This window comes from Mesoplodon mirus (assembly GCF_964341445.2).
Source record: "Mesoplodon mirus genome assembly, chromosome: 5".
NCBI classification, from domain to species: domain Eukaryota; kingdom Metazoa; phylum Chordata; class Mammalia; order Artiodactyla; family Ziphiidae; genus Mesoplodon; species Mesoplodon mirus.
In genome coordinates this window covers 13357843-13429571 of record NC_138980.1, presented here as the reverse complement: position 1 = coordinate 13429571, position 71729 = coordinate 13357843, and the positions used below count along the sequence as shown (strand labels likewise).

General features: G+C 39.0%; 1 protein-coding gene across 6 annotated transcripts; it reads right to left on the bottom strand.

Moving 5' to 3' along the window:
- Positions 1-13133: 13133 nt before the first annotated feature.
- SPDL1 (spindle apparatus coiled-coil protein 1) lies at positions 13134-39631 on the bottom strand. 6 transcript variants are annotated; one of them, XM_082621490.1, is made up of 12 exons: positions 39501-39631; positions 35113-35288; positions 33154-33330; positions 28217-28411; positions 27254-27403; positions 27056-27154; positions 26869-26979; positions 24807-24947; positions 19335-19438; positions 18559-18746; positions 16296-16635; positions 13134-13815 (listed from the first exon to the last, which is right to left on the bottom strand). In XM_082621490.1, the coding sequence occupies exons 2-12, from the start codon at positions 35269-35271 to the stop codon at positions 13668-13670; spliced, it is 1812 nt and encodes a 603-aa protein (XP_082477616.1). In that variant the 5' UTR covers positions 35272-35288; positions 39501-39631; the 3' UTR covers positions 13134-13667. The 6 variants fall into 6 exon arrangements, with proteins under 6 accessions (XP_082477616.1, XP_082477619.1, XP_082477618.1 ...); XM_082621492.1 differs by having other exon boundaries at positions 13718-13810; XM_082621491.1 differs by having other exon boundaries at positions 13773-13838.
- Between the last annotated feature and the right edge of the window lie 32098 nt (positions 39632-71729).

Sequence of the window (71729 nt, the reverse complement as noted above, 5' to 3'; positions counted from 1 at the left end):
TCTAGTTTCACTTGCCTGTAGAGGGCTGTGTGCAGAGGCCTTGCACCTAACCCGTCGGATTATAGTTCCCAGTGTAGAACCGCCGTCCCTGACACCTGAATTTGCCGAGGCCTGTGCAGAGATGCTGCACCCAGCACTGCAGTCTGAGCTGCCTTGAGCAACACGACTGCACCTGCCCCCGGGGAACTCCGCCCACTGCCCCGCTGACAAGAACCCTATAAAGCAGCCCTGCCAATGGCCTTTCGGGGAAAGCGTGTACTCTAGAGCGCAAGCTCACACCACTCCATTCTCTGATCAAAGAATAAAGCTTCCCTTTGCTTCTGAACCAAATTCGGTCTCATCCTAATGGCCCAAACAACCCTGGGCAGGAGGACCATGTTGGGGACCAACTCGGGAGTGTCAGTAACAAATTGGCATCCCAGATGTGACGGACCATGGCCCTTTCTCCTGAGCCTATCCCCTAGGCTCTGGGCTCGCCTTGCTCCAGCAGGAGGATGGCAAAGACTTTGGGAGGTTCGCAAGAGGATGACTGCCTCTGATCTCTGAGTTCACTCTGATGGGGTAAAACAGCAGCAGCCTTCAGTCAAATTCAGAGCAACTCTGACCAGCAACCTGATCCCCGGGTGTGGTGTGCACACAGTGGAGCCCCCAGAGTCATATGAACTGCGCCCCCTTGAAGGGATCACACTGTGGCAGAGACTGAAACTCACACATGCCCGCCCGCCGCCTCTGGCAGGTCTACCAGAGGTACGGGACGCCCGGGGATTGTGGGGACCTGTGGACAAGAGAGAGCCACAGCAGTCTTGCCTGCAGACTCATCAGCAGTGCTGGCCTCTTGACCCCTGTACAATGCAGCAGAAGCCACACCAGGGCTTTTTGTTCTCCTCACCGATCTCCAAGGGTCACTAAAGCAGCATTCTCCATTGTCACTTTCAGCTTGATAAAGGAAAGGGGCCACTGAACGGTCGAGGACTCAAGCCAATGGCACGGGGCCAGCGTGCTTACAAAGAGGATACATGTTCTTGGGTAAGTCCCGAAACTCATTGCGGGCCTGGCTATCCCAATGCTTGGACAGTACTGTGTTACCACAAGAACTATGGGACCAGATCCAAACTTAGAGTTTACAGTCGGAGCATTACCCATAGGAGGAAACTATAACACTGCAAAAGAGCCACACAGTACTATATTTAAAATAGATAACCAACAAGGACCTACTATATAGTACAGGGAACTCGGTTCAATATTCTGTAATAACCTAAATGGGAAAAGAAAAAGAATGGATACTTGTATGGGAAAAACTGCATCACTCTGCTGTACACCTATAACTAACACATCATTGTTAATCAACTATACTCCAATATAAAATTAAAAGTAAAAAAAAAAAAAGCAAAAAAACCCCCCAAAAAACCACTGCCCCCATAGCGGCCCATGAGACTGGCCTCAACTTTAAACTGTTAGAAAAAAATTGATATCTGAAGTAGGCCAAACCTTTAAACCCCATACAAAAAATCAGTATGATCCTAGACAACGGAACTGGACTAAATTATCTGTTAGCGGACCAGGGAGGGGTCTGTGCGCTAACAAATACATCATGCTGCTTTTATGTCAACGCAAGTGGCCTGACTGGAGAAAATGCAGACAGGCTACTGGAAAAAGCAGCTTGGCTAACAGAAGCCAGCCAGCCTCCTCTGGCCGAACACATTCGGACCAGAGGACCACAGGCTCTCCCCAGCATCACCTGGTTTCTACCTTTCCTGAGCCCCTTAACAGCCATTGTTCTCTTGCCGATATTTGGGCCATGCATCTTAAACTGTCTAGTGTCCTCTGTCTCCAAAAGGTTAGAATCTATAAAACTCCAAATGGTGGTTGCTCAGGGATATCAAGAGGGCTAAGGCCGGGTGATAATCGAACGTATCTGAAGGCGGCTGGGGAGAAGCTCTACACCCCTCTCCGGGGTTATGACTGCACCCAAACTCAGGAGGAAGTTACATAAGACGGACCGTCGCCCCCTCAGCGCCCCCCAAGAATGGGGCGCAGGACAAAAGGCAGAGGAGGGGTTTGTCACCAGCAAAGCCCAATGGGGTCCCAGGGAAAAATAAGATGGAATCTAGGTGATAAGGTCTCACTTCTTCTTTAGGGCTTAGTCTGCTTTCACTTGCCTGTAGGGCGCTGGGTATGGAGGCCTGGTGGCGACCACATCAGATTAATGTTCTCGGGGTAAAACCACTGCTCCACTGTTCCCGACATTTGAGCTCCGCGAACCACGTGCAGAAGCGCCGCAGGGAAACGTGAAGTAAAGATGGCGGCGGCGCGCGGTGTGCAAAGACGCTGCGGCGCGCGCTGCGCGGGAGGTCCCGAGCAGCACAGCTGAGCCCGCCCTGCGGGAACTCCGCCCCTCCCTCCTCCGACAGAACGGCGCCTCGCGGGCCTTTCGGCAGAGCACATTCTCCAGAGCCTAGCTCGTACCGCTCCATTCTCGGACCAAAGAAGAAAGCTTTTCTCTGCTTCTGAGCCAAACTCAGTCTCCTTCTATTGGCTGGAACGACACCATGTAGGAGGACCCTTGTTGGGGACCAACTTGGGAGAGTCGGTAACTTTACTGGTGATGTTAACACTGATTGTTGATTTGGGTGATGCCTTTTAACTTTTCCATGTGAAGGTTACTAGTTCTCCTGTTGCAATTATTATGTATTTCTGGAGAGATACTGTAAGACTATGTAAATATTCTTTAACTCATCATACTTTTAGCCCTTTAGTTTTAGTATCATTTATTGATGGTTCTTTCCCGAATCACCTATTAGTATGATGATTACCAAATAGAAAATTTTAAGTCTATTATTCTTTCTACATTTATTAAATGGAATTCTACTGTGAGAAAAAGCTTTTCCTTTATCATTTATTCATTCATGTATTTAGTCGTTTATTTAAAACAACATGGGCTCATGGTTTCTTATTTTACTCAATAGGCTATAATCCATTGCTATTATTTATTTAGATGCTCAGATTGTCCTAGATTTGGACAGTGGGAGCCATCATGATGCCCCCATCATTTTTTGAGCACTTTCTCACTTTTTCCAACAAGATGTTTAGGGCTCATATCATTCATTCTCAGCCTAACCCCGAAAGTAGCCAGTTCTGAAAGAAACGGTTCATATCAGTGGAGAATGATAGTAAGAAACCAAGATCTGGATGCTACATGTGCTCATTGCTACTGAGATGTTATTGCTTCTAGAGTCCAGCAGAAGAGCTAGGAACTCTACATACACACACTTATATGTAAGTATATGTATATATATGTGTGTGTGTATGTTTGTGTGTACCTGTATATATATGTATGTGTATATGTACTTGCCTCTCTTCATATCTAATGTTGAATATCTATCTCCCCCAAACCATGAGTTTATATCGATACCTCCAATTCCAACCCAACACCACAGGGTTCATTTTTAGCCTTCCTTTTCATTAATTTAGCCTCTCCCCTTCATTCATTTTCATTCCTTTGTCCAACAGTGAGAAATCTGGCTCTAATTATCCACAACATATTGTTATTTGTTCAGTCCTTTAGTCCTTTTGCAAAAGTATCCCCAGTCATCTTTTGTTGGATAATTCCTCAGAGGGTTCACAGGCACAGAAAAATCACTGAATTTTAGCATGTTTAAAACTGTTTTCCAACAGTCTTGATGCCTAAAGAATAGATTTAATGAAAATACAACCTTTGGTTCACACTTTTTTTCCTTAAAGTTTTTTTTTTTTTTTTTTAACTGAATCACATAAACCTTCTTCTGAATGCTGTTTTGGGGAGCTACTATCTTGCCTCTGGTAAGTTATTTGATATTTTCTGCTCGAGTTCTAATGGATTTTTCTGTAATTAAAAAACTTAACAGTTTTGAATGTTCTCGATCAATTTTCCCAGTTTGAAGTGTTGTGTCATATTTTGCTTCTCCTTCATGTGCCTTTTGAGAGGGGAGGGCATGAGGTTCATGAAGCTGTCTTGTTTTGTTTCCTTCACGTAATAGCTTTTTACAGCTTTAGTCTATTTATGTCATCAGAATTCTGGAGTATTTTTACAAGGTTCCTAGTCAAAGGGTGCCCCCTTCTGTCAGTGCAGTGAAGTCTTTAATAAATAATTTTTGTTCTCAGTGATGGGGGAGTTGGGAGAAAGTTCTGAGTCCATTGATATTATGGTGCTTTTGTCTTTTAAGGCCCCACGTTTTCCCTTTTGCTTCTTTTCCCCTCATTTTCCAGTCTACAAAGGGGGCCCATATCCTTTTTTATGAGGGAAATTACATAATGATTTCTATTTTTTTAATTGATAAACTTCTTTTTTTAGAGCAGTTTTAGGTTTACATAAAAATAGAGCGGAACATACAGGGTTTGGATTTACCCATTCTCCCCCATGGCACAGTTTCCCCTGTTATTAAAACATTGCATTAGCGTGGTACATTTGTTATGACTAATGAATTAATATTGATACATTATTATTAAATAAAGTCTACAGTTTACATTAGAGATTACTCTTTGTGTTATATAGTTTTATGGGTTTTGACAAATGCATAATGTCATGTATCTACCACAACAGTATCATATAGAATAGTTTCACTGTCCTAAAAATCCCGTCTTCTGCTTAGTCATCCCTCCATACTCCTCCCTCAAACCCCTGGCAACCACTGATTTTTTTCCCTATATCTATAGTTTTAGCATTTCGAGAATTTCATATAGATGAAATCATACAAAATGTAGCCTGTTAAGGCTGGCTTCTTTCTTCTTTGTATTTGCATGCATTAAAATCTACTGCCTAGGGGCCAGGCTTCTAATTTAGCATGCAGCTAGGGGCTGACTGTGATCCTCCTTGCAGACCAGGGAAGCCTGTGGACACCTCACCTGCCCTTTCCCTCTAGTACACTCCAAGTCACTAGTATCTCCCTGGAAGGAGCTTGTACATACACCTGGTGGCCCAGCTTTGGCAGCTGCCATTCAAGGGATGGGCCCCTAGAATGCCTGGCTCTGATAGTCAAAGGGGCTTGCATTCATGAGTACCACAGGATGGTAGCAAACAAGGAAGTAGTTACTAACAAGCGCAGGAGCACTCATCCACAGCAATGCACCCAGTCCCAGTGCAGAGGAATCAGACAAAAAAAGCCCTTTCCCAGTTTCTCCCTGGGAGGCACTAATTACATACTTTCCCAGCTGCTGCCTGAGGATCTGGCTTCCAGTCAGCATGCATTGAGGTGCTGACCACAATCCTCCCCTTTGGGAAACTGACAGGTCCTGACACACCCTCAAATACTGGGAGCCTCTAAGAATAAAGAAGGTGGCTTGGACACCACAAAGTTTTGAGAGACAACCAAGAGCTTGGGCCAGGCTGATGGATAAGGTTCATCTCCTACACAAGACAACAGTGTCAAAACTACAAGAAGTGGCTGTTTTATCAAATGTGCAGAAACCAACAACAGAGAGTTAAGGAAAAGGAAGAAACAGAGGAATATGTTTCAAACAAAAGAAAAAGATAAAAAGTAGAGAAGCAGACCTCAATGAAACAGAGATAACTGATTTACACCATAAAGAGTACAAAATAACAGTAATCAAGTTGCTCACTGAGGTCAGGAGAACAATGCATCAACAAAATGAGAATTTCAACAAAGAGATGGAAAATATAAGAAAGTACCGAATGGAAATCACAGGGCTTAAAAATACTATAACTGAACTAAAAAAAAAAAAAATCAATAAAGGGGTTCAATAGTAAACTACACCAAGTGGAAAAAAAGGATCAGCAAACTCAGAGGAAGGACAGTAAAATTAATCCAATCTGAGGAACAAAAAGAAAAAAGAATGAAAAAGAGTGGAGATAGCTTAAGGGACTTAAAAGACACCATTAAATGGACCAATATATGTATTATAAGGGGTCCTAGAAGAAGAAGAGAGAGAGAGAGAGGAAGAAAGCTTATTCAAAGAAATAATGGTTGAAAACTTCCCTAACATGGGGAAAGAAACATGTCAAGATTCAGGAAGCATAGAGAGTTCCAAAAGGTGAATCCAAAGAGACCCACACTGAGACACATTATAATTAAACTGTCAAAGGCTAAAGACAAGGAGAGAATCATAAAAGAGAAAAACATCTTGTCACATAAAGGGAACCCCCATAAGACTATTAGCAGATTTTTCTCAGCAGCAACTTTGCAGGCCAGAAGGGAGTGGCATGATATATTCAAAGTGTTAAAAACAAAAAAAAACGGGCTTCCCTGGTGGCGCAGTGGTTGAGAGTCCGCCTGCCGATGCAGGGGACACGGGTTCGTGCCCCGGTCCGGGAAGATCCCACATGCCACGGAGCGGCTGGGCCCGTGAGCCATGGCCGCTGAGCCTGCGCGTCCGGAGCCTGTGCTCCGCAACGGGAGAGGCCACAGCAGTGAGAGGCCCGCATACCACACACACACACACACAAAAACCTGCCAAACAAGAATACTCTACCAGGCAAAGATGTCCTTCAGAACTGAAGGAGAGAGAAAGAGGTTTCAAGACAAGAAATGCTGAAGGAGTTCACAACTAGACTGGCCTTATAAGAAATGTTAAAAGGACTTATTCAAGCTGAAGCAAAAGAATGTTAATTAGTAACGGGAAAATATGTGAAGGTATATATCTCACTGGAAAAGGTAAATAAAAAGTTTAATTTAAAATACTCATGTTGTAATGGTGGAGGATAAATCACTTATAACTCTACTAGGAAGGTTAAAAGACAAAGTAATGAAATAAAACTACAATAATTTGTTAATGGACACACGAGGTAAAAAGATGCAAATTGTGACATAATAAAACAAAATTCGGGGGAGGGGAGTAAAAATGTAGAGCTTTAGTATGCATTCAAAGTTAAGTTGTTATCAGCTTAAAATAGACTGTTATAAATATATGTAAACTCTATGGTAACCACAAAGGAAAAACCTATAGTAGATACACAAAAAATAAAAAGAAAGGGATCTAAGCATACCACTACAGAAAAACCACCAAATTACAGTGAAGAAAGCAAGAGGGGAACAAAGGAATTATAAAACAGCCAGAAAACAATGAACAGAATGGCAATATTAAGTCCACACCTATAAATAATAACTTTAAATATAAATGGACTGAGTCTCTAAAAATAGGAGCTTGGCTAAGATGGAAGAGTAGGAAGACCCTGAGCTCACTTTCTCTCATGAGCACACGAAAATGACAACTATTTACAGAGCAACTATTGATAAGAAAGACCAGAATCTGCCAGAAAAGACCTTCTACAACTAAAGATATAAAGGAACCACAACAAGACAGGTAGTAGGGGCAGAGTCCAGGTACTCTGGACCCAAGACCCATACCCTGGGAAGATGACCCACAAACGGGAGAATAATTACAATTGCAGATGTTCTCCCCAAGGAACAATGGGTCTGAGACCCACATCAGTCTCCCCAGCCCGGGGGTCCTTCACTGGGAAGATGAGACCCCAGAATGATTTGGCTTTGAAGGCCAGTGGGGCTTAATTTTGGGAGACCCAGAGGGTGGCGGGAAATAGAGACTCCACTCTTGAAGGGCACACACAAAATCTCACATGCTCTAGGATCCAGGGCAGAAGCAGTAATTTGAAAGGAGCCTGAATCAGACCCACCTGCTGATCTTGGAGGGCCTCCTGGACGGACAGGAGGTAACTGGAGCTCACCCTGGGGACAACAGACACTGGAGGCAGCCATATGGGGGAGCTCATTCTACCATATGGACACTGGTGCTGGCTGCCATTTTGGAGTCCTCCCTCTACCTTATTAGCACCAGGACCCAGCCCTGCCCACCAGCTTATCTGCACCAGTACTGTGACGCCTCAAGCCAAGCAACTAGCTGGGCAGCTCCCAGCAGGTAGGCTGCCTTAAGACCCCCTGAGCTCACAGCCACACCAAGACATGACCCTGTCCACCAGAGAACCCGGAACTTGGCCCCAAACACCAGTGTGCAGGCACTAGCCCAGGACCCCAGGGCCCAGTAGTCAGAGACCCCAGGACCCAGCTCTGCCCACTAGTGGACAGGCACCAGCCCCAGGACCCCCTGACCTCCAGCCCTGCCCACTAGCAGACTGACACACCAACTCTACACTACCTTGATTACAACAGTTTTATAGTAATTCTCAAAATCAGGTAGTACATGTTCTCCAACTTTATTCTTTATTTTTAAAGTTTCTTTGGCAATGTCAGTTCTTTCCATTTCCATATAAATTTTAGAATCACACTTTTAATTTCTACAATAAAGCCTGCTTGGATTTTCACTGAGATTGTGTGGAATCCATAGGCAAATTTCAAAATTCAGTTTTTGCTTTAGATACTTTGAGGCTCTCTTGTTAGGTGCATATATGTTTAGAACTGTTCCACCATCTTGATAGATTGACACCTTTACCATTATATAATGTCCTTCTTGATATGTAAATTCATGTTTATAAGGGACCTCAGGGGTTTGGAGGCTAACATGGAAAAATACAAGACCATGAAATGCAGTAACACACAGTAGCTTTATTGCATGGTACTTGGACAGGATTGCCAGAGAGAGGAAGTTCCTCACAGCATAAGACTACACAGAGGCTAGAGGTCAGGGGCCACCATCCAGGAGGGAACTCCTGGGGCAGAAGGGAACTGGAGGGAGAGCTTACATGTCTACATAATGTTGCTAAGTAACATGGCAGCCATCTGTATGTCTTCCTTAGAAAAATGTCTATTCAGATCTTCTGCCTATTTTTTTTTTTTTTGGCTGTTTAACTGTGAGTTCTTTATATATTTTGGATATTAGCCCCTTATCAGACATATGATTCGCAAATATTTTCTCCCATTCAGTAGGCTGCCTTTTCATTTTGTTGATGGTTACATTTGCTGTGCAGAAGCTTTTTAGTGTGATGTAGTTCCACTTGTTTATTTTTGTTTTTGCTGTCAGATGCTTTTTCAGCCATCTGTTGAGATGATCACATAATTTTTATCCTTCATTAATGTGGTATATCACATTGGCTGATTTGCAGATGTTGAGCCATCCTTGCATCCCTGGAATAAATCCCACTTAATCATTTTGTATGATCCTTATAATGGATTGCATTTGTTTTGCTAATATTTTGTTGAAGATTTTTGCATCAATGTCCATCAAGGATATTGGACTGCGATTTTCTGGGGTTTTTTTGTCTGTTTGTTTCAAATATGCTCTTGCCCCTTACTCTCTCCTCTTTCTGGGATTCCTATTATGTGTATGTTGCTATGTTTGATAGTGTCCAGTGAGTCCCTTAAACTCTGTTCATTTTTTTCATTCTTTTCTGTTCTTTAGCCTAAATAATCTCAATTGGCCAAATCTGATGTTGAATCTCTCTAGTTTCTCATTTGTTATTGTACTCTTCAACTCCAGAGTTTTTATCTGGCTCCTTTTAATAATTTCTTTTAATAATGTCTCCTTGTTGATAGTCTCTACTTGGCATTGCTTTTATGGTTTCCTTTAGGTCTTTGTCCATGCTTTCCATTAGCTCTTTGAGCATATTTTAAATTGTTGATTTAAAGTTTTTGTCTAGCAAGTCCAATGTCTGGGCTTCCTCCTGGACAGTTTATTAATTTCTTTTTTCCTATGTATGGGTCATACCTTCTTGTTTCTTGCATGTCTTGTAATTTTTGTTGAAAATTGAACACTTTGAGAACTATAATGTGACCATGCTAGAAATCAGATTCTCCTCCCTCCCTAGTTTGTTGTTGCTGCTTGTTAGTCATTGCTCCAATTTTTAAAATGACTTTTCTAAACTAATTTTGTAAGGTCTGGGTTCCTTGTGTTTGGCCACTGAAATCTCCATTCCATTAGCTTAGTGATCAGCTAGTGATTCATCAGAGATTTCCTGAAATGCCAAGACTCAGCCGATTTTTTTTGGTTAATTGTTCACCTTGTTGCTGTAAACCCTTGATTAGTTTCCAGAGTCTAAAAAATTTGGTTCTGACTGTCCTTGCTAGTTAATTGGCTGATTTTGTGGAGGGACAGGCTTTTGCTGTTTCCTACCCACAATTCCTCTCTGATATCACCCACCATTTTACTTTTATCTAAGAAAAAGAATGTAGATTCTATCTATCTACCTACTATCTATATCTGCTATGTAGAAAGAAAAAAAAAAAAAGGGAAAATAAGCCATGAAATTTAAATGGTTCCTGGTGGGAGAAGGAAACAGTCATGGAAGCTGTATTTTCTTAAATATACCTTCTCTTGTAGATTTTACTTTGGATCCACATATTTTACATAATTCTAAAAAAATTAAAATATTAAAGGATTACCTAAACAAACTATTCTCAGAGTCATAAACCTGCTAAAGTCTAACATTTATATGGAGAAATTGAGATCTGAATTCAAGTAGTCTAACTACAGATGATACAACAGTCACTATTACGCTAAACTAGGTAGTATTAAGAGACATAATATAGGTAAATCACCTAGCAAATCAATAAACATTAGCTCCCTTCCCCCAATACCTTACTGGAGGAGAGAAAACATAATTACTTTGTCATCTTCGTTCTAGGCCCATACACAGGGCTCATGATGTCTAATTAGTGAAAACAATAAATCAAGGCTATGATTATAAACATTTGACCATAAGGCCACTTTTTGAATAATGATGAGGAAAAAAAAGTGCCTACTAGGATAGTCATGTTCGTTTTACATTTTCCTTGTAAAAATAAAGGTTTGAAAAACAGACTAATTATTTTTGATTACGTAAATATACATGAACACTTCCGTTGACTCCAACGTGGACACCCCACGGGTACCTGAATAAAAGCCCTCATCAAAATCAAAATAACTCCCACTCCTATTTTTCTGTTACCACCACCACCAATGCACATGTAGCAGATAGATCCCTTTCCCACAGAGTACCACGTCCTATTTTGCCAACAACTCTTGACCACATTGCTTCTTTAAACAGTATCTTAAATCCAACCACCCATCTATATTCCCACTGCCATTGCCTCAGTTCATACTTGTATTTCCTACCTGGACTACCAAATGGCCAAACTAGTCTTTTCTGCTTCCATTCTTATCTTTTTCTAAATTCATTTTCCATTATGACTCCAGAGTGTTTTTACTGAAAATAAATTGCACCGTTTATTCAACCTTTTAAATTTGTTCAGTAATTGCTTTGCTTGATTATTCAGTTGCTTCTCATCATTTAGTGTGGCAGTTTTTCAAAAGATATTCCTAAAAGACTCAAGACTCAATAGAATTGCTTCACTTCCCATGAGTGATAAGGCAGAACCTGGATGGATAATGTTCTCTTGTCATCCCTCTTCTTTAACTCTCAATCACAGTTGCTCAATTTGTTTATAAGTCTCTGTAAATTTTCGTTTGTAAATAGATTTCCCTAACTCACACTCTTCATGATTTTGCTCCTAGCTCTCTCTTCAGATTCAGTTTACTGTTACTGCTCTTCGCAAGCCCTATACATCCAGCCATCTCAAGATCTTCAGTTTCCTGAATTAGGGATGTTGTTTCTTACCTTTCTTGGTTGAACAGCTATTTCTTCCACCTGTAATGCTATTCTCTGTGCCTTTGGAAACCACTGAAGAAATCTCAGCTTAGAAATGATGAAAATTAACAAAAGCCCCCAGAGGCAGTTTCTTGTTTCCTTCTCTGCTCCTATAGGACTCTATACACGTTATGACAACCTCTACCACTCTACTCTTTCAGCATTTACTAACGCTTGTGACGTTGGGCAAATAACTGAACCTCTTTGAGCCCTTGAGTTCCTCATCTGTAAAATGAGGATCGGTAAGGTATAATATCTAGCTCATAGAGGTGTTGGGAGGGTTAAAGGTGGTAATATGTGAAAGGGCTTAAGAGAGTGCTTGGCACATTGGATTGATTCAACTGTTGTATATGACTATTATCACTACTAATGGTACCAACCACCACGACTCATCTGTGTGGGTCTGTTAAAGTGTGAGCTCTGCAGGCTTACTTCTGCACCACTAGCACCTGGCTCACGATCAAACCTCAATGTTGGAAGGAATTGATCCGCCTTCTGTAATATGCAGGAATACGGTGGTCATTCATGTTATTATCCATGGGTTAAAGTTATTTGTTCTCTACTGCCTTCAGCTACTTCTTTTTTTTTTTTTTTTTTTTTTCCTTTGCTGTAGTACATGGGCCTCTCACCATTATGGCCTCTCCAGTTGCGGAGCACAGGCTCCGGACGCGCAGGCTCCGCGGCCATGGCTCATGGGCCCAGCCGCTCCGCGGCATGTGGGATCCTCCCGGACCGGGGCACGAACCCGTGTCCCCTGCATCGGCAGGCGGACTCTCAACCACTGCGCCACCAGGGAAGCCCCCCAGCTACTTCTTTTTGTAAGAAATGTTATTTAATATGAAATTTCTAACTTCCTTAGAGTATACTTTTTATAGAAAATTAAAATTAAAAGTTTATTAGTTGATTTATTTAGAAGTGAGAGGCAATTTCCTTTTGCCTAACATATTTCAATAGACCTCTAAGTAACCCACTGTTAACGGTTAAGTATGTCAACTTGGCTGAGCCATGAAACCTAGATATGGTGTCAAACATCATTCTAGATGTTTCTGTGAGTTCTTTTGGATGAGATTAACATTTAGAGCTGTGGACTTTGAGTAAAGCAGATTTCCCTCCAGAATGTGGGTGGGCCTACGCATGCAATTAGTTGAAGCCCTGGATAACACAAAAGGCTGACCTCCCCTGAACAAGGGAAGCTTTTGTAGCAGACAGCTTTTGGACTTGAACTGTGCCATCAGCTTCTTCTTTGGGTCTACAGCCTGCCAGCCCACTCTGCAGATTTTGGACTTGTCAGCCTCCCTATTTACAAAATGCAGTTCCTTAAAATAAACTTCTCTTTCCAATACACCCACTTAATGTATACATGAAATTAAGTTATAGAGCAGGCTATAATCATTTATGGGAAAAAGTCTTTATAAAGTTTAGAATTGAAAATATATATTATGTGTGTGTGTGTGTGTGTGTGTGTGTGTGTGTGTGTATATATATATATATATATATATATTATATGTACCAGGGAATTAAGAATCCCTGAAGTTTCTTTTTTCTTCCTTTATTCCCTTTGATCACATGCTATTATCTATACAGAGTAAAAAAACAAAAGGGATAAATTATAGCAGTTTTATTTTAAATTTCAAAATTATTTTTTTATGTAATTGAGACATAAAATTTAAATCATGTATATGAATACAAAGACGAACATATGTGCTTTACACGCTGACAAAATCTAGTTACAATATAATATATATTTTTAAACCAAGTTTTCTATTTTCACAACACAGTGAAAAACTACGTTCATAAAAATGTACATAGGAAAATATAATAGTTAATGTGTTCTGTTTTCAACTATATATGGCTCTGAAGGTACTTTAAAAATCTATATACAATGTAACCAATAAATTTGTAATAACACTTTCCTTCAGCTAATGGTTTATTTACTGTGATTCATAGTTCATCACTCTCCTGGTTAGAATTACAACCACATTTTGAATGTTTGGTCAAAGGAGCATGAAAATGCCAGTTCCTGGAACAATGAGCAGAAGGAAATAACCTACAAGATGGTATACTTCAGATAAAGACAATCTTAACTAACCTCCAGAGCAATCTTTTGGGCAAGTGGTACCTTACTCTTATTAAGTCTTTACTGCTGAGGGCACTGGGTCTCTGGAGTTGATTTGGAGGACACGTATACAATAGGGTGTGATTTCTTACAGGTTGCCTTTTCCAATTTGCTTGCAGTTTCTTTCCCTTCTTTAACTTCTGTTTGAAGCCTTGATTCAGCAGCTAACCTACAGGCATTAAAGCATCCACTCTGAATTCAAATATGGTTAGGAAAAATTAAAGAAGAAACAATCCTCCAGTATAATGGACCTCTTAATGAGACATGGTGATTTTTTTTTTAGGTATATAAGGAGAAAAATTATAGTTGACTTCAATACCATTAAAAAAACTAAGTCACTGCTGCACTAAAAGAACCTTTTTATATCAATAGACTTAATTTTTCAAATGTCTAAAGAAATGTCTTTAAGGTTGAGTAAAAAACCATGGCAAAGCCTAAATTAAAGAATTAAAATATAATGAGGGTGCCTATCATGATAAACACAACTAACAAAAAAAATTTTAACGCTAGAGCAGTATTTTAATGTTAACATGACTTACAAAAGGCAAACACAAGATAAAAATTAACAACGAATCCTGGGCTGCATGAATAGGTGTCTATTTATCTCATTAAAAAAACTCAAATTGAATTTCAACTAGCAAAATAATAATTTAAGGAAAAAAAGTGAAGAGATATTTTAAAGTGCCTATAAAGATATTTTATAACAAGAGCATCAATTAAATTTATAAAGCATGCAATAGTGAAGTTCCCAATAAAAGTCGTATTTATTATTACAATATTGCCATAGGATTGTGTGTCTAAGTTAATCATGCAGAGAGCAAAAGGTTGGAAACATCTAAAGTTAGCAGATGGACTCACACACACACACAAAAACAAATGTTTTGTTATTTTATTTGTTTTTGTTTAGCAAGACAAAAAAATTCCAACGTGCTACTTGAGTCAAACAAGTAGCTAAATACATTTGCTTAAATAATTTTTATCAAGCAAAAAAAGTCAGAAAAAGAAATGAAGACAACATAGATAGTAAGGTTTGCACTGATCAATTCTGGAAATTCACCTCCAGGAATATACAATGGTCAAAACACATGTACACAGTGAATCACATATATACAAGCATAACCTGTTGAATTCACTTCAGAACTCCTCGAAACCATTTGTGTATCAGATATCATTCATTTAAAGCTGCTTCTTCCTTAAGAATATTAAGCTTTGATTTTATGTGACTTATGGGTTATAATGTGATTACATAAAATTTCAAGAAATGGAGTAATACATTACTCCTATTACTAATTCTAATAACTGCAATATTGTTGAAGTGCTTTCTTTGTTGAATACTATTTAGTAGCACTGAAGACTTGAAAACAAATCAGATAAAACATACAAGAAAGCCCTTTTACGTAAGGTGGGCTATGTCTTACTATTTCAATTTGAATGCATACTAGTAAAATGTCTTATTCTGTACCCCTCCATCGAAGACTGACCCTGGGAATACCTTAAAGATCTCCTTTCATAGCAGACAATCCAAGCTAACTATTTTCACATCAATATGCTTAATTTTTAGAATGTCTATTTATTTTCATTACATTTATCACATCCTTCATCTTTTATCATCTTTTTTTACCTTCTCCATTTTCCACATTCACTTCTTTTTTGCCCATTCTTGGTCCTGCCACACACACCAAGAACGCAAGAACGTGTTTCCTTTTTTTTTTTTTTTTTTTTTTTTTGCGGTACGCAGGCCTCTCGCTGTTGTGGCCTCTCCCATTGCGGAGCACAGGCTCCGGATGCGCAGGCTCAGCGGCCATGGCTCATGGGCCCAGCCATTCCATGGCATGTGGGATCTTCCCAGACCGGGGCATGAACCCGTGTCCCCTGCATCGGCAGGCGGACTCTCAACCACTGAGCCACCACGGAAGCCCAAGAACGTGTTTCTTATACCATCCTAACCTCAGCCACCGTACCTACCTTTTCCTTCCACTCACTTTCTCTTACCTTCTGCCTTCTATTATTTTAATTTTTTTAAAGGATAAGATCCTTAAAACATTAATTCCTACAGACATACATGTCTGACACTTCCTCTTTTAGTCACAAACTCAATTATGCAGAAACTAGAGGCTTTGAAGTTTGGGTGTAAGTTGAAAATGAATTACTTTTGATATTTTAAAATGTCAGAATAGGTATTAAAGCACATTCTTGAAGGCTTAGGATAAACAATTTCAAAAGCCATAAAACATTTCACCTAACAGTTTTTTGGAAGGCTGAAATTTCTTAGACTAATGGAAAGCCCTTTTAGGAGATAAGTTAATTTTTTTTCACGGCAACTCTTGAACCAGGAAAAAAATAAAACTGTACATTTATTCCAACCAACAAAACATTCAAAGAGGTACTAGACTGTGGTATTTCTGCCTCATGACGTAGAAAAGTGTTACTTTTTAAAACAATTCCCTTATTCAGGAGTCCTTTTCCCCTGTAATCATTTTAGTCTTTCTTAAAGTTTTAGAAAATCGGAAGGTAGGCAGATGAAATTGGGGAATTATACTGCATGCAATACTAAGAAAATAGATAAAGAAACAGATAGTGCAGTTCATGCAGCGATAGAGAAGAGATGGAGAGGGCTGCTCACTGCCGTGAAGGAGAGAGGACACTGACCTGGGAGAGTTAGGGGTGTTTCCACTTCTTTCACTTAAGGCTTCCGACTCAGCTGGGACTCCTATAAGTTTCACACATTTCTTTTCCTTCCTTGGCTGAGTACCCACGGACAGATTTTTGTAAGGAGACAGAATGACTCCTGATGGGCCTACGGAAACTGTCTCCTCCAACTGCAAGTTATCTTCTACGTTGTTAGGACAGGACTGTGCCTCCTCTTTCTGAGGTGGTAATCTATAAGCGTCCTCCTCAACAGTACTGGTGGTACAGACATCGTTAGGGGTGGATATATCCACAGGAAGTACCTCACGCCTCCTTTTGAGTACAGGCACTTCAATTTTCTCTGAGAAAAAAAAAAAAATTAAAAACAGACCTAGTCAATAAATCAAACACACAGTCAACGTAAGGTAGAACTAGTTATAAATGTATTTTTCTCCTTTCCCTTTTTTCCACTTCCATTCCTTTAAAACCCATTCATCTCCTTACTGAAATACATTGTCTTTAATCCTTTCTTTTTCATGGATTCCATTAACTATATCTTTTCAAGGTTATCTGGCTATAAATTTTTCCTTAGGATCTCAATATATTTGACTCTCTAGGAATGAACACTTAAATGTTCTCTTCTAGGGTTATGATAAAAGTTGCATGGGGCTTCATAAGATCTCACCATGGAAATTAGGAAGGATATAGTGGCGAAGAGTCAAGGAATCCAGGTACTAATCCTAGTGCTAACAACACTCTGCAGCTGGGTGACCTTGGGAAATGCCTTAACCTCTCTGAACTTTGTATTCTTTTTTTAAAACTTGAATAATAATAGTCATCATTTATAGCAACTACTAAGTACAAAGCACTGTGTTAATCTGCTATATGCATTCACATTTAATCTAAGGCGTGAGCTTGTTCTTTACCTGTAAAATGGGGATTAAAAGCACCTATTGAGTGAAGACTCAATACTGTGTCTTATAAGGATTAACATAACATCATTTCATCCCTTATGCGGGTCCATATACACAGTCACAGAATTAACTGTTCTAATACCTTTTCTGTATCCCCATACCAATGTGTCTTTCATTTTCAAAATCAAAATATTAGTGAGGTTGGAGAAACCATGCTTGAATGTGGGGCTGGTGTTCCCGTTGCTATCACTATTGTTTTCAAATCAGTATTTTCCCTTTCTCTAGCATAGCTCCTTTGAAATCCACACCATCTAGATTCATTATACTTCCTCCTGCTTGCTGTATTCAGTTCACAGTAGACCTTTGAAATTTGAAACGGATAATTCTTAATCAGGACAGGCTATTAATCAGGGAAGGGAGAAAGGATGAGAGAAAAAGAAGCTTTTTTAAACTATAAAGAATCCTTATTATTGCTGACAACCTCCCCACTATTGTTGAGAATCACTTCAGTCACTGAAATAATAATGAAGAGAAAGTTGTAGGCATGTGAACAGTATAGGGGCTGAAAAATCTATAACCTAAAACATGTAACAGAAGTTTTTTTTTGGTCTAAGAGCCATCACATTCTTAGACTCTTTTATTTTGGACCTTTTATTTTTTAATTTACATAATGTAAAATCACTTTTTAAAATGTATAATATGCAGAGCCTATATGCTTAGGCTATTTCCTATCTCAGTGATTAGACTTGATAGTTGTCCTCTAATATCTGTCCTGCTATTCCTTCATAGAATCCCAAAGATTTAGTTGGGAACACGGACCCTGAGAATCAAGGCTGAATTTCTCTGCTATTCCTATAGGCAGGTAAGGCCACGTGACTAAATTCTGCTCAAGGAGATATATGTTGATGAACAATGCAAAAGAAGCCTAGATCCTGACATTGATCAGTCGTAGAATGCCCCCTCCAGACTTTTATCAGGGAGAGGAATAAATACTTATCTTGTTTAAGTCTCCATTAAGTTTTCTATAAACATTAGTATTAACTAATATAGCTCTCAAACATCAGTTGCCTCAACAAAACTGAACTCTTTGGTATTACATAAGATGCTGCAATCTTAAATGGAAAAGTCTCAAATGTCAAGGTTCTACTACACAGATATGCAAAAAGAATACCCATTATATTCATGCACATCTAGTACCCAGTTTCTTTGAATTTTCCTACACATTTTGTAGCAATAAATTTATTAAATACAGATACACAGCCACAAATTAGTTTGTAATATGATGTGCATAAAGCTGTAGCAAGAAAAAAAATGATATGATCTCTCAGAGCTTCTCGTGATATAAAAGACAAAATATGAGACATACATACCTTCAGGTTCATACTTCAGTTTTAACTCATCTAGTTTAGCTCTCAGTTTCATATTTTCACTTTGGGAAAGCTGGAGGCACCTTTCATTCAAAAAAAGTTTTCGCTCAATATCCAGAGCCCGCTGGCTCTCAAATAATGCTTTCATTCGCTGGATGGACAATTCACCTTTAGTGCTTTCATTTTCTTTGCTATATTAATAAAAAAAAAAAAGAGAGAACCAAGGAATATTACAATAACACAATAAGCAAGTGTAATAGTTACTACAAATTATTTACTATGTTATATATTTGAACTCTTAGTAAAATGTATTTCCCTGGGCTTTTATTAACAAAGAAACAATAAGCAAAATAAGCTTTAACAATAGCAGTTTCAAATTAGAAAAAAAATCTCATTTCAAAGGAAATGAACAAAGGGGGGCAGATTTTCCACATTTATGCATGTATAAATAAATTCCTTTAAGTTTTAAGTTACATGATATTTATTCTTTAAAAATTTAGACTCTAAGAACATTTTCTACTTTAAAGTTCTTTTTTACTTACTAATCTGAAAAGCTTTATGAAAAACATAAGGAACTAAAAACATTTCATTATTCATTGAAAGTATTTTTCTTCAATAACCAGCACTAATTATATCTTGAATAAATCTCATTTGCTGCACAGAGGTATTTCTGTTACCATTCCTTTCTGGAATTTTCTTTTGGCAATTTAAAAATGAAACTATTACCACTTATTATAAGCAAGTCAAGAGTCTCTGTCTTCCCAACCTCCAACACTTACTTTAAGTTTTCAAGCTTTATTTGAAGTAAATCTGTGTAATAGGTGTCATCTTCCAGAGCAACAGAGTTGGCTGAAGGCTTAGATTCCATACTTTCATATAAACTCTAAAGAAAACAATTCTTATTACTTAAAATAAGTAACAAATTAGGTTAGCATAGGTTTATTAATAATAGTATCAGCTACCACTTATTGAATGCTTATCATATGGCAGACACTGTGCTAAGCACTATCCACTTAACTCATTTAGCTTCTGAAGTAGGTATAAGAATGAGCATTCCTCTCCTACAGATGAGGGAACTGGCTCACAATGCTACAGGCAAGTAAACTGACAAGAGAGAATCTGAATGCAGATCTGTCTCCAAAGCCTATGGCTCTAAGTACACCTGTATCCTCCCTCTGGTTTCTCTCTTCTGGCTTTTAAAATGGAAGAAACAAATACTCACAGGGTTTAGTTCTGGCCTTTGTGACAAAGCCATAAATTACAAAAATATGAAAAAGAGTGGAGATCCTTACAGTTATTTTTGCTGCCCACTCTTCTGAGATTCTGATGGAATCTCTGTACAATTTCTCTAGGGGAAAAAAAAATGTAAATCTGCTTAAAAACGTGTAAGCAATTTCAGAGATTGCAGGTAAAAGCCCCTAATTTAAAGCTGTAATTGTCAAAGTATAGTGCAGAGTCCACTAGTGAGCCACATACACCTGCCAATAGATGTTTTGCAAATTTAACCAAAATTGCAGTCCTTTCAACAGTTCTTACAAGAGAAAGAAAGTTATATAAACTTAAAATTTTATGGTACACTAACGGCTACAATTTAGAATGCCTAAAAAGTTATTAACGTTTACAAAATTTGTCACTTGTAAACTTTAATTAATTCTTTAGTGAGAAGATATCTGTGCTCCCTAAGTTAATTTATAAATTCAATGCAATCCTAATAAAAATGCCAACAAATTTTTTTTGGAGCTAGACACGATGTTCATAGGGAAAAACAAACATGAAAGAATAGCCAGGAAAAATGCTGAGAAAGAAGAGCTATGGTGGGAGAATAGCCTTACCAGACAAAACATACTATAAAACCTCTAAAATTAAAAGCATGAGTCTGATGTGCAGAGAAGTAGGCCAGTGGAAAATCCAGAAACAGACTCAAGCATAAATGGAAATTTGATATATGGTATAGGTGTCATATTAAATCACTGCCACAGGAACTTCCCTGGTGGTGCAGTGGTTAAGAATCTGCCTGCCAATGCAGGTGACATAGGTTTGATCCCCTGTCAGGGAAGATCCCACATGCTGTGGAGCAACTAAGCCCATGTGCCACAACTACTTAGCCTCTGTTCTAGAGCCCGCAAGCCACAACTACTGAACCTGCGTGCCCTAGATCCCATGCACTGTAAATACTGCGCCTATTCGCTGCAGCTACTGAAGCCTGCGAGCTCTAGGGCCCGTGTGCTGCAACTATTGAGTCCACGTGCTAAAACTACTGAAGCCCGCATGCCTAGAGCCCATGCTCTGCAACAAGAGAAGCCACAATGAGAAGCCTGCACACTGCAACGAAGAGTAGCCCCCGCTCGCCGCAACTAGAGAAAGCCTGCGTGCAGCAATGAAGACCCAATGCAGCCAATCAATCAATCAATCAATCAATCACTGCCACCAAGATTGACTTCTTGTTTTTTGTTTTTTTTTTTTTTTTTTGCGGTACGCGGGCCTCTCACTGCTGTGGCCTCTCCCGTTGCGGAGCACAGGCTCCGGATGCGCAGCCTCAGTGGCCATGGCTCACGGGTCCAGCCGCTCAGCGGCATATGGGATCTTCCCGGACCGGGGTATGAACCCGTGTCCCCTGCATTGGCAGGCGGGCTCTCAATCACTGCGCCACCAGGGAAGCCCAAGATTGACTTCTTAATAAATGATGCTGGGACAACTGGCTAGTTATTTGGCAAAGATAAAACTCAACTTATATCTCACACTATACACAAGAATAAAATTCAGTAGAGATCAGATCTCTAAATGTAAAAAGTGAAACTGTACAAATACTACAAGAAAACGTGTTAATTCCTCTATACACGCAGGCAAATAAATACACCTATAAAACAAGCACTATGATACATTATTGCCAGCGGGAATCTAAATTGGTACAAGCCATGTGGAGGAGTTTGGGAACATGTAACAGAACTATGTATTAATTTACTTTTGACCCAGAAATTGCACTGTAGGAATTATCCCTGATGATACATCTACGACAATAAGGAAACGCAAATATATGCAAAGTGTACTTTGTAGCACTGTATATATAGCACTGTATATAATTGCAAAATAATGGAAATAATCTAAATACCCAGACACAGGAGAATGTGTGAGAATCCATACAATGGAATTCTTTGTTGCTGTTAATAAGAATTAGGAAGCCTCTCTAAACTGAGATGAAGTGATTTCCAGGTTAAAGTTAAATGAAAAAAAGGAAGTATAAAGGACTATCTGTGTTATGCTACATTTTGTCCCAAAAAAAAGGGAGAAAATAAAGCCTACATAAAGCTGCTCTTTTTGCAAAAAGAAACAGCATGAGTGAATCAGAAACAAATGAAATTGGCTACCTAAAGGGGTGGGGTGGAAACAGTGTAGGAGGGATGGGGAGACAGATATGTCTCTGAGTGTATCTTCTTTATAGTTCTTTTAGAACCTTGTTAATGTTTCACATGGAAAAAAGTATATACATAAATTCAACAAGGATGGATGGAGGGCAACAAAACAAAATAGAAACAGAAACAAACAAACCTAACTGTATTTCAGATGCATAACACACTCATACCAAAGAGGGGTAAGGGAGGAGGGGAAAAAAAGAACCCCAAGTTAACTTTTCAACACAGTATTTTGACAATATACCCTCAGGCTAAAAACAAAAAGAACTACAAACAAATCCTGAACTTTAGTGAGTAGGGTAATTCCGAAACTATCAATATATGTATTCTAAGAATGAGTAAATAAGCAAATGTACTGAGGACAATAACCGCCAGGTTTTTCACTGTTGGATAAAATGGGGTAGGCAATGAAGCCTGTGGTATCAGATTCAAACTGGAGTTATTAAGTATGAAATCAAGGTTTTCTTATGTGTGTATATATATATAAATACATATACTCACACAAACCTATTCACACAAAACATTCATAAATATGCATATAACACATACATAAATACACTAAATATACGCACACAGACTTCTAGTTCTGTCTGCTAAAAGGGTCTAGAAGTGATGACATTCCAGTAGCAATAAACACATCTAGTGCCCAGTTCTTGGTTTCTAAGTGCCATTGTCCACTTAAAGGAACCTGCGCTCCTTGCAGATATGCTGATTCCAAGGCTGGGGCAGGTGAGCTAGGAATATCTTATTGTGCCAGAGTAAGGAAGTATTCCTGCTGGCCAAATCTGGGCGATCAGAGTAAATAAAGAAGTTATAGACTACAATCCATAGGATAAAATAAGAATTCATGAGGCTATATGATATCAATAAATAAATAAGCGAGGAGGAAAGTTCTTTTCAATCCCTTTATTATTCTTCTAACTAATAAATGTAGAAGGAATGAAGAAATTATCATTTGGCAATCATCACAGAATACCTGTTTCAGGCAAGAATCATCAATGGATGTTCAAGTATAAGGAAAGACAGATATATACTTGGTCTAAGTAACTCCCCACAAGATATTTATTAATTACAAAGGGAAGAATCGTAACCGTACACTGGAGAAACCTGGCAGGCATAACCACAACCAATCAAGGTTAATATAACCAGTTATGGTACAAACAGACATTATGTGCCACCTGATGTACACATTGAGAAGGGTATAATAATACTCCTGTAGTTTTCCCGTCAAAAATACATAGCCTGAATCTAATTATATCACACACCCCTAAAATGAGAGAAAATCTACAAAGCAAATGGCTGTATTCTTCAAAAATGTCAAGGTCATAAAAGTTAAAGAAAGCCTACAGAATTGTTCCAGGTTAAGGGAGACTAAAGAGACTTGGCAATTAAAGACAACATATGGGGCTTCCCTGGTGGCGCAGTGGTTGAGAGTCTGCCTGTCGATGCAGGGGACACGGGTTCATGCCCCAGTCCGGGAAGATCCCACATGCCGCGGAGCGGCTGGGCCCGTGAGCCATGGCCGCTGAGCCTGCGCGTCCGGAGCCTGTGCTCCGCAACGGGAGAGGCCACAACTGAGAGGCCTGCGTACCGCAAAAAAAAAAAAAAAAAAAAAAAAAAAAAAAAAAAAAAAAGACAATGATCACGGATTGGACCCTAGAAAGGAAAGCATTTGGGTATTTTTGTTTTCCCAGAAGGACATTAGTGGTAATTGGTAAAATGTAAAAGGCAACCTAGCTAAAACTACGTATCAATGTTAGCTTCCTGATTTTGATCATTGTATCAATACTATGGTCATGTAAAAGGATAAGCTTCAACATTGAGGTACAACATAAGGGTTAAGGGATATCTGGTTTGAAACTTACTCTCAAATGTTTAAGATAAAAATGTACACACATTGGGGCTTCCCTGGTGGCAGAGTGGTTGGGGGTCCGCCTGCCGATGCAGGGGACACGGGTTCGTGCCCTGGTCCGGGAGGATCCCGCATGCCGCGGAGCAGCTGGGCCCGTGAGCCATGGCCGCTGGGCCTGCGCGTCCGGAGCCTGTGCTCCGCAACGGGAGAGGCCACAGCAGTGAGAGGCCCAAGTACCGCAAAAAAAAAAAAAAAAATGTACACACATGGAGAGAGAGAAAATAAAAAAGCAGATGTGGTGAAATTGATAATTGGGGAATCTGGGTGAAGGGTATATAGAAATAATTTCATGACTTTTCTGGGAGTTTGAATTTATTTCAAAAAATTTTAAATAGTGTATTAAAGACCTCTATGAATTCCAGTTGCCACATAATATTGGACAATGTGACCAAAATATTACTATGCATCCATTAAAAAACAGAGGTGGAGAGCACCAAAGAAGAATCAATTACTGGTAACACTCAACAGGAGGAACAAATCTCACTGACATAATGTTGAGTGGAAGACAGAAACAAAAGAGTATGTAATGAATGATTCCATTTATACGAAGTTCAAGAGTATCTGTACAGGTAAAGCTGATACAAAGTTAGAAGGTGGGAGGACCCACTTAAAAGGGACATGACAGTGCTGCTCTAGAGTGCTGGAAGTATTCTATATCGTGAGCTGGGGAGTAATTATAAGGGGGTATACGTATGTAAAACTCATTAAGTTGCACACTAAAGATATGGGCACTCTGAGTATAACTGAGTTACAATTGACAACAGCAACAGACGTGAAAAGCATAAAGAAACTTGAAGAAAACATTAAATCTTAGTAAATCGCAACAGAAGGTATACGTTAATTGCATAATAAAGAAACTCATTCAAGTTAGAAGTATTAAGATACTCAAACCAAATTTGGCTGTGTTTTTTAAAGGTGTTTATACATACCTTAAATTTCTCCAGATTCCTAATTTCACCTAAGAGATGTTTAATTTCACCATTCTTCTGCTCCAGCATGGCAAGTAACCGTTCCTGCTGTTCAAATTCAGCCTGAGACCCTTTCATTTGTAGCAATGTGGCGATTTGTAACTAGAAAAAAAAAATCCCTCCTCCCGTAAAAATTGAGTGGGGGAGAGGAAGAGTCTCATAACCATATTTTCAATACAGTTCATATTTTGTACTATACTACTTTGACCTCATTTTGGAAGCTAAACTAATTAGCTATTTCTAGTCTAATACTAGACTAGAAAAATTTGAAAACATTTTATACCAATAATCTAGTTAGACATAACTCTTTAGTACTTATTTAGACTACTTATGAGTGATATTTGAAGTCCATAACAATTATTTGTACTTCTGTGAAACATAATTGAGCTGCATGACTGTGGTCTGGAAGCACATCACTTACGCAGTAAATGAGCCTGGCCAAATGCTGTGCTGTACTCATATGCACTCTCATTAAGGGTCTGAAGCAGTTTCTCAAAAATTCTGATTGACTTCAGTAGTATTAAGTGGGGGAAATTATTAAGCTACTCACATTCACAAATGTAGGATTCACAAAGAACAAGGATGGAAAGCAAAGGTAAAAGGCAATCTAAGGATATTGAAGCAACCCTTAATACAAGTATAAATTTATTTTCTTAGAGCAGCAATCAACTTACCTAATTATGACTCCAACTAAACTTGGAGTTACACAGCAATCAGAAGGAAATTAACTAAACTCTAAACCTAGCAATCCTTTCTGCCTTTGGAAATTTCTGGAGTTCTTAAAAAATGTCAATTAATTTAAATACATTTTTGAGTAAAGCGAGCAATGATATGAAGTTTTAGCTATGGTTACAAGTAAGAGAGAAAGGTGACTTTTAACGTTTTTAAGGATCCACTCTTTGTTCCTGCTTCAAACTGGAGGCTAGACACATTTAGCCTCAGAAGATTCAGAATGCTACCTGTGTCTAAAGACAGTATGGGGTATCACGGGAACATTCAGAGATTAATAACAGTAGCCCAACAAATACAAAAAGAAAACAAAGAGCAAATATGAGAAAATTTACAAAGAAACAATTCCCAGATAGGGGAGAGCCTCAGTAAACCAGATGGCACAGTTAAAATCCTTAGAAATAAAAGCCACAACTATTGTTTAAGTCGGCACTTCATTTAACTCCAGGACAACTCTTAAGAGTCAAGTTGTATCATCTCTATTTTATAGATGAGGTGACTGATGCTCTGCAAAATAAAAATACTTGTTCAAGGTCACACAACTAACAAGTGACAGACTAGGATTCAATCCCAAGTTCATCTAATGCCAAAGTTTAATCATTGACCTTTCCTATTTCTTTGGTGAATCTCATCATCCTGAAAAAGAGGCGGGAAGCCTTACAGACTTCTAGTTACCACCTCAAGAGAGTTAGGCACAACAGATCAGGGATCAGGAGTCTAAGGATTGGTACAATACTGGAATCTTTCTAACTTCAGCATGTTTTTCTGTTACCAGCTGTTTGACTGAAATGATGCCCAACAAACCCTTAAAAGGGCTTATATGCTTGACTTGAGAAACTACAAGGAAAGGAAATTCAAATTTCAGTCTATAACTAAGCCTTTGTGGGAGAATTGAAGAATTGTGAGAGAGCTAGTTTTAGTTGAAGTAGGAACCTTAGGGCTATCCTCAGAAAGAAACTAGGCCAACAGTAGGAAAGAAAAACTTTTTAATACTTGTTTTTCCCCACTCTACAAAGAAAGAGCTAATGGCAAGGCTAGTGAGTAACAATTAAAAGCTCAATCAATGGATGCTAAAAATACCACTACTAAATCTACACAGAATTAATTTTTTTAAATAAAATAGAAAAGGGATCTTTCATTCAATTCAAAAAAGTTTTTTCTAAAATCATGCAGTTCTAGAAATAATTATATAAGTATATTCCTTGAAGGAAAAGATGCTTTCTTTGATATATTTGTACATGTCATGCTGATTCAAAATAGGTTTAATAAACCTTTGATCATAATAATTCTGTACCTTCATTCTTTGCATCTGTTCTCTGTTGAATGCATTTTGCTTCTTCAGTGACTGATACTTGACTTTCATGCTGATAAGCTGACGTTCCATTGCTGCCCTTCGATCTTCCACCTAGAAAATATTAACATGTTTAATTATGCTTTCATTAAGTGAAATGCCAATTTAATCAATGGAATATTTTAAGTACCTCTGCAAACAAAGAGTTGCCTTTACTGTTAGGGTCCAAGGCTTGCTGGAGTGCCTGGTCTAGCTGCACCTGAAGATCCTGATTTGCTACACGAGCTTTCTAAATACAAAAGAAAACAATTTAGCCAACAGAGATTAGGTTAGCAAGAAAACAATTTACTATAAATTGGAAAAGATGATGTTACTGTAATCACAACACCTCTAAGGCATTATAGTAAGAAACCGCTTCTTTCTCTCGCTCTTCTTTTTCTTCTTTAAGCCGGTCTACCTGGCGCATTAAATTAGTATTAAGAAGTTCTAGTTGTTCTTGTCTGTACTGTAGTTCGTTCACTTCTTCTTTGAGGGTGGTCTATTCAACAGGAATGGAAAAAGAAGAAACTCTCTTGAATAATCCTTCATTTAGCAGCTGTTCAGTTTATCTATCAGCAGTGCTTCACACCCAAAACTAAAACTAAGAAATAGTCAAAGGTTATAAGGTGCATAATAAAATTTTTTAAAAATTATACTCATACACATATCAACTTCCATGCTACCAACTTTTTATATTGGGCTTTTATGACACAAACTAGGATCAGGATAAATGTCTAAATTCTTCCAGAAGTTTTATTAATCTAAAAGTAAAGTCTGCCTTACATAATCATGTAACCTAAAGCTTTACTTTATTTGAAGTAATCCATCTAAAAATCCTGTAAGGCTGCCCTGGTGGCGCAGTGGTTAAGAATCCACCTGCCAATGCAGGGGACAGGGGTTCGAGCCCTGGTCCGGGAAGATCCCACATGCCGCGGAGCAACTAAACCTGTGCGCCACAGCTACTGAGCCTGTGCTCTAGAGCCTGCGAGCCACAACAACTGAAGCCCACGCGCCTAGAGCCTGCAACAAGAGAAGCCACCGCAGTGAGAAGCCCGTCACCACAACAAACAGTAGAGAACTAGAGAAAGCCCACGCGCAGCAACAAAGATCCAATGCAGCCAAATTTTAATAAATTTATTTATTTTTAAAAATTTAAAAAATAAAAATTCTGTAAAACATTTTTTAATTAGTTAGATCAAAGTTAGGCCAAAAAATATTTCAGCCTTAAAACTAGCTCATAAGGATTATTACAAAAACATGAAAAATATACAAGGGAAAAAAACCTCCAGAATCCACATGCCATAAAAATTACCTTCATACTTTCCATTTCAGTTAGCTCAATTTGAAGAGCCAGCATCTCTGAAGAGATGCTTTCGTGTACACGTTCAGACATTATTCGCATTTCCTCTGATTTGCAAGAAAGGAGTTCCTTCTGATGATCCACTTTGTGCTTCAGCTGCTTTTCACTAAGCCTAGCTTCATCTAATTCGGCTTTCAGTTTTTCTAACTAAAGTAAAAACAAAATCACAATCTTATAAATCAAAAGGTAGTAAAGGTCATCAGAACATACAATTGCAATACAAATTGTTCTGGTATCTGCAGGATAACTATTTTGGAAGGTAGTCAAGCTGAACAAAACTATTTAACTCCTTTTCCCAAAATGTCACATAGTTCCAAATCTTGGAACACTAAGAATACAGGCATACCCTGTCTTATTGCATTTTGCTTAATTGCGCTTCCCAGTTTTTTTTTTTTTTTTTTTTTTTTTTTTTTTTTTTTTACAAATGGAAGGTTTGTGGCAACCCTGAGCCAAGCCAAATCTACCAAGCAATTTTTCCAACAGCATTTGCTCACTTCCTGTCTCTGTGCCTTATTTTGGAAATTCTCATAATCTTTCCAACTTTTTCATTACTATTATATTTGTTATGATGATCAGTGATCTTTGATGTTATTATTGTAATTATTTTGGGGCATCACAAACCACACTCATATAAGAGGGTGAACTTAATCGATAAATGTTGTATGTGTTCTGACTGCTCTACCGAATGGTCATTCCTATCTCTCTCCCTCTCCTAGGGCCTCCCTATTCGAGACACAACAACTCAAAGTTAGGCCAATTACTAACCTTACAATGGCCTCTCAGTGTTCATATCTCTTACTTTAAATCAAAAGCTAGAAATGATTATGCTTAGTGAGGAAGGCATGTCAAAAGCTGAGACAGGCCGAAAGCTAGGCCTCTTGCATCAAACAGTTAGCCAAGCTGTGAGTGCAAAGGAAAAGTTCTTCAAGGAAGTTAAAAGTGCTACTCCAGTGGACACACAAATGATAAGGAACCTAAAGAGTCTAACTGCTGATATGGAGAAAATTTTAGACGTCTAGATAGAAGATCAAATCAGTCACAACATTCCCTTAAGCCAAAGCCTAACCCAAACTCTCCTCAATTCTATGATGGCTGAAAGAGGGGAGAAAGCTTCAGAAGAAAATTTTGAAGCCAGCAGAGGTTGGTTCATGAAGTTTCAGGAAACAGGCTGTCTCCATAACATTAAAAAAAAAAGTGCAAGGTGAAGCAGAAAGTGCTGATTTAGAAGCTGCAGCAAGTTATCCAGAAGGTCTACCTAAGATAATCACTGAAAGTGGCTACACCAAACAATAGATTTTCAATGTAGACAAAACAGCCTTCCAGTGGAAGAAGATGTCATCCAGAACTTCCATAGCTCAAGAGGAAAAGTCAGTGCCTGGCCTCAAAGGACAGGCTGACTCTCTTGCTAGGGGCTAATGCAGCTGGTGACTTTAAGTTGAAGCCAATGCTCACTGACCATTCTGAAAATCCTAGGCGCCTTAAGAATTATATTAAATCTACTCTGCCTGTGCTCTATAAATGGAACAATAAAGCCTGGCTGACAGCACATCTGTTTACAACATGGTTTACTGAATATGTTAAGTCTACTGTTGAGACTTACTGCTCAGAAAAAAGATTCCTTTCAAAATAGTACTGCTCACTGAAAATCCACCTGGTCACCCAAGCGAGATGTACGAGATTCATATTGTTTTCATGCCTGGTAACACACATCCATTCTGCAGCCTATGGATCAAGGAGTAATTTCGACTCTCAATTCTTATTACTTAAATAAATTTTGTAAGACTATAGCTATCTAAGATAGTGATTCCTCTGATGGATCTGGGCAAAGTCAATTGAAAACTTTCTGGAAAGGATTCACCATTCTAGATACCATTAAGAACATTTGTGATTCATGGAAAGAGGTCAACATATCAAAATTAACAAGAGCTTGGAAGAAGTTAAATCCAACCCTCATGGATGACTTTGAGGGGTTCGAGACTTCCGTGAAGGAGTAACTGCAGATTAGTGGAAATAACAAGAGAACTAGAATTAGAAGTGGAACCTGAAGATGTGACTGAACTGTGGCAATCTCATGATAAAATGTTAATGGATGAGGAGTTGCTTCTTATGGATGAGCAAAGAAAGTGGTTTCTTGAGATGGAATCTGCTCTTGGTGAAGATGCTGTGAAGATTGTTGAAATGACAACAAATGATACAGAATATAACATAAACTTAGTTGATAAAGTAGAGGCAGGGTTTGAGACAATTGACTCCAATTTTTAAAGAAGTTCTAGTGTGGATAAAATGCTAGCAAACAGCATTGATGCTATAGAGAAATCACTCATGAAAAGAAGAGTCAACTGATGCAGCAAACTTCATTGTTGTCTTATTTTAAGAAATTGCCTCAGCTACCACAGTCTTCAGCAACCACCACCCTGATCAGTCAGCAGCCATCAACATGGAGGCAACACCCTCCACCAGAAAAAGATTATGACTCACTGAAGTCTCAGATGGTTAGCATTTTTAAGCATAAACTATTTTAAAATTAAGGTATATACATTGTTGTTTTTAGACCGAATGCTATCGCACACTTCAACAGACTACTTTGGAAACTAAAAAATTCATTTGACTTACTTTACTGTGATATTCACTTTTTTGTGGTGGTCTGGAACTGACTCTGAAGTATCTCTGAGGTATGCCTGTATGTAGTTTAAAGGGAACAAACTTGTAGCAGAAGGGTGAAGCTTTAGGGTCAGGCCTAGGTTTAACCTGTCTCACTTACATTCCTCAAATGTAAAACTATTAAGTGATTGTACCTACCATCACTGCATTATTGTGAGGCTCTCAACTGAGATTGGGTGGGTAAAACATTCGGCACCACACTTAACACTCACTGAATGCTCTGTTATCAATAAAAAGCTTTTGCTTGATGTCCAGGGTTATCATTATCATCTATATTGAATTATCTTCAATAGGGTCTCAACATTCTTAGAATATATCCTGGTATTTGTTTTCTATTTAAAAAATAAGAGCCTTCAGGCTTCCCTGGTGGCGCAGTGGTTGAGAATCTGCCTGCCGATGCAGGAGACACGGGTTCGAGCCCTGGTCTGGGAAGATCCCACATGCTGCAGAGCAACTAGGCCCGTGAGCCACAATTACTGAGCCTGCGCATCTGGAGCCTGTGCTCTGCAACAAGAGAGGCCACGATAGTGAGAGGCCCGCGCACCGCGATGAAGAGTGGCCCCCACTTGCCACAACTAGAGAAAGCCCTTGCACAGAAACGAAGACCCAACAGAGCCATAAATAAATAAATAAATAAATAAATAAATAAAAAATTTAAAAAAAATAAGAGCCTTCTAGCATAATTTCTTTTCCCTTTTCTATTTTCATCATGTGAAATAAAAATTTCAGCTGATTGATTTATGTTGAAATGTGGACATTCTTCTGAAAAACATCACTGAATGACCCAAACTTATTGTATGATGAGATGATTGGGGTTTCCTATTTGGCCAAGGCTAGGCATCTTTTAACAGACAGTGACATGCCTTGTTTTATAAGCATACAAATAATCCATACAAGTAATCAGAGTAGGTCTGGATCCCTGACCACTTTGGCTGCCGTGTGAAGAGTAAGTGGTATGACAGCAATGATGGAAGCAGGCTGCCTGGATAGTAAGGGAGAGACAATGGTGAGCTGGACTGCAGTGTTATAGCAGAGATGGGTATTTCATAGCTCAAGTTCTGAGAACTTGTTGATGGATTAAATATGAGAAATAAGGGAAAGAAAGATAGCAAATAAAGCTCCAAATTATTGGCACAAGTAATTTGAGAACATCAATAAGACTGAAAATATTTTTTGAATTATTTAGTCTTTACTCCACCAAAAAGCCATCTCTATAACTGGCTTTACTTCAGACTCTGAATATTTCCTACATTACTCTTTTTTGTTTAGGTAATGAAAATTACTGCTAACCTGAAAATAATATCCAGGGAAAAAAAAAAGCATCATTAACAGTTATTGGTGTCTCAACTCAGAGAAGCTTCAGAGAAGCTGGATTATTATTTGTCAGAGTGGTATGCAAGACGATTCTAAGTATTACATGAAAGCATATTTTGATAGTTATGTTTTACTGCCTATTAGGACAAAACATAACCAGCTCAAATATATTTCGTTGATACCATTACTTAAAATGAGAAAACATTTAAAAAGGGAGTCAATTTAATGAGAATTAGTTAACAGTATAGGTGGTATAGGTATATATAAACATCTTAAAAGATGGTACATGAAACACAGTGAAACAGTCTTTGAAATCAGACAGCCTCAGTGCAAATTTTGACTGCTAATTTCTCGCTCTACAATCTTATCCAACTTTACTCAATCTGTTTAAACATTGGTTTTCTCATCTGTTATATGGAGATAATAATGGTACCTCCCTTATGGAATTGTGTAAGAAGTGGATCATATGTATTAGTTTATCTTCAATAAACAAACTATAAAGTATCAACTCTAATGTACATTAGTTTACCAAACACTATTGGCTTCTTTTGTGGAATTATAAAGTGTACCACTAGTTGTAGTGAAGGTTAGGGAACTAGTCTTTCTGAAAAGGGACTAGCACACTAAGCACTCTAAGCAAGGAGGTTATGCTGATCACTAAACGAAAACTCCCTAACAAATACTCAGTTGCTAAAATTAAATAATCCTATTTAATTAATAGAATGTTATTTATACAAGTCTCTTAGGTGAACTATTGTTTCTCAGTGTTCCCACTCCTAATATTAAAATGATGGAGCCCTTAATCTCAGCTGTTTTGCACAGATGTTACTAAGAAAATCTTCTATCACCCAAAGTTGACAAATGGTTGCATAAGCATGAAATATTTTTGTTCTAAAATACAGAGATATTCAAACCTTATTTTTTAGTTCATTCACTTCCTGCCCATGGCTTCTGCTCAGCTGTTCTTCTAAGTTCTCCAGGTGCATTTTTTGTTGCTGTTTAATAGCTTCACATTCAGAGCTCAAACTTTCTAACATTCGACTCTTGAGCTCAACTTCTCTCTGAAGAGTATATTTTTCTTGTTCATAATTCTGAAAACAGATTCAATTATAATTCAATTACATAAAAATAACTTAAAGCCATCACACATAAGCAGTTTTCACCTTCACCTGAATCATTCCTGTTTCACACATTTGCTGCTTTCTAAGTAACAACCACATGTTAAATCTGAAATAACTGTAGTTAGTATTAATGTTAAAAACCCTAGAGGTATTTTGAGACTATATTAACGTTCGTGCTAGGGATATGGTAATTGCTTCTATGTCCTGCCAACGAAGTAAAAAGTGCTCTAAGGCTGTCAATGAGTCAAGTTCTCTCTGCTAGGGGAAAAAAAAAAAAAAATTAATAGCATTTAAGTTTTCCTAGTGAGAATTATTTGGTTTGATAATAATATGCTCTACTTGTAGCTCTGAGTAAAATGAAGAAATAGTGGACAAGGTATAAACAGAAATACTGAATTAGCTCTCACTTTCAGAATGTAGTCGTCTGAAAAATGTTCATAGATGTTCACAACACCACTCAGATGAATACAGTGCTAAGACAAAAGTAGTATTTAAGAGGGCTTTTGCTTACTGTCAGGGAAGTTTAAAGATAAAAAGGGCATTAGTACAAACTTCTTCAACAAGCTTTAAAAAATAACATAAATAAAATTAGATTTAATAAGAGAAAAATTTTAAAAAAGGGTTGCCATTAGTTTTTTTTTCCCTGATATATTTAAACTTTGAGATCAAAGTTTAAATACAATACTGAATATTTACTAAATAAAACTGACTTATTCATTCTTTCAATAAATGTATGCCAAATATTAGGGATACGGCCATGAACAAGACAGACAAAATTCCCTCTCATGTCATGTCTCTCATGACAGTGGGGGATGAACCACTCAGATGGAGGCAACAGCTCCTGTAAAGCCCATAAGGCAGGACTAGTATAGCTAAGAACAAAGGAAAGTAGCTTGAGATGAGGTCAAAGGTTGAAAGAGGTCAGATCACATGGGGATCTACAAATCCAGGTAAGGAGCTCGGATTTTGTTGTAAATAAAACTGGAAGCTGCTCTATGCTTTCAGCAGGGCTGCGACATGATCATTTGTATATTCTTCAATGACCACTTGGCTGATGTGTGAAGAATGGTGTGAATGGCAAATGCAGGAAGCAGGCAACCTAGTCAAAAGGCTACAGTAGTAATCTAAGGGAGAGATGATGGTGGTCTGAACTAGAATGGCAGTGGTATAGATATTTTGTAGGTCAAGTTCTTAGAGCTTACTAATGGATTAAATACTAGAAATAAGGGACAGAAAGATATTGAGTAAAACTCCTGGATTTTTGGCTCAAGTAACTGGATGAACGTTATTACATTTACTAAGTAAGGTAAAAAAATTTGCAAGAGCATGTTTGGTTAGTGGGCAGGGAATTAACTATTCTGTTTATGTTAAGTCTGAGATGCCCATTAGCGGGCAATTGAATACAAAAATCTAAACTTTAGGGGAGAACTAAGGACTTGGTGTAACAATCATGGGGCATTTAGATGTTATCAAAAACTATGAAACAAGTGAGGTCACCTAGGAAGAGTGCAACAAAGCAAAGTCTAAAATTCTATATGTAGTAAAGAGAGTGAAAATAACTTATTTTTCAAACTCAGGACACACTGCGTCAGAAAACATATTAGAAATTCATTTAGTTCATTTCCCTTTAATAGGGATGGGTGGGGACTAGGCCTAAAATCCTCAGAAAAGAAAAATATTAATAATTGCTGGACAACACAGATCTTCAGTAGCTAAGCACATCTTTGTAAACAGAGGAATATAGTGTCCTACCTCAGTCATGGTCATCACTTCATTACGACATTTATCCAATTGATTCTGCAATTCGTTCTGGCTCTCCACTAGTTGTAAACCATACTGTGCAGCTTTTAGTCGCTCTTCTTCAACTTCTTTGAGCTTGCATCGAAGATCTGCTATTATATCTGCCTCCATGATTTTTTTCCTGTCTACTGTAAATAGAGGAAATAAAAGTACTTAAGCTTAAACAAAAACTCCATATCAATAATAAAAGATATGTGTGTTTGTGTGTTGTGTGTGTATGTATATATTCCATACCACTGCCATATAAAAACACAGCATTAAAGATTTTCTTCCTGACTTTTAAATGGTCAAATTTGCATTCTTGTTCTAAGAGCCAGGTCTGACTCTTTTGTTACGCGATTTGAGACCAAATCAAAAAAAAGATGAATATGTTTAATTTTGCTTCTAAGGAATGCAGTATCAGGAAACCATTCAGTTATTGTCCTTAAATGCTAAGGTAGGATGGTCTCATAATTATATCACTATACAGGTAACCAAGTTAAGAGAACAATAAAAGAAGTCAAGAAACTTTATAGTAGCATAATTGCTACTTAAAATGTAAAGAGATGGCTTTGAATAAGATTCATAAGGTAAGGACTAGCATGTCCACAATTTTTCACAACAGTGTTAACTTCCCGAACACATTAAATTTGCCGCATTAAGTGCTTTATTGAAAACGGACTCACTTGCATTTTCCTAGTTATTCATAAGAAGGCCTGCAAAACAGACACCATGTTCAGAGTAATTACAGAACAATCTCATTTTAGAGTTTCAAGCACGGACTTAAAAATTATATATAGAAACATTCCACTTTAACTCAACCTCACTCATCATCCTCTCCAAATTGGTTCCAGGCTCTTAGGCCAGGCTTAAACTCAGCTTTGCCTTCAAAGAGCAACAAGCCATTATTAAGTTATTCTCCCGTCTCCAGTCAATGTAGTCATTTCCTTCAACACATACTTCTTGAATGCCTATGTGCCGAGCTCCATTCTGGGCACTTCAGATACATTAAGTGGTCAAGCGGACCCCCAAAAAGGCTCTGCTTTCATAAAACTTACCCTCCAGTAGGAGAAGACAAGCAATAATAATGATATAAGTAAATGCATTAGAAGGTGGAAATGGAAAAAAAAATAAAACAGGGTAAGTAAGCTTGGAAGAGGTGGGTGTATCCTAACTAGCATGAAATTTAAAATGTGTTGAATGGGGAGCCCCTCAAGTGACTTCTGAGCAAAGCCTTGCAGAAGATAAGAGAATTAGCCATGCACTATTTAGGGAAATCATGTTCCAAGTAGAGGGGTAGCACTACAGTTGAAGGAAGTCCAAAGAATGAACAGGATAGAGTATATATAGGTCAGAGGACATAACAGAGGAGAATATGGAGATCAGGCCATTGTAAATAAAGGCTTTAGCTTCTACTCTGGGTGAAATGCGGCATCACTGCAAAGTCTGGAGTAGAGATATGATACATTTAAAAGGATCCTTTTGGCTGATACACTGAATAGTTTGGAGGGAAGCAAGTTGGAAGCAGAAGGTTCAGGTGGGATGACCGCTCACACCAGAGTGGCTGCCGTAGGAGGTGACGAGAAATGGTCATATCTAGCATATATTTTGAAGGGAAAGCCCACGTGATTTTCTGACAAATGGAAATGTGGGATGTGTGAAAGAGAATTTTAAAATGCCTCCAAAGCTTCTGGCTGAGCAACTAGTAGAATAGATTTGCCGAGAGCTGAGGCATCAAAAACTGTGGGTAAAGACTGTTTGGAAGAGAAAATAAGAGGTTTAAGTTTTAAAACATGAACTGTGTCAAGTAAGCAATGGCTACAAAAGTAGGAGAAGGGTATGGACTGGAGATATAAATTTGGGAGTTATTAGCATAAATACATGAGCTTTGTTATCACCAACGTATGAGCATAATTAAAGAGAAGAGGACAAAGGTTGGAGCCCTGTTATGAGGTGGGAAAGAAGACCGCAAAGTATACTCAAGCATGACCAGTGAGGTGGGAGGAAAATGAGGAGTATGTGCTGTCCTAGAAGTCAACAAACAAAAATGTATTAAGGAGGCAGAAGGTCAACGGCACCAAACGCTAAGTTAAATAAGGTGAAAACTGAGAACTGGCCAATGGATTTGAATTCATGGAGGTCAATTAGGAGATGACCCTAAGAGTAGTTTCGATGGGGAGATGTGGGCAAAAGCCTGATTGGAGTGGATTGGAAAGAATGGTCGGAGAAGAGTAGACAGCAAGTATAGTTTTGCTGCAAAGATGAGCAGATAAATGGAGCAGTAGCTAGAGAGAAAGTAAGATCAAGTTTTTTGGTTGTTTTTTTTTTAAGACGAAAAATTTTTTAAGAAAAAATACTTTAAAAAAAATTTTAAGAAAAAAATAACAGCATAGTTGTATGACATGGGATAGATCCAGAAGAGAAGGAAAACTAATGATATAGAAACATGGAGAACTACTGGAGTGATGAATGTGCAGGGTCTGATTTTTGGACAGGAACACGAATGTTTCATCTAAAGTAAAGGAAAGCATATGGGTACACTGATAAGCAGGTAGATATAGTTGGGAGTCTGCCTAAGTGCCCTTCTAATGTCTTCAATTTATCAGTAAATTAGGAAGCAAAATCTTTGAGAATGAAGATGAAGGAGGAAATACAGGATTTTAGAAGCAGGGGGGAAAAAAAGGTATCCTATGTTATCCAGGGCTGGCTGTCACTGCTCTAAACTGCAAGACCTTTTCAAAGCCTGTACATGATGGGGCCAGCCACTAACTGTTGCACTGTTAATAAAAATTTATATTTGCTAAGGATTTACCATTTGCCAGGCACAGTGCTTCAAATGCACTATCACATTTAATTCTCTTAATGGACCTGAGCTAAGTACTACTGTCGTCGATATTTACCAAAGGAAACACGGAGCTAGCCTCAAGACATCCCAACCAGCAATGTCCAAGGCAGCCAAAAAATCAGCTCTCATTCATTCCAAAGATTTGCTGGAATTCCTATTTTGTGTCAGGAACTGTGCTATTGCTGAGGATACAATGCGATCCCCACACTAGACAATATCCCCGCCTTCCTGAATCTTACAGTCTATTAGTGGAAAGGCATTAAATCAAATAACTGATATGTAAAGGTACAAGTGTGATAAGTGCAAGAGGGAGAGGTATATGGTGCTGAGCCTATAACAAAGGGCAGCTGTCTTACTCTGGGTACTGGGGTGAGGACAGGGTCAGGAGGAATATGGACAAGAAAGATTTCCCTGAGGAAGTGACTTTTCAACAGGTGTAATGAATGTGTAAGAATTAACCTATCAATCTGTGGAGAAAGGTAGCCAGGGTTGAATAATAAGCACAGCTAATATGTGCCAGACATTGCGCTCGGTACTTTGCGAACATTATCTTATTTAATCCTCTCAACAATTATATAAAATAAAAGGCTTTCACCCCCATTTTACATATATACAAACTGAGGCACAGAAACGTCAAGTAACTTACCCAGGGTTATCAGGTAGTAAATGGCTAAATGAGATGGGAACAGGATCTAGTTCCATAGCCTGGTGCTCCTAACCGCTTTTCTGTTCTGCCTCTCAGAAACGTAGCATATACAAAGCATTTAGGAGACAGGGAGCTCCGGGAATCAGGCTGCTTGAGTTCTTACCCCACCTTCACTACTCAATGGCTGCATCAACTTGGACAACTTACCCAATGTCTTGTTTTGTCATCCGTAAAACAAGGACAATAACATCTACCTAAAAGGGTTTTTTTTTTAGAAGATTAAACCAACAAATGAGTAAAAAGCAACTAGGGCAAAATCCAACACGTAACTGTATGAGGCAGCGCTGTCCAGTAGAAATATAATGCGAACAAGACATGTCGATTTTTAATTTAATAGGTACCACATTTTAAAAAAAAGTAAATACTGGTGAAACTCACTTTCACAATGTTATTTAACCCAATACATCCAAAAGATGATCATTTCAACATGTAGTCATTATAAAGATTATTAATGTGGTTACTTTTTGGTGTAATCTTCGGATTGCCAAATGGGGCTACTGGCTGTCGTACTGGACAGCGCAGATCTAGTGTTTGTTATCCTCCGGAGGCCCGAGCAGCGGACCCGGCTTTCCGTATCTACGCAGAATCCTCGGGAGTGTCGAAGCGGCCCAACGGAATATTAAGACCGGCTCGGAACCTGGTTTATAAGAACTAAGTTCCGCCGAAGAAGCTGTTCCAGCTGAAAGCCTGGGCGGAGACCCAGGCCCCCGGTTTCCTTAGGCCCTGCTCTCCCCTCCCCAGTAGTCCTCTCCATGCCGCTCCCCAGCTTCCCTCTTCACACGCACTTCCATCCAGGTACCTTGCCCCTACCTCTCTCCTCACCCCTTCCCCGGCTGCTGCAGCTCGCCGCGCTCAGATTCCCGACGTTAACTCCACCGCACCGCAGAGATACCAGCCCATTCACTCAGCAGGATCTCGGTTAAGCGCCAGGGCGTTTTGAATGTAGTTCCCGCGAGAACTCACATGTCTCGCGAGACTTTCCGCCCTGGCGGCGCGTAAAGGCAAAAAAGGGCGGAAGGTCCGCGACTGCGCAGGTGCAAGTGGAGAGCCTTGGGCTTGGCGCAGGTGCAGACGTGGTTCTGTGGCTCGTCAGTCTTACTCAGGGTTGGTCCTCTGGGTGTTTTTTTGTTTGTTTGTTTGTTTTCGTAACGACAGTACCTTCTGGAGGGACAGTGTCTCTAGAAGGCGAGGCGGTGGGGGAATTCCATAGTGTGCTGGCCTAACAGCGCGTTGGCCAGTGTGCGTTCTGAAAGCTCTGCCCTGTGACCTCCAGGAAGTTAAATCAGTGTGACAGTGCTGAAAAACGTTATAGACAGAATCACAGTTACGCTTATAGGACAAAGTGACAATTATTATAATGGCCTTAAACACTTGAACCTTCACCACGCGCGAGTACAGTGCTAAATTTTACACGGATTATCTCATTTAAGCCCGCCAACAGCCTTACGAGGTAGGTATTATTGTCTTTTTCTGCAAAGGAAAACAAAGCCCCAAGAAGAAAGATATCTTGGCCAAGTGGTAGAACCAGAATTTGAACTAATGCAGTCTGCTGCTGAAGTCCAAGCTCTTGCGTGTGTCTTTAAATAATGATTTTATATTTTGTAAACCTGATGCCTATTCATTATTCAAAATTTTAAGCAATAAAAGAAATAATAATAGCCAACATTTAGTGAGCACTAATGAGTCCTAGCACCTGTCGTATGGATCATGTTGTGCCTTTGAGCCCATCTTTTCTCGCCTGCTTGGAGATTTGGCCATAGGTGCTCTGTTTTTCATGGTCAGTTTTTTCTTCCCTTTGAACAAATAAACATGCTATAATGACTTCCATCTCAAAAAATAACACTAACCTCCCTTGACCTCAATCAGCTACCACATCATCTATCTGCTTCCCTTGATAACAAAATTCCTGAAAAACAAAAAAAAATTAGGCTCATTATTTCATTTTCTTACTTTTTATTCTAACTTTTTTCCCCACTTCAGGTTTTGGTCCCATCACTCCAGTGAATGGCTCTTCTCAACGTCACCAGTGAGTTCTATCTTGCAAAATCCATTATTCAGTCCTCATTTCTCTTAACAAATTATAGGGTTGATAGTTCTCCTTGAGTCTCCTTAGGTCTTGGGATGCCACACCCTCCCTGCTTTTCTCTTCTTAATTTCTTTTGCAGACTTCTATTTCTAACTGAGGTAAGCCATACTAAATAAAGGATTGATCTGGGTTTGAAGACTGAAAACAATGATGTCTTCATGTTGTTCACAGTGTACCCTAGCAGGTGCATTTGGGGTCTGAATGAGTCAGATGTTCCTTCATTTGTCACCACTCCCATGTTCTTGAATAAATAAAATCTGATTTTCCCTTTCATTTGACAAAGATTCTTCAACTCAGGAGTCAGGAAGATGCCCATTCTAGCTTAGGCCAGCATGACTGACTGAAATTAGGTAATCTATAATGTATCTGAACTTCATTTTTCTCCTGTGTTACATGAGAATGTAAACCTATATTTTACTGATGTTTCTTTCATATCTAATATTTTTTAAATATTTTAAACTTGTAGCTGAGCGACCACAGTGTGCTAGGCATAATGCAAGGAATTCAGAAGGTGGTAATTGCCACTTGACTCTGGAAGATGCTCACAGCGTAGTAGGGGATTAAATAAAAGCAAATATAAGTAACCACAGGGGTGTGTATAAATGTCATGTGAATGGTATATACCCTACACTAAAGGAGATGTGTGATGGGAGAGGTCAATTTTGTCATGGTGTTTCTTTAACATTCCACAGTGCAGGAGGCACTTGAGCAGGGCCTTGAAGGTAGCTGAGCTAAGTAAGGAGGAATGCACTCAAGGGGAGGGGACAGTATTAGTAACATCGTAGAAGCTACCCATTTCAAAATTAAAGTCAGTCTTTAGGAACTGTCTGGATAGGGTGCTGCCTATACCACCACTGGACAGTAGATGTCACAAGTGAAATGAATTCTAGATGGTCCCTGCTTTTTTTGGATAACTTGCTTAAGATTCACAGTTACAAATGCAGTTCCGCATACTTAGATGAGGTCCACATACCATGTGCTAAATGCCAAGGGTCAGGAAAAAAATGCATCTGTCATTTTCAGTTTATATAATAAGAGATTTGATTTTGCCTCCTCGTACAGAGTAGTGGATTCCTCAAGCATAGCAAAGGAACTTGGATGCTGGGAATACAGTTCCTAATATTATTGCTATAATATTACTTCTAATGATAATAATATTTCTAATTGTATAATTCATAATATTATAGCTGTTGAAAACTGGGATGGACTGCTGTAGTAAACTGGCCATCATTCCTTCACTATGACTGTTCTAGTGGAAAAGAGAGGACTGGTTATTAAAAATGGTGTAGAAGGGAGTGGTTGCATTGCACTGAAAACTGTGTGTATTTTGACATGCACTTATTGAATGATTAAGGGTTTTTTGGTACCACAGGTGAATAGTCTCTGTCCTCAAGGAACTTAGAATTTAGTGGAAGGGGCATTACCAAACAATAAACCGTTACTCAGAGTACGACTTAGACTTTCTTGTTCCTTCATAATATTAAGGAAAGCTCTAAGCTAGGGGCCAAAGAAGAACAAGCCCAGGACCCTGAGACACAGAGTTTGAAAATAAGAACTGGATTAATTTACAAAGTTCCATGATTCATAAGATGGACCAGGAGATGAAGTTTTGGAAGTTATACTCAAGGTTGTGGTAATTAAAACATGGAGAATGGCTGAGGTCAAGAAAGAGGCTTAGAGAGAGAGAAGAGAGGGCTGTGTGCAGGACTTTGGTCAATGTCCTAATCTTTGGAACAGGAGGAGAATAAAGATCCAACAAAATAAACAGAAGAGCCATTTGAGAAGAGATCAGGAAACTGAATTGTCACAGCTCCTTCTGTGATGATTTGATACCAAAATGAATAATTGTACCAGGTGCTGGGTTTGACTATTTAGTAGTAATAATGACCGTGCCAACCTAGTCTGCAGTCTCTCCTGGGTCGGCTATGTATAGCAGCAGCTTCAACTCTTCATGAGCCCTACTGCTATATTCCTTTTCCCCCTGAACAGGTGCAGTCCTCATTCAGAGCAAAGGTGCATTATTCCAATATTGTGGACATTTATTGGTTAACTTTTCAGCTTCAGTTCCCTCCTGCTTTTCCTTCCCAAAGCATTCTGGGTTTTTTTGGGTAAGTCATTTTTCCCTCCATATTCAGCCATGTGGATTGTTTAAAATTGATCCTACCCTTCAACTCTAGAGTCACTCTGGTTGTAGTAATTGGTTCAGGGATGTGCATGTGACTAAATCCAAGTGGGTGAAATAAAATGAGATACTCACTGGGACTGCTGGAAAAATGGATTTTGTTAACCCCTTCTGTACTTAGACTTTGCAGCCCAGAGCTGCCAGCTGCCATCTTAGATCCATGAAGCTTAAGTCAGCTTGAAATAGAATCAAAAGCAGAGCTGATAAATAGGAAAAAAGAGTCTTGGCCATGCTATTTGGGCCCTACATCAAGCTCCTCTTGAAGCTAGAGATATCCCTGAACTGTTTAGTTTTTGCTCAAATATCAATAGCTTCAATTTGAGTTTTCTGTTATTTGAAATATAAATAATTTTAACCAATACACTCAATAATACTTATGTCTGAGCGTGAATGGACTAATTAACCTGTCAGCTTCCCATTCTACATTTAGGAGTTTATGAGGCTAAAACTGAAAGTTGCTAACTTCCAGGGATAAAATCTAGTGATGGCTCCTCTGAGAAAAATGTCTTGGTTGAACCCAAGGGAAGGTTTACCCTAAACGAAGGGGCCTAGTCTACAGTGGAGGAAAATAAGGATTCAAACAGCTTGTATGTAATCCCTTTCTTGGCACCACTTCACATTACCATTACATCCCCGTTAAGCTTACTTCTTCAGATGATTTTAGCACCTAAGCCAGTTAGAATTAAGATGCAGTGTTTATACCAGTTATGGTTTTTACTTGCCAAGAAGAGTACCCACTCTAGTTAGTTCAAGATATATATGTACATAAAAAAGTCTAGAGTCCTGATTTTTGCAACTCTTCACAAAACTGTAGTTACTACTTATGACTTCCCGTCTTCCAGTATCCATTACATATTCCTTTTATTTTATGACAGTACCTCAACTAGTTGGGGCCCTTTGTCCAGTACTGTGACCCTGGATAAATCTACACCTGCTGAATAAAACATATTCACTAGTTATGATGTATATATATCTATTACTGTGCTGTTGGCCTATATTTATTTGGTCTGACTCGAAGTGGGATGGGATAAAATGTAGGGTCCTGTTCTTTCTCTGCGAGCTTGGAACTGCCACAGTACTTTTCTGTATGGACAGAAGTGATGACTGTCTCAGTGTTGTAATGCTTAGTTTAATGCATTTTATTCTTAGGAAAAACAACTTGGGAATGCACACAAAATACATTGAATACCCCAGTTCAGTAATACTCGCCTATGAGCTACCTCTTGCCTATTGCCACTAGGTGACAGTCTTTGCAAATATTTTATCTGACATGACCATCTTTCTGTTACAAACATTAAATTCTGTTGGTAGATATGGTTACCATTCTAGTTTCAGGCAGAAGATAAGCCAAATGCACATATTTATTGGTACCTATACTCTCAGTCTTTTGAGATCATAGTTATTCCTCATCTGGATCATTCTTCTCCTCCTACTTAGTTTACTCCATGCTATAGAGTGAATTGTGTCCCCTACAAATTCATATGTTGAAGTCCTAACCCTCAGTATGACTGTATTTGGAGATAGGGTCTTTAGGAGGTAATTATAATTAAATGAGGTCATAGGAGTGGGGCCCTAATCCCATAGAATTGGTGGCCTCTTATGAGGAGAGGAAGAGAAAGAGATGTCTCTTTCACTCTCTTTGTACCACAGAAAAAGGGCCATGTGAGAGAAGCATCTGCAGGCCAAGAAACAGCCCTCACCGGGAAATGAGTGGGCCAGCACCTTGATCTTGGACTTCCTAGCCTCCAGAACTGTGAAAAATAAATTCTCTATTGTTTAAGTATTTCATTATTGCAACCCAAGCAGACTAATAAACACCATCTCATCCTTTTCACTGGAGAAGCCATATGACTAATAGTTAAGAATACAATACATGTTCGAGACTCACCATCTGGGTTCACCTGCAGGCTCTGTTACTTCCTCTGGTTGCCTTTAACAAACTACTTAGCCTCTCTAAGCCTCAGTTTCCTGGAGTACAAAATGGGATAATCAAAGTATCTAATTCAGTAGTTTGTTGTATGGTTTAAGTGAGCTAATACTTTTTAAACCTTTAGCATAATGTCAGTAAATAGTAGCTGTTATTATTAAGAGCATTGTCTCAGCTCAAATGTCACTCCCTCTGGGACCCCTTTTCTGAATCCTTAGCCTAGGGCATGTCCTCTGTGTACAGTCATATCAACTTGTGCTTATCCTTTGGAATAATTATAATAGTTTGTGGAAATTTGTGTATTTTATGTCTGCTTCCCTCACTAAAACTTAAGCTCTTTAGGATGGAAAAGGCCAATGTATGTTTTGCTCACTGTAGTTTCTCCCAGCAAGTGCTTGGGACATGCTAGATGCTAAAGTCAAGTTTGACGAATGAATGAAAAATGCAATTCATTGATTTAAATGGGGAATCTATAAACTCTCTTTGAAACATCAAAGTCAACTAACTTGTAAAAAAGAATACTATTCTTAATCCTCAATGAAAAATGCTAAAAAGTTATTAATCAGTTTACATGAAACAAATTACATGTCACAGAGACAGTACACTGAATAAATAGTTTAGGGTACTTGATACCCTCTGAGATTTTTATTGCTTCATTCACCTGTGATAATTTGTGTCCCTCATTTGAACCAATATTTCTTCATTCAGAATTTATGTATTGATATAATTTCTGTAATTCAAGCATTTTAAATTGTACTAGGGAACTTGGTATATAAAATAACCCTATTGGAGAGGCCTGCAAAACAAAGACTCCTTGGCTAAAGTAAATGTTCACTTTTGTGTAAATACAGACTTCATGTAGTAAGTTCTCTTAAAGGAAGAGCCACCCTTGATGAGCTTAAAGTTTTAAAACTCATGTTTTCCTAATATTTTATTATGTCTTGGACAGGTTTATCTATTTCCTGCAAAACAAATCTGGCACATGTCATCCTATTAATTTTCCAAAAATAGAAAATATTAAAAAGAGTGGACATTTCCAGTAATCCTTAAAGTCCTTTGATTATGTAATAATCATCTATGTAAGAACACTCAAAAGCACAGTAATAAGAAATGTTAGTTATGTGTATTTAAAAGATAATTTTATGTTTTGAAAGTTCTCTCAAAATATGAGACATGAGAAAGTGTTTTGCAGGCTTTATATACCTTATGCAGACAGTAAAAGCTCCCTTTTTTCTATCATGGTGATAAAACTTTAGGCAGTTCTGATATTAGATGTGATCCTTTCTTTGTATTAATCATTGTTTTACCATTTACTTGCCTCTTGTTATCAGACAGGATGCTCAGACTCTGGCTTCATCACAAGTGAACCCCATCTACTCCCCCATGATGCACTGCATGCTGGCAGTATTTGGCTACTTTTGATAAATTGGTTAGTCTTGTGAAATACTTCCCTAAGCTCGAGTTCTGGAACTCATCAGGTGTCCTCTCTGACAGTCATGTCTTCCCTTGGCTCTCAGATTACCCCACCAGCTGGGGTAAGGCCCATATCCTCCCACAAAGCATGCTTCTTTGGAATTCAGGTCTGTTGGTTTTTGGCACTAAAAAGCAATGCTCTTGCACTTTCTGTCAGATCAGGGCTGAATAATCTCTTGGGGGTGAGTAACCTTTTAAATGTTGGAAGACTAACAGTTTCAGGGATCAGTGTGAGCTTAGCAATTTGTAAGAAAGATCAGAGGAATACATGTCCCTTTTGACCATATTTGAATATAGCAAGACCCAGATTATTTTTTTTCCTTTTTGCAAATTAGTCTGGAGGTTGGCATCACACTCTTCCCTCCATGCCAATCCATCAGTTTGTGCATAGAGCAAATCTTTATGTACAGAAGTATGGCTTCTGAATCACACTGGCACTTAACCGTTATTATTATATATGACTGAAGCCAGGGAGTTACAAAAGGGTCTTGGGCGACTGTCCTCCTTCCACCTATAAAACTCCTGGCAAAGGGATTAATAGGCATCCTGTAAACAGGCAGAGTTAAGCTCTTGAAAACAGCATACTATTCTTAGGGTTTAAATCTCCCAGCCAACATGGGAAAAATAGGTTGAAAAAGTAACATCTAATTTATTCTTAAATATGGTTGGAAGGTTTGATTTCATTCCTACTCCCACAAAAGTAATTAGTACTGCTTCCATCCTAAGATATAGAGGTATATAAGTTTCAAAGAGTGGTCTCCAAACTTTGTTGTACGTTAAAACTGAGAAGCTTTTATAACTCCTGATGCCTAGTCTGTACCCAACACTAATGGAATTGAAATGCCTAGGAGTGGCTGTTGGGCATCAGTGCTTTTTAAACATCCCCAGGGTGAATGCAATATGCAGTAAAGTTTGGGAACCTGGGTTAAAACAGTCACACTCCCGCCACACTTCAGCTTTTCTCCACTGCTTCTTTACCTCAGTTGTTCTCAATCTGACTCTCATTAGGATCACAAGACATCTTAAAATATTCCACTCTGATCCATTTGGTCTAGGGCAGGGTGTAAACATGAGAAATGTTTAGCTGTTCCCCCAGTGACTAATGTACAGCCGTGGTGGAGAATCACTGGGCTAGCTGATCATATAAAAAGGTAGGATAAGGTCGGTCCTTTAGCCTTTTTCTTGCAGTTAAGAGCCTTCTACATTTTAAAATTCCTATTCACTAGCTTTGTTGAATGAATATTCTTCTTCAATTCACCAGGCTCTAAAGTCCAACCATTTTCCTGAATCTGTTGGTAGTAGATTACCTGATAAAATACAGGATAGACAGTTAAATTTTATTTCAGCTAAACAGTGAATAATTTTTTAGTGCAAGTATGTTCATGTGGTATCTGGGGTGTATAATAAAAAAGATTTACTGTCTTCTGAAATTCTAATTTAACTGGTGTCCTGTATTTTTATTTGCTACATCTAGCAGTGTTAATTGGTGGGAGAGCATGGCTAATTCTTGGAAAAATTAGCAGCTGAATTTGGGGAGAGTTCCATCATTTTAATCTTCAAGGTTTATGGCCTTTTAGCTCTTATCCCTTCTCGTTGCAGAAGTGGTAGATAAAAAGGCATGAGCAATTTGGGAATTAAAAACTATTTAAGATCCCCCACTGAGCCAGGAAGACCCACATTTCCCTTTTACTTAGAGTGTCATTGGGTGATCAGCAGGGGAGGAGTACAGGAGAGGTGGGGTGTTATTGTGCAAGAAGACAGAATATAGAAAGAGGTGAGGACCTGAATATTGAGTATATGCTTTGGTTGAAGGAAACTAGCTCTTCACTCTCAAAAGGATTGCCATTTTGAACCTTTTCTATGACTTTCAAGTACTTCAGACTTGCTTTTTTTCTTTTTCTTTTCTTTTTTTTTTTTTGCATCTTATTTCTGTTTAATCTACCTGAATATCAGGTGCTTGCTGCTTTGGCTGGAGTTGAGGTAGTTTCCTGGTGAAACTCTTCTGGCTTACTGAGTCTGAACTGATGGAAAGTTCAGAAGTCCCTGGCAATCTTGCAAGAACCCCATAATCTCAAGAGGCTTCCCAAGCAGTCTGGATGCCTTTCAGTGTCATCCTCTAGGACCGTTCACCACTAGCTGATTTCTGAAATTTCCTTCCTCCCCACCATCCCCAAATAGGCCTTGAACTGTAAATAAAAGTCATGGGTGGGTGTATTTCTTGGCCAATAGCAGGCTCTATACAAAGTGAGGAGTGAGATTTCATGAGAATTCCCAGAAAGCAGGTGTTATAATGACTTTACCAAATTTGAGCCTGACATTTTGATGAACAACTCTTGAGCACCCCTCATAATTTCCTCTGTGGAGGAGATAGGCCAACAAGTAATATGTCAAACCCTCCTTTGCGGGTCCAAGTTTACTAATGGAAGGAGGTGAAACAGGTGAAACACATTAACTTTTAACCTGTTAACAATGATTTTTTTCACTAAGCATTAGATGTTTAAAAGGGAAATGCACGCTGGCAGAAAGGAGACAAAAGACAAAGGGTGATAGGAAGGGGCTGAAAGCTGGCCTGCATCATGGAAATATATTTGCAAGCCAGCTGGGCCCACTTTGCGCAGATGTTTTATAGGAATGAGAGGGAGGGGCAAGTGTTCTAATGTTAGACACATCAGCAAAGCAGTGGAATATTTCTTTGCATAATGCCCCTTTCTTGTGGTTGGAGGTAAGGGAGGGAGTGGGGTTCAGAGGCTTTGGGATAATTTTATTGTTCAAATTGAATTCAAGTAAATTGCATACATTGATGATAAGACTTTTTCCCAAGTTCATTTAAAAGGGATTAATTTACATTTTAGGATACTAACTCTGTTAAACTAAAAAGCTGAAAACCAAAGAGCTGTATGTCCAATCATCATCAGCTATTTTACTCATACGTAAAAAAACACATAGCTGTTTGGAGGAAATACTTCCAAAATGGATCTCCTTGGGTTTAAATGTTGAGCATCTTTTAGGGCAATGCAGATGAAGCTCTCTCTTCCCCAGATGGTTGGCTTGGTCTTCCACTTTTTGCCTGAATGCTTCAGTAGCATGTCTATGCAGCATGCATTCCAGAATATGGAGGGAGTCAAGTTTTCTCTACAAGCTGGAGGTTTGCAAATTGCTGGCCCACACTTGTACTGTTTGGCCCACACAGTTCAGGGGAAAAAAACCCAAAGAACAAAAAGCAACTTTGAGCCCAAATTAGAAACTTGGAAATTTACACACACACACACACACACACACACACACACACACACACACCTGGATTGCTAGCTTTTCTGGAAAAATCAGAAGATTTGGCTATGCTATGCTCACATTCCTCCTGCCAACAATCTGGTGGATCTTTGTCTTTTTCTGGGCACACATTTTCCAATTCTCCACAGCCCCTGTCACTCTATCATTGGGTTTATTCATTCAGTGAAATGGGACAGATATAAGGAGACATTTATACTACCTGTTTGTATGATTCCTATATGCATTTGAGTTTGCCATCCATGATACGAGGCAAGACTAGATTATACCGTTGCTCCAGTGTCCTCCAAGCTTATTCTGTGGTTCTTCTCTTTTCTACAAATGGAGTTCTTAATATTGTTACAGATTAACTGATACTTTGCTTGAGGAAAGAACTTGCTGTACTGCAGTTTTTGTTTTTGTTTTTTAACATCTTTATTGGAGTATAATTGCTTTACAATGGTGTGGTAGTTTCTGCTGTATAACAGAGTGAATCAGCTATATGCATACGTATATCCCCATATTCCCTCCCTCTTGCATCTCCCTCCCACCCTCCCTATCCCACCCCGCTAGGTGGTCACAAAGCACTGAGCTGATCTCCCTGTGCTATACAGCTGCTTCCCACTAGCTAGCTATTTTACGTTTGGTAGTGTATATATGTCAGTGACACTCACTGCTTCCCAGCTTATCCTTCCCTCTCCCTGTGTCCTCAAGTCCATTCTCTACGTCTGTGTGTTTATTCCTGTCCTGCCCCTAGGTTCTTCAGAACCATTTTTTTTTTTAGATTCCATATATATGTGTTAGCATATGGTATTTGTCTTTCTCTTTCTGACTTACTTCACTCTGTAGGACAGACTCTAGGTCCGTCCACCTCAGTACAAATAACTCGCTTTCGTTTCTTTTTATGGCTGAGTAATATTCCATTGTATACATGTGCCATATCTTCTTTATCCATTCATCTGTTGATGGATGTTTAGGGTGCTTCCATGTCCTGGCTATTGTAAATACTGCTGCAGTGAACACTGTGGTACATGACTCTTTTTGAATTATGGTTTTCTCAGGGTAAATGCCCAGTAGTGGGATTGCTGGGTCGTATGGAAGTTCTATTTTTAGTTTTTTAAGGAACCTCCATACTGTTCTCCATAGTGGCTGTATCAATTCACATTCCCACCAGCAGTGCAAGAGGGTTCCCTTTTCTCCACACTCTCTCCACCATTTATTTTCTGTAGACCTTTTGATGATGGCCATTCTGGCTGGTGTGAGGTGACATCTCATTGTAGTTTTGATTTGCATTTCTCTAATGATTAGTGATGTTGAGCATCCTTTCATGTATTTGTTGGCAATCTGTATATCTTCTCTGGAGAAAAGTCTATTTAGGTCTTTTGCCCATTTTTGGATTGGGTTGTTTGTTTTGTTGATATTGAGCTTCATGAGCTGTTTGTATATTTTAGAGATTAATCCTTTGTCCATTGTTTCATTTGCAAATATTTTCTCCCATTCTGAGGGTTGTCTTTTCGTCTTGTTTATGGTTTCCTTTGCTGTGCAAGAGCTTTTAAGTTTCATTAGGTCCCATTTGTTTATTTTTGTTTTTATTTCCATTTCTCTAGGATGTGGGTCAAAAAGGATCTTGCTGTGATTTATGTCAAAGAGTGTTCTTCCTATGTTTTCCTCTAAGAGTTTGCTAGTGTCTGGCCTTACATTTAGGTCTTTAATCCATTTTGAGTTTATATTGGTGTATGGTGTTAGGGAGTGTTCTAATTTCATTCTTTTCATTGTAGCTGTCCAGTTTTCCCAGCACCACTTATTGAACAGGCTATCTTTTCTCCATTGTATATTCTTGCCTCCTTTATCAAAGATAAGGTGACCATATGTACGTGGGTTTATCTTTGGGCTTTCTCTCCTGTTCCATTGATCTATATTTCTGTTTTTGTGCCAGTACCATACTGTCTTGATTACTGTAGCTTTGTAGTATAGTCTGAAGTCAGGGAGCCTGATTCCTCCAGCTCCGGTTTTCTTTCTCAAGATTGCTTTGGCTATTTGGGGTCTTTTGTGTTTCCATACAAATTGTGAAAATTTTTTTTCTAGTTCTGTGAAAAATGCCATTGGTAATTTGATAGGGGTTGCATTGAATCTGTAGATTGCTTTGGGTAGTATAGTCATTTTCACAATGTTGATTCTTCCAATCCAAGAACATGGTATATCTCTCCATCTGTTTGTATCATCTTTAATTTCTTTCATCACTGTCTTATAATTTTCTGAGTACAGGTCTTTTGTCTCCGTAGGTAGGTTTATTCCTAGGTATTTTATTCTTTTTGTCGCTGTGGTAAATGGGAGTGTTTCCTTAATTTCTCTTTCAGATTTTTCATCATTAGTGTACGGGAATGCAAGAGGTTTCTGTGCATTAATTTTGTATCCTGCTACTTTACCAAATTCACTGATTAGCTCTAGTAGTTTTCTGGTAGCATCTTTAGGATTCTCCATGTATAGTATCATGTCACCTGCAAACAGTGACAACTTTACTTCTTCTTTTCCAATTTGGATTCCTTTTATTTCTTTTTCTTCTCTGATTGCTGTGGCTAAAACTTCCAAAACTATGTTGAATAATAGTGGTGAGAGTGGGCAGCCTTGTCTTGTTCCTGATCTTAGGGGAAATGGTTTCAGTTTTTCACCATTGAGAACAATGTTGGCTGTGGGTTTGTCATATATGGCCTTTATTATGTTGAAGTAAGTTCCCTCTGTGCCTGCTTTCTGGAGGGTTTTTATCATAAATGGATGTTGAATTTTGTTGAAAGCTTTTTCTGCATCTATTGAGATGATCATATGTTTTTTATCCTTCAATTTTTTAGTATGGTGTATCACATTGATTGAGTTGCATATATTGAAGAATCCTTGCATTCCTGGGGTAAACCCCACTTGATCATGGTTTATGATCCGTTTAATGTGCTGCTGGATTCTGTTTGCTAGTATTTTGTTGAGGAATTTCGCAACTATGTTCATCAGTGGTATTGGCCTGTAGTTTTCTTTTTTTGTGACATCTTTGTCTGGTTTTGGTATCAGGGTGATGGTGGCCTCGTAGAATGAGTTTGGAGTGTTTCGTCTTCTGCTATATTTTGGAAGAGTTTGAGAGGGATAGGTGTTAACTCTTCTCTAAATGTTTGATATAATTCGCCTGTGAAACCATCTGGTTCTGAGCTCTTGTCTGTAGGAAGATTTTGAGCACAGTTTCAATTCCAATGCTTGTGATAGACTGTTTATATTTTCTATTTCTTCCTAGTTCAGTCTCAGAAGGTTGTGCTTTTCTAAGAATTTGTTCATTTCTTCCAGGTTGTACATTTTATTGGCATATATTGCTTGTAGTAGTCTCTCATAATCCTTTGTATTTCTGCAGTGTCAGTTGTTACTTCTCCTTTTTCATTCTAATTCTGTTGATTTGAGTCTTCTCCCTTTTGTTCTTGATGAGTCTGGCTAATGGTATATCAACTTTGTTTATCTTCTCAAAGAACCGGCTTTTAGTTTTATTGATCTTTGCTATCATTTCCTTCATTTCTTTTTTTTTTTTTTTTTTTTCCGTACGCGGGCCTCTCACTGTTGCGGCCCCTCCCGTTGCGGAGCACAGGCTCCGGATGCGCAGGCTCAGCGGCCATGGCTCACGGGCCCAGCCGCTCCGCGGCATATGGGATCCTCCCAGACCGGGGCACGAACCCGTATCCCCTGCATCGGCAGGCGGACTCTCAACCACTGCGCCACCAGGGAGGCCCCCATTTCTTTTTCATTTATTTCTGATCTCATCTTTATGATTTCTTTCCTTCTGCTAACTTTGGGGGTTTTTTGTTCTTCTTTCTCTGATTGCTTTAGGTGTAAGGTTAGGTTGTTTATTTGAGATTTTTCTTGTTTGTTGAGGTAGGATTGTATTGCTATAAAGTTCCCTCTTAGAACTGCTTTTGCTGCATCCCATAGGTTTTGGGCTGTTGTGTTTTCATTGTCATTTGTTTCTAGGTATTTTTTAATTTCCTCTTTGATTTCTTCAGTTATCTCTTGGTTATTTCATAGTGTATTGTTTAGCCTCCAAGTGTTTGTATTTTTTACAGTTTTTTTCCTGTAACTGAGATCTAGTCTTACAGTGCTGTGGTGAGAAATGATACTTGACACGATTTCAATTCTCTTAAATTTACCAAAGCTTGATTTGTGACCCAGGATGTGATCTATCCTGGAGAGTGTTCCATGAGCATTTGAAGAGAAAGTGTATTCTGTTGTTTTTGGATGGAATGTCCTATAAATATCAATTAAGTCCATCTTGTTTAATGTGTCATTTAAAGCTTGTGTTGCCTCATTTGTTTTCATTTTGGTTGATCTGTCCATTGGTGAAAGTGGGGTGTTAGAGTTCCCTACTATGATTGTGTTACTGTCGGTTTCCACTTTTATGGCTGTCTGCATTTGCCTTATGTATTGAGGTGCTCCTATGTTGAGTGCATAAATATTTACAACTGTTATATCTTCTTCTTGGATTGATCCCTTGATCATTATGTAGTGTCCTTCTTTGTCTCTTGTAATAGTCTTGGTTTTAAAGTCTATCTTGTCTGATATGAGAATTGCTACTCCAGCTTTCTTTTGACTTCCATTTGCATGGAATATCTTTCTCCGTCTCCTCACTTTCAGTCTCTAGGTCTGAGACTTTCAGTGTCTGAGACTTTCAGTCTCTCACTTTCAGTGTCCCTAGGTCTGAAGTGGGTCTCTTGTAGACAGCGTATATATAGGTCTTTTTTTTGTATCCATTCAGCCTGTCTTTGTCTTCTGGTTTGAGCATTTAATCCATTTACATTTAAGGCAATTATCGATATGTATGTTCCTATTACCGTTTTCTTAATTGTTTTGGGTTTGTTATTGTAGGTCTTTTCCTTCTCTTGTGTTTCCTGCCTAGAGAAGTTCCCTTAGCATTTGTTGTAAAGCTGGCTTGGTGGTGCTGAATTATCTTAACTTTTGCTTGTCTGTAAAGGTTTTACTTTCTCCATCAAATCTGAATGAGATCCTTGCTGGGTAGAGTCTTCTTGGTTGTAGGTTTTTCCCTTTCATCACTTTAAATATGTCCTGCCACTCCCTTCTGGCTTGCAGAGTTTCTGCTGAAAGGTCAGCTGTTAATCTTATGGAGATTCCCTTGTATGTTATTTGTTGCTTTTCCCTTGCTGCTTTTAATGTTTTTTCTTTGTATTTAATTTTTGATAGTTTGATTAATATGTGCCTTGACGTGTTTCTCCTTGGATTTATCCTGTATGAGACTCTGTGCTTCCTGGACTTGATTGATTATTTCCTTTCCCATATTAGGGAAGTTTTCAACTATAATCCCTTCAAATATTTTCTCAGTCCCTTTCTTTTTCTCTTCTTCTTCTGGGACCCCTATAATTCAAATGTTGGTGAGTTTAACGTTGTCCTAGAGGTCTCTGAGACTGTCCTCCATTCTTTTCATTCTTTTTTCTTTATTCTGCTCTGTGGTAGTTATTTCCACTATTTTATGTTCCAGGTCACTTATCCATTCTTCTGCCTCAGTTATTCTGGTATTGATTCCTTTTAGAGAATTTTTGATTTCATTTATTGTGTTGTTCGTCATTGTTTGTTTGCTCTTCAGTCCTTCTAGGTCCTTGTTAAACCTTTCTTGTATTTTCTCCATTCTATTTCTAAGATTCTGGATCATCTTGGCTATCATTACTCTGAATTCTTTTTCAAGTAGACTGCCTGTTTCCTCCTCATTTGTTTGGTCTGGTGTGTTTTTACCTTGCTCCTTCATCTGCTGTATATTTCTCTTTCTTCTCATTTTGCTTAACTTACTGTGTTTGGGGTCTCCTTTTCACGGTCTGCATGTTCGTAATTCCCATTGTTTTTGGTGTCTGCCCCCATTGGGTAAGGTTGGTTCCCTGGGTTGTGTAGGCTTCCTGGTGGAGGGGACTGGTGCCTGTGTTCTGGTGGATGAGGCTGGATCTTGTCTTTTTGGTGGGCAGGACCGCATCTAGTGGTGTGTTTTGGGGTGTCTGTGAACTTATTATGATTTTAGGCAGCCTCTGTGCCAATGGGTGGGCTTGTGTTCCTGTCTTGCTGGTTGTTTGGCATGGGGTGTCCAGCACTGGAGCTTGCTGGTCGTTGAGTGGAGCTGAGTCTTAGCGTTGAGATGGAGATCTCTGGGGGAGCCTTGCCATTTGATATTACATGGGACCAGGAGGTCTCTGGTGGACCAGTGTCCTGAACTTGGCTCTCCCACCTCAGAGGCTCAGGCCTGACACCTGGCCAGAGCACCAAGACCATGTCAGCCACACAGGTCTCACCGGACAGGTTCCTGGAGTCTTCCTGTCTGAAGTGTTCTAAAGGGCTACTGAAGGAGGCTGGGGTGACAGGATGCTGGGGCAGCTTCCTCTGCTCAGGTATTCCTCCAGCAAGGCTGCTGCCAGCCACCATGCCTTTCTACTCTGTGTTTCTCCAAATATGAGATCACCCAGCTGAGAGGAAAAAAGGCTGTACTGCAGTTTTAAATGTCATTTCTGCCCTATTACAATGTAGTCTTCTTAGAGCATGAATGAATTTGTGACTAACAGAATAACTCTTAAGTTGATTTTCTTCTTTGGCTCTCTTTTCACTGATGGAGAATTAAAGTGATCATCTGGATGAACTCATCTATGAATAGAAAACAGAAATTAGTAATTTGCCTATCGGAGGTGGTTGCTTGCACAGGTCAAATCTAGCAAAGAAATGCTCAACTGTCGATTCTAATCACCTAATTCAGAAAACTTTAACACAAGAAAGGACTTGAGGGATAAAATTCAACCCCTTCATTTTACAGATAAAAAACTGAACTTAAGAGAGGTTAAGCAACCTCGTCTTTTTTGTGGGGGGGTGGGGTGAGCCTCTGTTTCTTCTCAAGAGTTTTGAATCACCCCTTCCCACTCCCGTCTACCCACTCCCTGGTGTGTTTGAGACTAACATCTGTTAACATCTGATCCCCAGAGTGTGGCTGGTAGTGAAGAGAAGCAGTCCTTTTTGTCCTGTGCACCTCTTTCTTGCTTTTTCATTTAGCTAAGACCTAGCTGGAATTCTTGACGAGACAAATCTGCTATGAACCTTTTTCTCAGAGAGCCCCTTTTGTGCACTAGGCGCTCACTGTCTTCTATTTAGGGAAGAAGAGTAAAGTGGTCCCTTATATCAACAATACAAAATCTCAGCTGGGTAATTACAGGAACTACTCAGAGTTTCCACGTAGAGTTACCACAGGTTTGGCTTAAAGCAACCTGTTCTTAATCACACTATATGCTGGCAGAGCTGAGTCCCAAACCCATTTCTTTTGATTTTAATCAAGGCCAGTGTTATTTATATTATCCTTAATTGACTCTCAAATTATATAGATAGTTTCGGGTTTATTTCTCAATTTTCATTGTTGCTTACTGTTTACTGCAATAAGCATTATTTACAACAAGCATTATAAGAACATTGCCATAACTATATGTTTATAATGATCAGAATCATGTATGATGCAATGATAACTCATTTCACAGGTACTTATCTTAAAAATATGAAGATAACCTTTAATAATGAAAAATTTATAATTCATATTTTAATTAAAAGGCTTCCAAACAACAGGAAATGCTACCAGTCGTTGTCTTTGCATGACTTTAGATGGCTTCTCCCATTTCTTTTCTTCCTTATCTGTGTTCCAAATTTTCCATACTGAATCTGTATTACTTTTATAATTGTTAGAATTTTTAAACAGTTATATAAAAGTAACAAAAGCAAATCCACTCTGATAAAGACATGAAGCATTTATGTGAAATTTAAATGTTCTCATACCTCATTCATTCCTATGAGTGGAATGTAAAGACCGTTTCCTGTGACTCAAATACGTACCCAAAGAGAAAGGATTTGACACTTTCCCACAGTGAAAGAAAAATGTCTGGTGGCCTTGATTGCAGGGGACCTGTGCTGAGGACTGCGACCTAGGGCGCATTCCGAGCTGGTTAACACCGACGTTAAAATTAAAAATCCAGCAGTTCCAGCTCCTTCATTATGATCCCCTCACAGTATCTGACTAATCGACTTAGGCCAGTCTTCTGGGATGGACTTTTATTTTCTCAGAAATTGTGAAAGCTGAGAAGAATTTGCATTTTGATTTACCTTTGTCTAGTGTTAGGGAACTTAAAAGAAAGCACCCAACCCCTCTCCCAAAGGCTACTGCAACAGCTGCGTGGTTACCAGGGGAAGAGTTTACTTGGAAGGAGAGAGGATATACTTCTTTATAAGTAATCTGTTTTTACTACTCCTGTTTCTGGGAAACCTGATACATACAATGCACCTATGAGTATTGGAGGTCAAGTTCCAACTGTGTTTTCATTAAATATTTGACTGTGTTATGTGTTACTGTAATTAACTGAGTTTGCGACCTGGGTGATTAAGGAGCCTATCTGTAAGGAGCTTGCCTCTCTGTCTCTCTTCTCTGCCCTCCTCTCTATTTTGAAAATATTAACTTTTAAAATATGGTTCACTCTACTTTCTCATGCCCCTTAATCTCAGTATTTCGATTTCTTAAGAAGGTGAAGCATCAGAGAACACTGCATAGCTCAGTGTTGATGAATCAGTTAATGCCCTCCGTCCTTTAATGTCCTTTCTGCAAAGCTGGGGTGCTTGGGAGAATACTGTTGACAAGTAGATCCAATGTTTTGTGTCTGTGAGTCAAGCACTATTTTACTTACTTTCCCTTCATCTTGGAAGGGACACAAGACCACTTACAGAAAGATATTTTAGGACCCCAGAGAAACAATTTTAATTCTGAATCTTAATAAAATATTCCATAAACTTTTTGTATCAGCAGTTCACTCTTAGAGGGAACACTGTCTTTTTTAAATTTTGGTATGTTTCTAGATAAGTCATGACCTCTTTTAACTTCTAAATCAGCATGAAAACACACACAAAGACACACACACACACACACCCTACCTCTCCTTAATCTGCACCTATATACTTTCCTGTTACAGCTGGGATGTGGCACTCCTGCTGCTGATGGAGTTGGAAGATCCCTTCAGGCAAGGCCCAGTGACATTTCACATGGCGTAAGTATGAAATCCCCTCCCTCCTGTTTTCCCACTAAGTATTTTGGTAAATTATACTTTCTCACTTCCTCAGAGCTGGGAGTAATAAACCATGGCTTCAGGCTGAGTAGCTGAGGCTCTGACACACAGACAGGGGAGTGCTTAAAAGTGACAAAGAGCACCTCAGTTTAGAAGGAAGAGTAATTCAAAAATCCCAGGCTGCTCCATGCACTCCTCAGGTCATTCCTGGAAACAAACTTTCATAGTCAAAATCCCCCTCACTCATGAGTCTTTTTGCTTCTCACCCTGCGATGGTGCAGGTGTAAACTAAAGGACATTTACAGTTGAGGATGTTGGTGAGGAAAATTCCAAAGGGGAACTTTACCACAAGTTTTGGCTTCTTTTGAAAGTCTTTAAAAATAACTTTTCAAATAGTCGTTAGTTTAAAATGCCAGTTAAGTTGGAGAATGAGTAGACTTTTCCCCTTTATAGTTTAAAGCACTTAAGGTACATTATATTTCTTAGTAGAAGATACAGAAAACCCAGTGGGAAATAGGTTGTGCAATTTAGTCATATCCCTGATTGAGTATGGGGTATTAATTGTCAATATAATGTGCAAATTTAGGAGGAAAAAACTTGGACAGGCAATGGACTGAAAGAACATGACTAGGGAAGCACCCATCTCCAAAAGTCCCAGCCTGCCACCGTAGAATGGGTAAGTCCTGCCACTAGAGAAAGGCAAACCTTGATTCTAATCTCAGCTTTACTTCTTTGTTAGGGAGTGGTCTAAGAGTGGAGGCTTTGGAGCCATACTTCATGGATCCATATTCTGCTTTCTCTGCTTATTCTGTGACACTGGGCAACCTCTTGGTGTTTCTCATCTCAGAGTGGAGATAATAATACCACCTGGTGCATAGTGTTTGATGATTAAGGGGATATGATATGCAATGTGATTGGACAGGTGGTGCCATGTTGTATGTCTTTAATATTAGTCATCATTGCTAAATGTGTCACCTTTGCAAAGGCCAGTCATGTGACTGGTCCCTATCTCAATGTCCCCATATATGAGTGAAGAAGAGAATTATTATAAGGATTAATAGAGAGCATGTGTTTTGTTAATTTAACTTTAACCTTTTTATTTGAAAAAATTTAAACACACACAAAAATAGAGACTATTGTGACTTCAGTTTCCAGTTGCAAATGTAAGGAGCTTAGAAGTCGCACTGTATCCTAACAACAAGTAAAAAGCTGAATGAACTGAAAAATTAGCAACTCTTCTTGGATCTGTAAAAGAGGGTAAGCCATAGGACAAACTGTTGCTTCCAAGATTGGAGAGACAGACAGGTGTATACATGGAGGCACAGCTTTTTGGAGCAGAGACTCACAAGTAGGTCTGTAGCTGATGAATTGCTGGAGGCTCAGTGTGGACAAGTCTGAGAGTTCAAAACTCCCAGGGGACCCAGGAATTGGGGTGGGGGGGAACCAAAATATTTTGAGATTTATCACCAGGAGCCCAACCAGGTTCCCATAGTAAATATCAGAGAAAAATCCCCTCATGCTTCCAGCAGCAGGGGAGAGAGGAACCATTTTGAAATATGCCAGAGCACTGTTCTTCTTTAACAAGGCCTGCCCTCAGGAGAAACTACTTAACCAGAGCCTAACCAGCACCTAACCTGCTGGGATATTATCAGAGCCTAACTAACCTGGGGATGAGAAATACTCAACGCCAGCCTACTCTAGCCACTTTGTCCCACCCAAGTGGGGAGAAAAAAATGCAGAAACATTTGTCAAGTTTACAGTGCAGACACATATGCTCACTAAAAGACTGAAACCTGATTATAGGACTACGGTGCATTTCCCCTCCCCTCACACCTCACCACCATATTACAAAAGACCTATTTACAGCAGTATCCTTTACCTGGTATAGCATGTCTGGCTATCAGGAAAAAATTGCAAGGCATACTAAAAGTAAAAGAAACAAAAGAACACACTTAACAATTAGAAGAGACAGAGCACGCGTCAGAATCAGACGTGGTAGGGGTGTTGGAATGATCAGACTGGGAAGTTAAAACAACTCTCATTAATGTGGTAAGGGTTTTCATGGATCAAGTAGATGGCATGCAAGAACAGATGGCCAATGTAGGCAGGGAGATGGAAATCCAAAGAAAGAAAAAAAGAAATTTTAGACTAGTGTAAATACAGTGGACCCTTGAACAACATGGGTGTGAACTGTGAGGAGTCACTTATACATGGAATCTTTTTAATAAATACATGCTAGAGTACTACATGATCTGAGGTTGGTTGAATCCAAGGATGTGGAACTGTGGATATAGAAGGCCGACTGTAAAGTTTTACACAATTTTCGATTGCACTAGGGGTGGGTGCTCCAAGCCCCGCATTGTTCAAGCATCAACTGTAACCCCATATGCCCATCATCAAGTTTTTTTTTTTAATTTAAAAATTTATTTTATTTTATTTATTTATTTTTGGCTTTGTTGGATCTTCATTGCTGCACGCAGGCTTTCTCTAGTTGTGGCGAGCGGGGGGTACTCTTTGTTGTGGTGCGTGGGCTTCTCATTGCGGTGGCTTCTCTTGTTTCAGAGCACGGGTTCTAGGCATGCGGGCTTCAGTAGTTGTGGCTCGTGGGCTCTAGAGCGCAGGCTCAGTAGTTGTGGCACACGGGCTTAGTTGCTCTGCGACATGTGGGATCTTCCTGGACCAGGGATCAAACCTGTGTCCCCTGCATTGGCAGGCAGATTCTTATCCACTGCACCACTAGGGAAGCCCCATCATCAAGTTTTAACAATGATTATTTTTTGTTTCAACTATTGCCCCATCAATTTTTTCTAAGACTTTGACAAGTTACAGACATGATATTATTTTAACCGTAAGTTCTTCAGCATGCAGGTGCAGTAGATTGTTTGCAAGATGGGTGGGTGCAATAATTCTGTGTGCAACCTCTTTGTAAGGTGACATTGTGGCTCCTCCCATTAGGAGGTGGAGCCTGTTTCTGGTTTTGTGACATACCTTGACTAATGAATGTGGCAATGGTGATGTTTTGTGGGATTCCAAAGCCACACCTTGTAATTCCTAGATAAAAGAATTGTTCAGATGAGCCCAGTCCAAGTTGCTGACCTTATAAAATTTTAAGTAAATAACACTACTAAGTTTGGGGTGGTTTATTATGCAGCTATAGATACCTAACACAATGACATGTTTTTTAAATTGCCTAACACAGGTCTTCGTACATAACAAACACATTGATTTTACCATCCTGATCAGGAGACTGAACTTACAAGGCATGAAACATTTTATAACTCTGAGGAAGAGTGTCAGTGTGTTAGGGTCAGTGTGGAAATAGTATTTCATGATATTCATTCGAACTATGAGCCTTCTGTGGCTGAATTGGATATTGCAGCTTAAGATCCAAGGAATGTTGATCCTTGATCCAAGCTTTATTGGTTCATGGTCTCTTTTGAGAATCTGATAGAACTTTTCCATAGAAAAAATATGTGTGGGTGCACAGCCCTCCCCTCTGCTACACACACACACACACACACACACACACACACAAGTAAAAGTTTGTTTACATCAGTCAATGTATGGATACAGTTGAGAAACTCTGACCTTGGGTGAGCAGATCCAATCCCCAGGCTGCATAGTTAACTCTAACTGCCAAAGAATCTGTATGACTATTTGCCAGGTATTTGTTTCCATTGCTATTGCTGTTGCAGCTACTGATGAATGAAGAGGAACTGTTGGTATGGGTTTCAGGCTAGATTTCAGGTTTAGAGTATGAAAACTTCTTGACCAGTGCTTGGTTTAACCAGATTTGTTTCAAAGCCTTTCAAAGCTTTAAGCACATTCTTCCTACTCCCAGCCCAGACCTTCCTTTAGCCTGAGCTCTGTCAGACAGAATGTTCTAGAACTTGACAGCTCCTCAGCAGAAACTCAGCAGCTGCCCTTTAGCATGCTGTTGGCACTGTACAATGTGCCGGATGCTTCCACGTGACTTGGCTGTGTGTGTAAGAATCCCCTAGGGAGGGCTTTTAAAAGATTCAGCTCTTCAGTCTTTATCTTTAGAGACTCTCATCATTAGTATGGGAATTGAACTCTAGAATCAAGTCTCTAAGCTCTCCAAATGATGCTGAGGCAAGTGGCCCTAGGAAAGGGTTTTGAAAAAGCTGCCTTAAGTGACTTATATTCCCTCTAAAGATGTACAAATACTTAGTAAAACAGTAGAGTTTCATCCTTTGTCTCTGGCAATTTGGGACAAATCAAAATATAATCAAAATTTTAAAAATAATCCAATAGAGGAACTTCCCTGGTGGTGCAGTGGATAAGACTCTGCGCTCCTGATGCAGGGGGCCTGGGTTCGATCCCTGGTCAGGGAACTAGATCCCACATGTATGCTGCAACTAAGAGTTCGCATGCCGCAACTAAGAGTTCACATGCCACAACTAAGGAGCCAGTGAGCCACAACTAAGGAGCCCGTGAGCCACAGCTAAGGAGCCCGCCTGCTGCAACTAAGACCCAGCACAACCAAATAAGTAAATATTTTTAAAAAATAATCCAATATATAATTTAATAACTCATTCTCATTCAAAATAATTTTCTTCCTGATTTTGTTCCCCATCTTTTCACTGTGTCCCTTTTTATAGGTTTTTCTGAGATACACATCTCACAAAGGCTGAAAATTTCTTTTGACTAGATATTTCTTTCAAACTGAGAAAATTTTGGTAGCATTCATTGAGAATGTAAAAAGAAATGTTTGGAGAATTGTCAGACTCACTTTCTCCACTGGGGTCTTTTAATTTAAAGAGCGAATAGACCAACCAACACCTGCAACAAAAAATCAGTTAAGCGTTGAAGGATACAATCAAGTAATTCATTAAACAAACAAACAAAAGGAACATGAATGGTTAAAAATATTTTTAAGTTTTAAACTTTTTTTACTGATCAAAGAAATACGAATTTAAAGAGTAATGAGATTTTTCCCTGACCAGTTTGGCAAAAATTAATATTCAGTGTTGGAAATGGTATGGAAAGGTATGGAAAAACAGGCAGTTTTGTGCACAGAAAACAGGCACTCCTACATGGCCTGGAACAAGTTTTCTGAAGGACAGCTTGGAAATGAGTGTCAACATTTTAAATGTGGATACCATTTGGCCCAGCAGTTATATTTGATGGAATGTACCCTTAGAAAATTATTGGACGTGTGTCCAAAGATGTATTTCATGGATATTAATGGATGGGCCATTTATAAAATCAAATATTTTAAAACAACATATCTAGCAATTCAGGATGATGAAATTAGTTGACACATTTCCATACATTAAAAATAACTGACATTTACTGAGCACTTACTATTTGCCTAATGCTGTGCTAAGTTCATTATAGGCATTAACTCATTTAATTTTCACAACAATCCTCTGTGTAGATAGTATTATTGTCTCATTTTAAAGATGAGGAAAGTGAGGCACAAAGAGGTCGAGTTACTTGCACGAAGTTATGCAGCTGGTAAGTGGTAGAGTTGGGGGTGACACCCAGGCAGTCTGGCCTAAGTCTGTACTCTTAACCCCTACATGTGGAAAGTAACACAACAACTATGTGGAAAGAAGACAAGGATATATTCAGTAAAGGAAAGTAGATTTCAGAAGAAGCTGGCATAGTAACAGAAAGAATGGAGTGAGGAAGGAAGAATATATGTAGAATGCTTAGAAAAACGTTTGGAAGGGCATATACCAAATTTATTATATCAGGGGTCACTTTTAGGTGACTTTCACTTTCTCTTTTATAATGCCTTACAATCTGAGATTCTTGTTCAATTAGCTTGTATTTCTTTTACAGTTAGAAAAGGCAGTTTTAAAAAATTGACCAACTTTTAGCCATAATTTGTTTTGATAAATGTTGAGGCATTCCTGTTTGACTCAGGTGGTATTGGTTTTCCCGGCTAATGTTTTCTACAAGCCAGTCCCTTCCTAAATTTCAGTTATTCAATAGTTTAATGTTTGTTCCATATCTATATTTTAGCAGAACCCTTGTTATTACTATCTTGGGAGCTGTAATTAAGGAGATATGTAGGGAAATGAAGGTGTTATATTGAAATAATTATAATAGACATGGTCACTTGGCTGGCCCAAAAGCCATCGAAGAGGTTTCCACCCGGCAGGCTGCAGATGCTGGATACTCACTTTTGCAGACACCTTTGCACCTAGAGTTGGCCATGTGACACATGAGACCAATGGGGCTGGCTGCTGCATGAGCTTCTATCAAAAGCTTTGTTTTCCTGGTAGAAAGATCCAGCCTAACTGGCACTGCTCCCCTCTCTCCCGAGCTGTTCAGCCAGTTGTGAGGGTCTGTTTTTTGCAGTTGTAGCAGCCATTTTGTGAACTTGAGGATACAAGTGAGGGAAGGGTCAAGAGAGAGTCTTACCCTAACAGATGGTGCTGGTGAACCAAACCCAGCGGAAGCCTACCTCCAGACTTCTTGCTTTGTGGGAAAAAGAACACCTTATTTGCTTAAGCCACTGTTGACTCTTGTTTTAGTTGCACCAAGCATATTCCCAATGGACACAGTACTCAGAATGTTCAGGTATTATTCTTTCGTGCATTTAAAAAATGTTTTCTATCTTACCTTGCATAAAAATATTTTTGAATCATTTTAGTGGAATCCTAAAAGATGAAAATTAGAACTAAAATTAGAACCTACTTAGAATTAGAGATCATCTGGTTAAATTTCTTCTTTTTACATACAAAAAATTAATATTTGGGGAGGGTAAATGATTAGCATAAGGTTATGTGACTAGTGGTTAATTTTTAAAATCGTTTTTAGAACTTTGCATGGTGACACTTTCTGATGGCTGTTTCTGTTGACTGTTAAGTCATAAGTCATAAGGTATATAAAGTACAAGATGATAGACTATGACCATCCTACAGCATCTCAACAGATAAACTGCCTGACAAGAACTATGTCTGCTTTTTACCCTGAGCTTGGGAACTGCTGGCTGATGAATTTACAGAAGATATGAATGGAAGAATGCTTGCCTAGTGCGTTAGTAGCTGTTCTTCATCATAGGCACTTAAATAGTCATTTTGTTGGATGATTTTGGTCACTGATAGAGGCTGAGATGTGCAAGCCTATGGCAGCCAGCACAGCAATGAACTCATTATTTTTGTCAGAAAGGTCAGCACAGCCTCTGCTGGAACATCTTTTTAGGATTTCTGTATCACTCACAGCTAATGGGTCTGGACTTGCCACTTGTATTTCCAAAGTGGATTCCAGTGGTATAGTATCATTTTAGAGTGAAGCTTAAAAAGGAAGAAGGTGGACACTGAGGTCATAATGTAGAACCCTATCCACAAGATGTTTATTCTAATAACTGCATATGAATGTGTACGAAGGAGATCTTTTCCTCCTGGCCAAGCTATAAAATGACCCTAAAAAATCAGAAGACAGAGCTATATCCTAAACACTTATGAGTCAGCTCTCAGCCCAAAAGTCACCTCCAGTGAAACATTCCCCGATCCCTCAATCTGAGGCAGACCCACAGCCTCTCTAAGGTATCTCACTCCATTTTAGTTTCTTCTAGGCACTTATCACCATCTGACCGTTATTTTGTTAATTTTGTTCCTTGTTCGATGTCTCTCTCCCCTTTCTATTTTTTTTCCACATCTTTATTGGAGTATAATTGCTTTACAGTGTTGTGTTAGTTTCTGCTGTACAACAGAGTGAATCAGCTATAGGTACGCATATATCCCCATATCCCCACCCTCTTGCGTCTCCCTCCCACCCTCCCTATCCCATCCCTCTAGGTCATCACAAAGCATCGAGTTGATCTCCTTGTGCTATGCAGCAGCTTCCACTAGCCATCCATTTTACATTTGGTAGTGTACCAAATTTGGTGCACTACACTGACCACTGACTACACTCTCACTTCGTCCCAGCTTCCCCTTCTGCCCTGTGTCCTCAAATCCGTTCTCTATATTTGCGTCTTTATTCCTGCCCTGCCACTAGGTTCATCCGTACCGCTTTTTAAATTTCCATATATATGCATTAGCATACAGTCTTTGTTTTTCTCTTTCTGACTTACTTCACCTTGTAGGACAGACTCTAGGTCCAACCACCTCACTGCACATAACTGAGTTTCGTTCCTTTTTATGGCTGAGTAATATTCCACTGTATATATGTGCCACATCTTCTTTATCCATTCATCTGTTGATGGACACGTAGGTTGCTCTCTCCCCTTTCTAACTAGCATGTTAGGTTAGGGGCAGCAGGACCCACTCTGTCTTGTTCACCATGGCATACTCAGCAAAGATGCCAGGCTCCAGAACAGGAGTTCCATAAAGATTTGTGCAATGAATGATGCTCTCTCTAACTACTCTGGCTGCTTAGTCAAGTCAATAAATTGTCTTTTAAGAGTGAGATGGAAGATGATTCTCTCTTTTCAGTTTTGGTGATGGTATTGATTTATGTGTTAGCCAAGCACTTGTGCACCTCAGTCCAAAGAGTCAATGTAAATATGTGGAAAGAAATAATTGGAGCAATTAGAACTAGCACGTGCCTTAGTCACAATAAAATGCCTATTTGTGTGTGTGTGCGTGTGTGCACATATAGGTCAGGTTTGTGTAATTTGGTTTTGCCTAAGTGGCCAATGCTCTGGGTTAGTGAGGAAAAGATACAAATTTTTAAATTGTGCCAGAATTATACACATCTTTTCACATTTCCCTACCTAATATCTTATACAGATATTTTCACAACCTTCAACTGATCCTGTGCTCTAGGCATACATACACATTGTTCTGAGACCCCAATATAAAAAGCATTGAAACCAGACCAGCACTAGCCTTGCTCAGAAAACCTGCAGGGAGCTTGATTGAAAGGAAACCTAGGCATCTGCAAGCACTACATAACAAGAGCAAGAGCTTGACACTGTGCCTAAGAAAGAAGAGCCTGTAGAGAGCCCTGAAGCGCCCCACCCACCCTCGGGATGGAAAGTGTGTGGGATGTGGTGTAGCGAGGGTATTCTTCAACTCAGAAGAGCAGCTGAGCTGCCAGCAGACCGAGTTTTCAGAGTAAGATAAACGTTAATTGCAGATGTCAAGATCAGAGTTTGCTTTTTCTGCAAATTCCATGGGGTCTCTAAGCAACTTGATCTTTGAATTCCTAAGGTACTAAAATCCGCAGAGAAGAGATGATTTTCTTAATGTCACAAGAATCCCCACCTTGAGTGCTGCCAAGTAAAAATCTTGTTTAATGATACAGACTACAAGGAATATTTCTGGGTTTTTTTTTAGAGGGCTGACATTTAAAACACCATTTAAGTTGATAATTGTAACTATAAACTCTTCCAAAATTCGATGAGTATACAAAGTGCCTTGCCTGAGCTTAGAGAAACAACTGTGATCACTAAAATCAGATTTTGATTTTAGAAAGCTTTTCCACATGCTACTTTTAAAAAGTATTTGTCACTTTACACTGCAGAAATACAAAAGATCATGAGAGATTACTATAAGCAACTCTATGCCCATAAAATGGACAACCTGGAAGAGATGGACAAATTCTTAGAAATGCACAACCTGCCAAGACTGACTCAGGAAGAAATAGAAAATATGAATAGACCAATCACAAGCACTGAAATTGAAACTGTGATTAAAAATCTTCCATCAAACAAAAGCCCAGGACCAGATGGCTTCACAGGCGAATTCTATCAAACATTTAGAGAAGAGCTAACACCCATCCTTCTCAAACTCTTCCAAACAATATCAGAGGAAGGAACACTCCCAAACTCATTCTACGAGGCCACCATCACCTTGATACCAAAACCAGGCAAGGATGTCACAAAGAAAGAAAACTACAGGCCAATATCACTGATGAACATAGATGCAAAAATCCTCAACAAAATACTAGCAAACAGAATCCAACAGCACATTAAAAGGATCATACACCATGATCAAGTGGGGTTTATTCCAGGAATGCAAGGATTCTTCAATATACGCAAATCAATCAATGTGATACACCATATTAACAAGTTGAAGGAGAAAAACCATATGATCATCTCAATAGATGCAGAGAAAGCTTTCAACAAAATTCAACACCCATTTATGATAAAAACCCTGCAGAAAGTAGGCATAGAGGGAACTTTCCTCAACATAATAAAGGCCATATATGACAAACCCACAGCCAACATTGTCCTCAATGGTGAAAAACTGAAACCATTTCCACTAAGATCAGGAACAAGACAAGGCTGCCCACTCTCACCACTCTTATTCAACATAGTTTTGGAAGTTTTAGCCACAGCAATCAGAGAAGAAAAGGAAATAAAAGGAATCCAAATTGGAAAAGAAGAAGTAAAGCTGTCACTGTTTGCAGATGACATGATACTATACATAGAGAATCCTAAAGATGCTACCAAAAAACTACTAGAGCTAATCAATGAATTTGGTAAAGTAGCAGGATACAAAATTAATGTACAGAAATCTCTGGCATTCCTGTACACTAATGATGAAAAATCTGAAAATGAAATCAAGAAAACACTCCCATTTACCATTGCAACAAAAAGAATAAAATATCTAGGAATAAACCTACCTAAGGAGACAAAAGACCTGTTTGCAGAAAATTATAAGACACTGATGAAAGAAATTAAAGATGATACAAATAGATGGAGAGATATACCATGCTCCTGGATTGGAAGAATCAATATTGTGAAAATGACTCTACTACCCAAAGCAATCTACAGATTCAATGCAATCCCTATCAAACTACCAGTGGCATTTTTCACAGAACTAGAACAAAAAATTTCAAAATTTGTTTGGAAAAACAAAAGACCCCGAATAGCCAAAGCAATCTTGAGAATGAAAAACGGAGCTGGAGGAATCAGGCTCCCTGACTTCAGACTATACTACAAAGCTACAGTAATCAAGACAGTGTGGTACTGGCATAAAAACAGAAAGATAGATCAGTGGATCAGGATAGAAAGCCCAGAGATAAACCCACGCACATATGGCCAACTTATCTTTGATAAAGGAGGCAGGAATGTACAGTGGAGAAAGGACAGCCTCTTCAATAAGTGGTGCTGGGAAAACTGGACAGGGACATGTAAAAGTTTGAGATTAGATCATTCCCTAACACCATACACAAAAATAAGCTCAAAATGGATTAAAGACTTAAATGTAAGGCCAGAAACTATCAAACTCTTAGAGGAAAACATAGGTAGAACACTCTATGACATAAATCACAGCAAGATCCTTTTGGACCCACCTCCTAGAGAAATGGAAATAAAAACAAAGATAAACACATGGGACCTAATGAAACTTCAAAGCTTTTGCACAGCAAAGGAAACCATAAACAAGACCAAAAGACAACCCTCAGAATGGGAGAAAATATTTGCAAATGAAGCAACTGACAAAGGATTAATCTCCAAAATTTATAAACAGCTCATGCAGCTCAATAGCAAAAAAACAAACAACCCAATCCAAAAATGGGCAGAAGGCTTAAATAGGCATTTCTCCAAAGAAGATATACAGACTGCCAACAAACACATGAAAGAATGCTCAACATCATTAATCATTAGAGAAATGCAAATCAAAACTACAATGAGATATCATCTCACACCAGTCAGAATGGCCATCATCAAGAAATCTAGAAACAATAAATGCTGGAGAGGGTGTGGAGAAAAGGGAACACTCTTGCACTGCTGGTGGGAATGTGAATTGGTACAGCCACTATGGAGAACAGTATGGAGGTTCCTTAAAAAACTAAAAATAGAACTACCATATGACCCAGCAATCCCACTACTAGGCATATACCCTGAGAAAACCATAATTCCAAAAGAGACATGTACCAAAATGTTCATTGCAGCTCTATTCACAATAGCCCAGAGCTGGAAACAACCTAAGTGTCCATCATCGGATGAATGGATAAAGAAGATGTGGCACATATGTACAATGGAATATTACTCAGCCATAAAAAGAAACGAAACTGAGCTATTTGTAATGAGGTGGATAGACCTAGAGTCTGTCATACAGAGTGAAGTAAGTCAGAAAGAGAAAAACAAATACCGTATGCTAACACATATATACGGAATTTAAAAAAAAAATGTCATGAAGGACCTAGGGGTAAAACGGGAATAAAGACACAGACCTACTTGAGAATGGACTTGAGGATATGGGGAGGGGGAAGGGTAAGCTGTGACAAAGCGAAAGAGAGGCATGGACATATATACACTACCAAACGTAAGGTAGATAGATAGTTGGAAGCAGCCGCAGAGCAAAGGGAGATCAGCTCGGTGCTTTGTGACCGCCTGGAGGGGTGGGATGGGGAGGGTGGGAGGGAGGGAGATGCATGAGGGAAGGGATGTGGGAACAGATGTATATGTATGACTGATTCACTTTGTTATAAAGCAGAAACTAATAAAAAGAAAAAAAAATTAAAGAAAAAAATAAAAAAATAAAAAGTATTTGTCACTTTAAAAGTGTTTGTCATTTTAACAGAGAAGCACTTCCCCGAAGAGGAATTGGCTGCTGGAAGGCAAAAAGCCGAGTCCTCATATTTGATATTCATAACTGTGAAGTCACCTTCTATTCTCTTCTTGCCCCAGTCCGTTAATACTGATTGCAGAGGATCCTTGGGAAGAGAAACCAGATTAAATGACCAGTGTCCAAGGTTTGGAATAAGTCAGGAACATCCAGGCAGTATCTGTTTGTTATGCTGCTGTTGTGGGTGTGTAGAATCTCAGGCCACAGAAACACAGGTGTAGAAGAAATGTAACAGTGCTTTTTCTTTTTAAGTACTGACCCTCATCTCAATGTTAAGTCCCCGTTAAACTGAGTGACATAAAACATAAAATTAGTCATTTGTGGGTAAACTCAGTCTTTCCAGGTTTAAAATCAGTAAGTTAAGAGTTTCTTTCTCCATCCTTCTTCTTGGAGTGGCAGATAGCATTTGTCATCAGGGAGATGAGCCCACTGCTGCCGATTCACAGATCCCGCTGAAGCACTAGAAATGATGCAAAGCTTAGCCGCTCTGCTCTGCCTTAGGTAAC

Coding starts and splice junctions, on each gene's coding strand:
- SPDL1 (XM_082621488.1), bottom strand. CDS start 35,271: ATGGAGGCAGATATAATAGCAGATCTTCGATGCAAGCTCAAAGAAGTT. Junction 27,155..27,253: donor CTTACTATAATGCCTTAGAG/GTGTTGTGATTA, acceptor TTTTGTATTTAG/AAAGCTCGTGTAGCAAATCA. Junction 26,980..27,055: donor GCAACTCTTTGTTTGCAGAG/GTACTTAAAATA, acceptor AATATTTTCTAG/GTGGAAGATCGAAGGGCAGC.